This window comes from Hypanus sabinus, chromosome 5, assembly GCF_030144855.1.
Source record: "Hypanus sabinus isolate sHypSab1 chromosome 5, sHypSab1.hap1, whole genome shotgun sequence".
In the NCBI taxonomy this organism is placed as follows: domain Eukaryota; kingdom Metazoa; phylum Chordata; class Chondrichthyes; order Myliobatiformes; family Dasyatidae; genus Hypanus; species Hypanus sabinus.
In genome coordinates, this window is record NC_082710.1 from 73,816,107 (window position 1) to 73,888,195 (window position 72,089).

Sequence of the window (72,089 nt, forward strand, 5' to 3'; positions counted from 1 at the left end):
GACAACTCTCTTCCTCCCCTCCACATATCATTACTCTCTCACACCCATGAACACACACAGAACAACCCATTCCTACTCTCCACATGTCATTACTCTGTCAAACGCAACAAAACCCAACAGGACAGAGAGGACAACCTCATTCCTACTGTCCACATGTCATTACTCTCTCACACCCCATCGCTACCAAGCAGGACAACCCCATTCCAACACTCCGCATATCATTACTCTCTCACACCCATCAAAACCCACCAGGACTACCCCATTCCTACTCTCCACATGTCATTACTCTCTCACACCACATCAAATCCCACCAGAACACAGAGGACAACCCCATTCCTACTCTCCCAGATATCATTACTCTCTCACAACCCATCAAAATCCACCAGGACAACACCATTCCTACTCTCCACATGTCATTACTCTCTTACACCCCATCCAAACCCACAAGGACAACTGCATTCCTCCTCTCCACATGTCATTACTCTCTCACACCCATCAAAATCCATCAGGACAACCCATTCCTTCTCTCCATATGTCATTAGTCTCTCACACCCATCAAAACCCAACAGGACACGGAGGACAACTCCATTCCTACTCTCCACATGTCATTACACTCTCACACCCATCAAAACGCACCAGGACTACCCCATTCCTAATCTCCACATGTCATTACTCTCTCACACCACATCAAAACCCACCAGGACAACCCCATACCTACTCTCCACATGTCACTACTCTCTCACACCCATCAAAACCCACCAGGACCACGCCATTCCTACTCTCCACATGTCATTACTCTCTCACACCCATCAAAACCCACCAGGACACAGAGGACAACCCCATTCCTAATCTGCACATGTCATTACTCTCTCACACCCATCAAAACCCACCAGGACTACCCCATTCCTACTCCCCACATATCATTACTCTCTCACACCCCATCAAAACCCACCAGGACACAAAGGACAACGCTATTCCTCCTCTCTACATATCATTACTCTCTCACACCCATGAACACCCACAGGACAACCCATTCCTACTCTCCACATTTCATTACTCTCTCACACCCATCAAAATGCACCAGGACACTGAGGACATCTCCATTCCTACTCTCCACATGTCATTATTCACACTACACACATCAAAACCTACAAGGACACAGAAGGCAACTCCATTCCTACTCTCCACATGTCATTACTCTCTCCCACCCATCAAAATCCATCAGGACAACCGATTCCTTCTCTCCATATGTCATTACACTCTCACACCCATCAAAACCCAGCAGGACACGGAGGACAACTCCATTCCTACTCTCCACATGTCATTACTCTCTCACACCCATCAAAATCCATCAGGACAACCCATTCCTTCTCTCCATATGTCATTACACTCTCACAACCATCAAAACACACCAGGACCACGCCATTCCTACTATCCACATGTCATTACTCTCTCACACGACATCAAAACCCACCAGGACAACCCCATACCTACTCTCCACATGTCATTACTCTCTCACACCCATCAAAACCCACCAGGAGAACCCTAATCCTCCTCTCCGCATGTCATTACTCTCTCACACCCTATCAAAATCCATCAGGACAACCCCATTCCTACTCTCCACATGTCATTATTCGCTCACATACCATCAAAACCAACCAGGCCAAACCCATTCCTAATCTCCACATGTCATTACTCTCTCACACCCATCAAAACCCACCAGGACACAGAGGACAACCCCATTCCTACTCTCCACATGTCATTATACTTTCACACCCCATCAAAACCCACCAGGAAAACTCCAGTCCTCCTCTCCAAATGTCATTACTCTCACACACCACATCAAAACCCAGCAGAACACAGAGGACAACCCCATTCCTACTCTCCCACATAACGTTACTCTCTCACACCCCATCAAAACCCACCAGGACAACCACATTCATAGTCTCCAAATGTCATTACGCTCTCACACCCATCAAAACCCGTCAGGACAACACCGTTCCTTATCCGCACATGTCAATACTCTCTCACACCCCATCAAAACTCAGCAGAACACAGAGGACAACCCCATTCGAACTCTCCACATGTCATTACACTCTCAAATGCAACAAAACCCACCAGGACAGAGAGGACAAGCCCATTCATACTGTCCACATGTCATTACTCTCTCACACCCCATCAATACCCAGCAGGACAACCCCATTCCAACTCTTCGCATATCATTACTCTCTCACACCCATCAAAACCAACCAGGCCAAACCCATTCCTACTCTCCACATGTCATTAACTCTTTCAAACCCCATCAAAATCCACCAGGACAACACCATTCCTACTCTCCACATGTCATTACTCTCTTACACCCCATTAAAACCAACAAGGACAACTGCATTCCTCCTCTCCACATGTCATTACACTCTCACACCCCATCAAAACTCAGCAGGACACAGAGGACAACCCCATTCCTACTCTCCACATGTCATTATCTCTCACACGCATCAACACCCACCAGGAGAGAGAGGACAACCCTATTCCTACTGTAGACATGTCATTACTCCCTGACACCCCATCAATACCCAGCAGGACAACCCCATTCCAACTCTCCGCATATCATTACTCTCTCACACACCATCAAATCCAACCAGGAGAACCCCAATCTTCCTCTCCAGATGTCATTACTCTCACACACCCATCAAAACCCACCAGGACACAAAGGATAACTCTCTTCCACCCCTCCACATATCATTACTCTCTCACACCCATGAACACACACAGAACAACCCATTCCTACTCTCCACATGTCATTACTCTGTCAAACGCAACAAAACCCAACAGGACAGAGAGGACAACCTCATTCCTACTGTCCACATGTCATTACTCTCTCACACCCCATCGCTACCAAGCAGGACAACCCCATTCCAACTCTCCGCATATCATTACTCTCTCACACCCATCAAAACCCACCAGGACTACCCCATTCCTACTCTCCACATGTCATTACTCTCTCACACCACATCAAATCCCACCAGAACACAGAGGACAACCCCATTCCTACTCTCCCAGATATCATTACTCTCTCACAACCCATCAAAATCCACCAGGACAACACCATTCCTACTCTCCACATGTCATTACTCTCTTACACCCCATCCAAACCCACAAGGACAACTGCATTCCTCCTCTCCACATGTCATTACTCTCTCACACCCATCAAAATCCATCAGGACAACCCATTCCTTCTCTCCATATGTCATTAGTCTCTCACACCCATCAAAACCCAGCAGGACACGTAGGACAACTCCATTCCTACTCTCCACATGTCATTACACTCTCACACCCATCAAAACGCACCAGGACTACCCCATTCCTAATCTCCACATGTCATTACTCTCTCACACCACATCAAAACCCACCAGGACAACCCCATACCTACTCTCCACATGTCACTACTCTCTCACACCCATCAAAACCCACCAGGACTACCCCATTCCTACACTCCACATGTCATTACTCTCTCACAACCCATCAAAACCCAGCAGGACAACGCCATTCCAACTCTCCGTATATCATTACTCTCTCACACCCCATCAAAACCCAAAAGGACACAAAGGACAACCCTATTCCTCCTCTCTACATATCATTACTCTCTCACACCCATGAAAACTCAGCAGGACACAGAGGACAACCCCATTCCTACTCTCCACATGTCATTACTCTCTCACACGCATCAAAACCCACCAGGACAGAGAGGACAACCCCATTCCTACTGTACACATGTCATTACTCTCTGACACCCCATCAATACCCAGCAGGACAACCCCATTCCAATTCTCCGCATAGCATTACTCTCTCACACCCCATCCAAAACCACCAGGAGAAACCCAATCTTCCTCTCCAGATGTCATTACTCTCACACACCCATCAAAACCCACCAGGACACAAAGGACAACTCTCTTCCTCCCCTCCACATATCATTACTCTCTCACACCCATGAACACACACAGAACAACCCATTCCTACTCTCCACATGTCATTACTCTGTCAAACGCAACAAAACCCAACTGGACAGAGAGGACAACCTCATTCCTACTGTCCACATGTCATTACTCTCTCACACCCCGTCAAAACTCAGCAGGACACAGAGGACAACCCCATTCCTACCCTCCACATGTCATTACTCTCTCACACCACATCAAAATCCATCAGGACAACCCCATTCCTACTCTCCACATATCATTATTCGCTCACACTCCATCAAAACCAACCAGGCCAAACCCATTCCTACTCTCCACATGTCATTAACTCTCTCAAACCCCATCAAAATCCACCAGGACAACACCATTCCTACTCTCCACATGTCATTACACTCTTACACCCCATCAAAACCCACAAGGACAACTGCATTCCTCCTCTCCATATGTCATTACTCTCTTACACCCCATCAAAACCCACAAGGACAACCAATTCCTTCTCTCCATATGTCATTACTCTCTCACACCCATCAAAACCCAGCAGGACATGGAGGACAACTCCATTCCTACTCTCCACATGTCATTACACTCTCACACCCATCAAAACCCACCAGGACTACACCATTCCTACTCTCCACATGTCATTACTCTCTCACACCACATCAAAACCCACCAGGACAACCACATTCCAACTCTCCGTATATCATTACTCTCTCACACCCCATCAAAACCCACCAGGACACAAAGGACAATGCTATTCCTCCTCTCTACATATCATTACTCTCTCACACCCATGAACACCCACAGGACAACCCATTCCTACTCTCCACATTTCATTACTCTCTCACACCCATCAAAATGCACCAGGACACTGAGGACATCTCCATTCCTACTCTCCACATGTCATTATTCACACTACACACATCAAAACCTACAAGGACACAGAAGGCAACTCCATTCCTACTCTCCACATGTCATTACTCTCTCACACCCATCAAAATCCATCAGGACAACCCATTCCTTCTCTCCATATGTCATTACTCTGTCAAACGCAACAAAACCCAACAGGACAGAGAGGACAACCTCATTCCTACTGTCCACATGTCATTACTCTCTCACACCCCGTCAAAACTCAGCAGGACACAGAGGACAACCCCATTCCTACCCTCCACATATCATTACTCTCTCACACCCATGAACACACACAGAACAACCCATTCCTACTCTCCACATGTCATTACTCTGTCAAACGCAACAAAACCCAACAGGACAGAGAGGACAACCTCATTCCTACTGTCCACATGTCATTACTCTCTCACACCCCGTCAAAACTCAGCAGGACACAGAGGACAACCCCATTCCTACCCTCCACATGTCATTACTCTCTCACACCACATCAAAATCCATCAGGACAACCCCATTCCTACTCTCCACATATCATTATTCGCTCACACTCCATCAAAACCAACCAGGCCAAACCCATTCCTACTCTCCACATGTCATTAACTCTCTCAAACCCCATCAAAATCCACCAGGACAACACCATTCCTACTCTCCACATGTCATTACACTCTTACACCCCATCAAAACCCACAAGGACAACTGCATTCCTCCTCTCCATATGTCATTACTCTCTTACACCCCATCAAAACCCACAAGGACAACCAATTCCTTCTCTCCATATGTCATTACTCTCTCACACCCATCAAAACCCAGCAGGACATGGAGGACAACTCCATTCCTACTCTCCACATGTCATTACACTCTCACACCCATCAAAACCCACCAGGACTACACCATTCCTACTCTCCACATGTCATTACTCTCTCACACCACATCAAAACCCACCAGGACAACCCCATACCTACTCTCCACATGTCACTACTCTCTCACACCCATCAAAACCCACCAGGACTACCCCATTCCTACTCTCCACATGTCATTACTCTCTCACAACCCATCAAAACCCAGCAGGACAACCACATTCCAACTCTCCGTATATCATTACTCTCTCACACCCCATCAAAACCCACCAGGACACAAAGGACAATGCTATTCCTCCTCTCTACATATCATTACTCTCTCACACCCATGAACACCCACAGGACAACCCATTCCTACTCTCCACATTTCATTACTCTCTCACACCCATCAAAATGCACCAGGACACTGAGGACATCTCCATTCCTACTCTCCACATGTCATTATTCACACTACACACATCAAAACCTACAAGGACACAGAAGGCAACTCCATTCCTACTCTCCACATGTCATTACTCTCTCACACCCATCAAAATCCATCAGGACAACCGATTCCTTCTCTCCATATGTCATTACACTCTCACACCCATCAAAACCCAGCAGGACACGGAGGACAACTCCATTCCTACTGTCCACATGTCATTACTCTCTCACACCCATCAAAATCCATCAGGACAACGCATTCCTTCTCTCCATATGTCATTACACTCTCACACGACATCAAAACCCACCAGGACAACCCCATACCTACTCTCCACATGTCACTACTCTCTCACACCCATCAAAACCCACCAGGACCACGCCATTCCTACTCTCCACATGTCATTACTCTCTCACACAACATCAAAACCCACCAGGACAACCCCTTACCTACTCTCCACATGTCACTACTCTCTCACACCCAACAAAACCCACCAGGACACAGAGGACAACCCCATTCCAAATCTGCACATGTCATTACTCTCTCACACCCATCAAAACCCACCAGGACTACCCCATTCCTACTCCCCACATGTCATTACTCTCTCACACCCCATCAAAACCCACCAGGACAACCACATTCATAGTCTCCACATGTCATTACACTCTCACACCCATCAAAACCCACCAGGACAATCACATTGCGACTCTCCACATGTCATTACTCTCTCACACCCCATCGATACCAAGCAGGACAACCCCATTCCAACTCTCCGCATATCATTACTCTCTCACACCCATCAAAACCCACCAGGAGAACCCTAATCCTCCTCTCCGCATGTCATTACTCTCTCACACCCTATCAAAATCCATCAGGACAACCCCATTCCTACTCTCCACATGTCATTATTCGCTCACATACCATCAAAACCAACCAGGCCAAACCCATTCCTAATCTCCACATGTCATTACTCTCTCACACCCATCAAAACCCACCAGGACACAGAGGACAACCCCATTCCTACTCTCCACATGTCATTATACTTTCACACCCCATCAAAACCCACCAGGAAAACTCCAGTCCTCCTCTCCAAATGTCATTACTCTCACACACCACATCAAAACCCAGCAGAACACAGAGGACAACCCCATTCCTACTCTCCCACATAACGTTACTCTCTCACACCCCATCAAAACCCACCAGGACAACCACATTCATAGTCTCCAAATGTCATTACGCTCTCACACCCATCAAAACCCGTCAGGACAACACCGTTCCTTATCCGCACATGTCAATACTCTCTCACACCCCATCAAAACTCAGCAGAACACAGAGGACAACCCCATTCGAACTCTCCACATGTCATTACACTCTCAAATGCAACAAAACCCACCAGGACAGAGAGGACAAGCCCATTCATACTGTCCACATGTCATTACTCTCTCACACCCCATCAATACCCAGCAGGACAACCCCATTCCAACTCTTCGCATATCATTACTCTCTCACACCCATCAAAACCAACCAGGCCAAACCCATTCCTACTCTCCACATGTCATTAACTCTTTCAAACCCCATCAAAATCCACCAGGACAACACCATTCCTACTCTCCACATGTCATTACTCTCTTACACCCCATTAAAACCAACAAGGACAACTGCATTCCTCCTCTCCACATGTCATTACACTCTCACACCCCATCAAAACTCAGCAGGACACAGAGGACAACCCCATTCCTACTCTCCACATGTCATTATCTCTCACACGCATCAACACCCACCAGGAGAGAGAGGACAACCCTATTCCTACTGTAGACATGTCATTACTCCCTGACACCCCATCAATACCCAGCAGGACAACCCCATTCCAACTCTCCGCATATCATTACTCTCTCACACACCATCAAATCCAACCAGGAGAACCCCAATCTTCCTCTCCAGATGTCATTACTCTCACACACCCATCAAAACCCACCAGGACACAAAGGATAACTCTCTTCCACCCCTCCACATATCATTACTCTCTCACACCCATGAACACACACAGAACAACCCATTCCTACTCTCCACATGTCATTACTCTGTCAAACGCAACAAAACCCAACAGGACAGAGAGGACAACCTCATTCCTACTGTCCACATGTCATTACTCTCTCACACCCCGTCAAAACTCAGCAGGACACAGAGGACAACCCCATTCCTACCCTCCACATGTCATTACTCTCTCACACCACATCAAAATCCATCAGGACAACCCCATTCCTACTCTCCACATATCATTATTCGATCACACTCCATCAAAACCAACCAGGCCAAACCCATTCCTACTCTCCACATGTCATTAACTCTCTCAAACCCCATCAAAATCCACCAGGACAACACCATTCCTACTCTCCACATGTCATTACACTCTTACACCCCATCAAAACCCACAAGGACAACTGCATTCCTCCTCTCCATATGTCATTACTCTCTTACACCCCATCAAAACCCACAAGGACAACCAATTCCTTCTCTCCATATGTCATTACTCTCTCACACCCATCAAAACCCAGCAGGACATGGAGGACAACTCCATTCCTACTCTCCACATGTCATTACACTCTCACACCCATCAAAACCCACCAGGACTACACCATTCCTACTCTCCACATGTCATTACTCTCTCACACCACATCAAAACCCACCAGGACAACCCCATACCTACTCTCCACATGTCACTACTCTCTCACACCCATCAAAACCCACCAGGACTACCCCATTCCTACTCTCCACATGTCATTACTCTCTCACAACCCATCAAAACCCAGCAGGACAACCACATTCCAACTCTCCGTATATCATTACTCTCTCACACCCCATCAAAACCCACCAGGACACAAAGGACAATGCTATTCCTCCTCTCTACATATCATTACTCTCTCACACCCATGAACACCCACAGGACAACCCATTCCTACTCTCCACATTTCATTACTCTCTCACACCCATCAAAATGCACCAGGACACTGAGGACATCTCCATTCCTACTCTCCACATGTCATTATTCACACTACACACATCAAAACCTACAAGGACACAGAAGGCAACTCCATTCCTACTCTCCACATGTCATTACTCTCTCACACCCATCAAAATCCATCAGGACAACCCATTCCTTCTCTCCATATGTCATTACTCTGTCAAACGCAACAAAACCCAACAGGACAGAGAGGACAACCTCATTCCTACTGTCCACATGTCATTACTCTCTCACACCCCGTCAAAACTCAGCAGGACACAGAGGACAACCCCATTCCTACCCTCCACATATCATTACTCTCTCAGACCCATGAACACACACAGAACAACCCATTCCTACTCTCCACATGTCATTACTCTGTCAAACGCAACAAAACCCAACAGGACAGAGAGGACAACCTCATTCCTACTGTCCACATGTCATTACTCTCTCACACCCCGTCAAAACTCAGCAGGACACAGAGGACAACCCCATTCCTACCCTCCACATGTCATTACTCTCTCACACCACATCAAAATCCATCAGGACAACCCCATTCCTACTCTCCACATATCATTATTCGCTCACACTCCATCAAAACCAACCAGGCCAAACCCATTCCTACTCTCCACATGTCAATAACTCTCTCAAACCCCATCAAAATCCACCAGGACAACACCATTCCTACTCTCCACATGTCATTACACTCTTACACCCCATCAAAACCCACAAGGACAACTGCATTCCTCCTCTCCATATGTCATTACTCTCTTACACCCCATCAAAACCCACAAGGACAACCAATTCCTTCTCTCCATATGTCATTACTCTCTCACACCCATCAAAACCCAGCAGGACATGGAGGACAACTCCATTCCTACTCTCCACATGTCATTACACTCTCACACCCATCAAAACCCACCAGGACTACACCATTCCTACTCTCCACATGTCATTACTCTCTCACACCACATCAAAACCCACCAGGACAACCCCATACCTACTCTCCACATGTCACTACTCTCTCACACCCATCAAAACCCACCAGGACTACCCCATTCCTACTCTCCACATGTCATTACTCTCTCACAACCCATCAAAACCCAGCAGGACAACCACATTCCAACTCTCCGTATATCATTACTCTCTCACACCCCATCAAAACCCACCAGGACACAAAGGACAATGCTATTCCTCCTCTCTACATATCATTACTCTCTCACACCCATGAACACCCACAGGACAACCCATTCCTACTCTCCACATTTCATTACTCTCTCACACCCATCAAAATGCACCAGGACACTGAGGACATCTCCATTCCTACTCTCCACATGTCATTATTCACACTACACACATCAAAACCTACAAGGACACAGAAGGTAACTCCATTCCTACTCTCCACATGTCATTACTCTCTCACACCCATCAAAATCCATCAGGACAACCGATTCCTTCTCTCCATATGTCATTACACTCTCACACCCATCAAAACCCAGCAGGACACGGAGGACAACTCCATTCCTACTCTCCACATGTCATTACTCTCTCACACCCATCAAAATCCATCAGGACAACGCATTCCTTCTCTCCATATGTCATTACACTCTCACACGACATCAAAACCCACCAGGACAACCCCATGCCTACTCTCCACATGTCACTACTCTCTCACACCCATCAAAACCCACCAGGACCACGCCATTCCTACTCTCCACATGTCATTACTCTCTCACACGACATCAATACCCACCAGGACAACCCCTTACCTACTCTCCACATGTCACTACTCTCTCACACCCAACAAAACCCACCAGGACACAGAGGACAACCCCATTCCAAATCTGCACATGTCATTACTCTCTCACACCCATCAAAACCCACCAGGACTACCCCATTCCTACTCCCCACATGTCATTACTCTCTCACACCCCATCAAAACCCACCAGGACAACCACATTCATAGTCTCCACATGTCATTACACTCTCACACCCATCAAAACCCACCAGGACAATCACATTGCGACTCTCCACATGTCATTACTCTCTCACACCCCATCGATACCAAGCAGGACAACCCCATTCCAACTCTCCGCATATCATTACTCTCTCACACCCATCAAAACCCACCAGGACACAGAGGACAACCCCATTCCTACTCTCCACATGTCATTATTCGCTCACATACCATCAAAACCAACCAGGCCAAACCCATTCCTAATCTCCACATGTCATTACTCTCTCACACCCATCAAAACCCACCAGGAGAACCCTAATCCTCCTCTCCGCATGTCATTACTCTCTCACACCCTATCAAAATCCATCAGGACAACCCCATTCCTACTCTCCACATGTCATTATTCGCTCACATACCATCAAAACCAACCAGGCCAAACCCATTCCTAATCTCCACATGTCATTACTCTCTCACACCCATCAAAACCCACCAGGACACAGAGGACAACCCCATTCCTACTCTCCACATGTCATTATACTTTCACACCCCATCAAAACCCACCAGGAAAATTCCAGTCCTCCTCTCCAAATGTCATTACTCTCACACACCACATCAAAACCCAGCAGAACACAGAGGACAACCCCATTCCTACTCTCCCACATAACGTTACTCTCTCACACACCATCAAAACCCACCAGGACAACCACATTCATAGTCTCCAAATGTCATTACGCTCTCACACCCATCAAAACCCGTCAGGACAACACCGTTCCTTATCCGCACATGTCAATACTCTCTCACACCCCATCAAAACTCAGCAGAACACAGAGGACAACCCCATTCGAACTCTCCACATGTCATTACACTCTCAAATGCAACAAAACCCACCAGGACAGAGAGGACAAGCCCATTCATACTGTCCACATGTCATTACTCTCTCACACCCCATCAATACCCAGCAGGACAACCCCATTCCAACTCTTCGCATATCATTACTCTCTCACACCCATCAAAACCAACCAGGCCAAACCCATTCCTACTCTCCACATGTCATTAACTCTTTCAAACCCCATCAAAATCCACCAGGACAACACCATTCCTACTCTCCACATGTCATTACTCTCTTACACCCCATTAAAACCAACAAGGACAACTGCATTCCTCCTCTCCACATGTCATTACACTCTCACACCCCATCAAAACTCAGCAGGACACAGAGGACAACCCCATTCCTACTCTCCACATGTCATTATCTCTCACACGCATCAACACCCACCAGGAGAGAGAGGACAACCCCATTCCTACTGTAGACATGTCATTACTCCCTGACACCCCATCAATACCCAGCAGGACAACCCCATTCCAACTCTCCGCATATCATTACTCTCTCACACACCATCAAATCCAACCAGGAGAACCCCAATCTTCCTCTCCAGATGTCATTACTCTCACACACCCATCAAAACCCACCAGGACACAAAGGATAACTCTCTTCCACCCCTCCACATATCATTACTCTCTCACACCCATGAACACACACAGAACAACCCATTCCTACTCTCCACATGTCATTACTCTGTCAAACGCAACAAAACCCAACAGGACAGAGAGGACAACCTCATTCCTACTGTCCACATGTCATTACTCTCTCACACCCCATCGCTACCAAGCAGGACAACCCCATTCCAACTCTCCGCATATCATTACTCTCTCACACCCATCAAAACCCACCAGGACTACCCCATTCCTACTCTCCACATGTCATTACTCTCTCACACCACATCAAATCCCACCAGAACACAGAGGACAACCCCATTCCTACTCTCCCAGATATCATTACTCTCTCACAACCCATCAAAATCCACCAGGACAACACCATTCCTACTCTCCACATGTCATTACTCTCTTACACCCCATCCAAACCCACAAGGACAACTGCATTCCTCCTCTCCACATGTCATTACTCTCTCACACCCATCAAAATCCATCAGGACAACCCATTCCTTCTCTCCATATGTCATTAGTCTCTCACACCCATCAAAACCCAGCAGGACACGGAGGACAACTCCATTCCTACTCTCCACATGTCATTACACTCTCACACCCATCAAAACGCACCAGGACTACCCCATTCCTAATCTCCACATGTCATTACTCTCTCACACCACATCAAAAACCACCAGGACAACCCCATACCTACTCTCCACATGTCACTACTCTCTCACACCCATCAAAACCCACCAGGACTACCCCATTCCTACACTCCACATGTCATTACTCTCTCACAACCCATCAAAACCCAGCAGGACAACGCCATTCCAACTCTCCGTATATCATTACTCTCTCACACCCCATCAAAACCCAAAAGGACACAAAGGACAACCCTATTCCTCCTCTCTACATATCATTACTCTCTCACACCCATGAAAACTCAGCAGGACACAGAGGACAACCCCATTCCTACTCTCCACATGTCATTACTCTCTCACACGCATCAAAACCCACCAGGACAGAGAGGACAACCCCATTCCTACTGTACACATGTCATTACTCTCTGACACCCCATCAATACCCAGCAGGACAACCCCATTCCAATTCTCCGCATAGCATTACTCTCTCACACCCCATCCAAAACCACCAGGAGAAACCCAATCTTCCTCTCCAGATGTCATTACTCTCACACACCCATCAAAACCCACCAGGACACAAAGGACAACTCTCTTCCTCCCCTCCACATATCATTACTCTCTCACACCCATGAACACACACAGAACAACCCATTCCTACTCTCCACATGTCATTACTCTGTCAAACGCAACAAAACCCAACTGGACAGAGAGGACAACCTCATTCCTACTGTCCACATGTCATTACTCTCTCACACCCCGTCAAAACTCAGCAGGACACAGAGGACAACCCCATTCCTACCCTCCACATGTCATTACTCTCTCACACCACATCAAAATCCATCAGGACAACCCCATTCCTACTCTCCACATATCATTATTCGCTCACACTCCATCAAAACCAACCAGGCCAAACCCATTCCTACTCTCCACATGTCATTAACTCTCTCAAACCCCATCAAAATCCACCAGGACAACACCATTCCTACTCTCCACATGTCATTACACTCTTACACCCCATCAAAACCCACAAGGACAACTGCATTCCTCCTCTCCATATGTCATTACTCTCTTACACCCCATCAAAACCCACAAGGACAACCAATTCCTTCTCTCCATATGTCATTACTCTCTCACACCCATCAAAACCCAGCAGGACATGGAGGACAACTCCATTCCTACTCTCCACATGTCATTACACTCTCACACCCATCAAAACCCACCAGGACTACACCATTCCTACTCTCCACATGTCATTACTCTCTCACACCACATCAAAACCCACCAGGACAACCCCATACCTACTCTCCACATGTCACTACTCTCTCACACCCATCAAAACCCACCAGGACTACCCCATTCCTACTCTCCACATGTCATTACTCTCTCACAACCCATCAAAACCCAGCAGGACAACCACATTCCAACTCTCCGTATATCATTACTCTCTCACACCCCATCAAAACCCACCAGGACACAAAGGACAATGCTATTCCTCCTCTCTACATATCATTACTCTCTCACACCCATGAACACCCACAGGACAACCCATTCCTACTCTCCACATTTCATTACTCTCTCACACCCATCAAAATGCACCAGGACACTGAGGACATCTCCATTCCTACTCTCCACATGTCATTATTCACACTACACACATCAAAACCTACAAGGACACAGAAGGCAACTCCATTCCTACTCTCCACATGTCATTACTCTCTCACACCCATCAAAATCCATCAGGACAACCGATTCCTTCTCTCCATATGTCATTACACTCTCACACCCATCAAAACCCAGCAGGACACGGAGGACAACTCCATTCCTACTGTCCACATGTCATTACTCTCTCACACCCATCAAAATCCATCAGGACAACGCATTCCTTCTCTCCATATGTCATTACACTCTCACACGACATCAAAACCCACCAGGACAACCCCATACCTACTCTCCACATGTCACTACTCTCTCACACCCATCAAAACCCACCAGGACCACGCCATTCCTACTCTCCACATGTCATTACTCTCTCACACGACATCAAAACCCACCAGGACAACCCCATACCTACTCTCCACATGTCACTACTCTCTCACACCCAACAAAACCCACCAGGACACAGAGGACAACCCCATTCCTAATCTGCACATGTCATTACTCTCTCACACCCATCAAAACCCACCAGGACTACCCCATTCCTACTCCCCACATGTCATTACTCTCTCACACCCCATCAAAACCCACCAGGACAACCACATTCATAGTCTCCACATGTCATTACACTCTCACACCCATCAAAACCCACCAGGACAATCACATTGCGACTCTCCACATGTCATTACTCTCTCACACCCCATCGATACCAAGCAGGACAACCCCATTCCAACTCTCCGCATATCATTACTCTCTCACACCCATCAAAACCCACCAGGAGAACCCTAATCCTCCTCTCCGCATGTCATTACTCTCTCACACCCTATCAAAATCCATCAGGACAACCCCATTCCTACTCTCCACATGTCATTATTCGCTCACATACCATCAAAACCAACCAGGCCAAACCCATTCCTAATCTCCACATGTCATTACTCTCTCACACCCATCAAAACCCACCAGGACACAGAGGACAACCCCATTCCTACTCTCCACATGTCATTATACTTTCACACCCCATCAAAACCCACCAGGAAAACTCCAGTCCTCCTCTCCAAATGTCATTACTCTCACACACCACATCAAAACCCAGCAGAACACAGAGGACAACCCCATTCCTACTCTCCCACATAACGTTACTCTCTCACACCCCATCAAAACCCACCAGGACAACCACATTCATAGTCTCCAAATGTCATTACGCTCTCACACCCATCAAAACCCATCAGGACAACACCGTTCCTTATCTGCACATGTCAATACTCTCTCACACCCCATCAAAACTCAGCAGAACACAGAGGACAACCCCATTCGAACTCACCACATGTCATTACACTCTCAAATGCAACAAAACCCACCAGGACAGTGAGGACAAGCCCATTCATACTGTCCACATGTCATTACTCTCTCACATCCCATCAATACCCAGCAGGACAACCCCATTCCAACTCTTCGCATATCATTACTCTCTCACACCCATCAAAACCAACCAGGCCAAACCCATTCCTACTCTCCACATGTCATTAACTCTTTCAAACCCCATCAAAATCCACCAGGACAACACCATTCCTACTCTCCACATGTCATTACTCTCTTACACCCCATTAAAACCAACAAGGACAACTGCATTCCTCCTCTCCACATGTCATTACACTCTCACACCCCATCAAAACTCAGCAGGACACAGAGGACAAACCCATTCCTACTCTCCACATGTCATTATCTCTCACACGCATCAACACCCACCAGGAGAGAGAGGACAACCCCATTCCTACTGTAGACATGTCATTACTCCCTGACACCCCATCAATACCCAGCAGGACAACCCCATTCCAACTCTCCGCATATCATTACTCTCTCACACACCATCAAATCCAACCAGGAGAACCCCAATCTTCCTCTCCAGATGTCATTACTCTCACACACCCATCAAAACCCACCAGGACACAAAGGATAACTCTCTTCCACCCCTCCACATATCATTACTCTCTCACACCCATGAACACACACAGAACAACCCATTCCTACTCTCCACATGTCATTACTCTGTCAAACGCAACAAAACCCAACAGGACAGAGAGGACAACCTCATTCCTACTGTCCACATGTCATTACTCTCTCACACCCCATCGCTACCAAGCAGGACAACCCCATTCCAACTCTCCGCATATCATTACTCTCTCACACCCATCAAAACCCACCAGGACTACCCCATTCCTACTCTCCACATGTCATTACTCTCTCACACCACATCAAATCCCACCAGAACACAGAGGACAACCCCATTCCTACTCTCCCAGATATCATTACTCTCTCACAACCCATCAAAATCCACCAGGACAACACCATTCCTACTCTCCACATGTCATTACTCTCTTACACCCCATCCAAACCCACAAGGACAACTGCATTCCTCCTCTCCACATGTCATTACTCTCTCACACCCATCAAAATCCATCAGGACAACCCATTCCTTCTCTCCATATGTCATTAGTCTCTCACACCCATCAAAACCCAGCAGGACACGGAGGACAACTCCATTCCTACTCTCCACATGTCATTACACTCTCACACCCATCAAAACGCACCAGGACTACCCCATTCCTAATCTCCACATGTCATTACTCTCTCACACCACATCAAAACCCACCAGGACAACCCCATACCTACTCTCCACATGTCACTACTCTCTCACACCCATCAAAACCCACCAGGACTACCCCATTCCTACACTCCACATGTCATTACTCTCTCACAACCCATCAAAACCCAGCAGGACAACGCCATTCCAACTCTCCGTATATCATTACTCTCTCACACCCCATCAAAACCCACAAGGACACAAAGGACAACCCTATTCCTCCTCTCTACATATCATTACTCTCTCACACCCATGAAAACTCAGCAGGACACAGAGGACAACCCCATTCCTACTCTCCACATGTCATTACTCTCTCACACGCATCAAAACCCACCAGGACAGAGAGGACAACCCCATTCCTACTGTACACATGTCATTACTCTCTGACACCCCATCAATACCCAGCAGGACAACCCCATTCCAATTCTCCGCATAGCATTACTCTCTCACACCCCATCCAAAACCACCAGGAGAAACCCAATCTTCCTCTCCAGATGTCATTACTCTCACACACCCATCAAAACCCACCAGGACACAAAGGACAACTCTCTTCCTCCCCTCCACATATCATTACACTCTCACACCCATGAACACACACAGAACAACCCATTCCTACTCTCCACATGTCATTACTCTGTCAAACGCAACAAAACCCAACAGGACAGAGAGGACAACCTCATTCCTACTGTCCACATGTCATTACTCTCTCACACCCCATCGCTACCAAGCAGGACAACCCCATTCCAACTCTCCGCATATCATTACTCTCTCACACCCATCAAAACCCACCAGGACTACCCCATTCCTACTCTCCACATGTCATTACTCTCTCACACCACATCAAATCCCACCAGAACACAGAGGACAACCCCATTCCTACTCTCCCAGATATCATTACTCTCTCACAACCCATCAAAATCCACCAGGACAACACCATTCCTACTCTCCACATGTCATTACTCTCTTACACCCCATCCAAACCCACAAGGACAACTGCATTCCTCCTCTCCACATGTCATTACTCTCTCACACCCATCAAAATCCATCAGGACAACCCATTCCTTCTCTCCATATGTCATTAGTCTCTCACACCCAACAAAACCCAGCAGGACACGGAGGACAACTCCATTCCTACTCTCCACATGTCATTACACTCTCACACCCATCAAAACGCACCAGGACTACCCCATTCCTAATCTCCCCATGTCATTACTCTCTCACACCACATCAAAACCCACCAGGACAACCCCATACCTACTCTCCACATGTCACTACTCTCTCACACCCATCAAAACCCACCAGGACTACCCCATTCCTACACTCCACATGTCATTACTCTCTCACAACCCATCAAAACCCAGCAGGGCAACGCCATTCCAACTCTCCGTATATCATTACTCTCTCACACCCCATCAAAACCCACAAGGACACAGAGGACAACCCCATTCCTATTCTCCACATGTCATTACTCTCTCACACCCCATCGATACCAAGCAGGACAACCCCATTCCAACTCTCCGCATACCATTACTCTCTCACACCCATCAAAACCAACCAGGACAACCCCATTCCTACTGTCCACATGTCATTACACTCTCACACCCCATCAAAACCCACCAGGAGAACTCTAATCCTCCTCTCCACATGTCATTACTCTCTCACACCCTATCAAAATCCATCAGGACAACCCCATTGCTACTCTCCACATATCATTATTTGCTCACATTCCATCAGAACCAACCAGGCCAAACCCATTCCTACTCTCCACATGTCATTAACTCTCTCAAACCCCATCAAAATCCACAAGGACAACTGCATTCCTCCTCTCCACATGTCATTACTCTCTCACACCCTTCAAAATCCATCAGGACATGGAGGACAACTCCATTCCTACTCTCCACATGTCATTACACTCTCACACCCATCAAAACCCACCAGGACTACCCCATTCCTACTCTCCACATGTCCCTACTCTCTCACACCCATCAAAACCCACCAAGACTAACCCATTGCTACTCTCCACATGTCATTACTCTCTCACACCCCATCAAATCCCACCAGAACACAGAGGACAACCCCATTCCTACTCTCCCACATATCATTACTCTCTCACACCCCATCAAAACCCACCAGGACAACCACATTCATAGTCTCCACATGTCATTACACTCTCACACCCTATCAAAATCCATCAGGACAACCCCATTCCTACTCTCCACATGTCATTATTCGCTCACATACCATCAAAACCAACCAGGCCAAACCCATTCCTAATCTCCACATGTCATTACTCTCTCACACCCATCAAAACCCACCAGGACACAGAGGACAACCCCATTCCTACTCTCCACATGTCATTATACTTTCACACCCCATCAAAACCCACCAGGAAAACTCCAGTCCTCCTCTCCAAATGTCATTACTCTCACACACCACATCAAAACCCAGCAGAACACAGAGGACAACCCCATTCCTACTCTCCCACATAACGTTACTCTCTCACACCCCATCAAAACCCACCAGGACAACCACATTCATAGTCTCCAAATGTCATTACGCTCTCACACCCATCAAAACCCATCAGGACAACACCGTTCCTTATCTGCACATGTCAATACTCTCTCACACCCCATCAAAACTCAGCAGAACACAGAGGACAACCCCATTCGAACTCTCCACATGTCATTACACTCTCAAATGCAACAAAACCCACCAGGACAGTGAGGACAAGCCCATTCATACTGTCCACATGTCATTACTCTCTCACACCCCATCAATACCCAGCAGGACAACCCCATTCCAACTCTTCGCATATCATTACTCTCTCACACCCATCAAAACCAACCAGGCCAAACCCATTCCTACTCTCCACATGTCATTAACTCTTTCAAACCCCATCAAAATCCACCAGGACAACACCATTCCTACTCTCCACATGTCATTACTCTCTTACACCCCATTAAAACCAACAAGGACAACTGCATTCCTCCTCTCCACATGTCATTACACTCTCACACCCCATCAAAACTCAGCAGGACACAGAGGACAACCCCATTCCTACTCTCCACATGTCATTATCTCTCACACGCATCAACACCCACCAGGAGAGAGAGGACAACCCCATTCCTACTGTAGACATGTCATTACTCCCTGACACCCCATCAATACCCAGCAGGACAACCCCATTCCAACTCTCCGCATATCATTACTCTCTCACACACCATCAAATCCAACCAGGAGAACCCCAATCTTCCTCTCCAGATGTCATTACTCTCACACACCCATCAAAACCCACCAGGACACAAAGGATAACTCTCTTCCACCCCTCCACATATCATTACTCTCTCACACCCATGAACACACACAGAACAACCCATTCCTACTCTCCACATGTCATTACTCTGTCAAACGCAACAAAACCCAACAGGACAGAGAGGACAACCTCATTCCTACTGTCCACATGTCATTACTCTCTCACACCCCATCGCTACCAAGCAGGACAACCCCATTCCAACTCTCCGCATATCATTACTCTCTCACATCCATCAAAACCCACCAGGACTACCCCATTCCTACTCTCCACATGTCATTACTCTCTCACACCACATCAAATCCCACCAGAACACAGAGGACAACCCCATTCCTACTCTCCCAGATATCATTACTCTCTCACAACCCATCAAAATCCACCAGGACAACACCATTCCTACTCTCCACATGTCATTACTCTCTCACACCCATCAAAATCCATCAGGACAACCCATTCCTTCTCTCCATATGTCATTAGTCTCTCACACCCATCAAAACCCAGCAGGACACGGAGGACAACTCCATTCCTACTCTCCACATGTCATTACACTCTCACACCCATCAAAACGCACCAGGACTACCCCATTCCTAATCTCCACATGTCATTACTCTCTCACACCACATCAAAACCCACCAGGACAACCCCATACCTACTCTCCACATGTCACTACTCTCTCACACCCATCAAAACCCACCAGGACTACCCCATTCCTACACTCCACATGTCATTACTCTCTCACAACCCATCAAAACCCAGCAGGACAACGCCATTCCAACTCTCCGTATATCATTACTCTCTCACACCCCATCAAAACCCACAAGGACACAAAGGACAACCCTATTCCTCCTCTCTACATATCATTACTCTCTCACACCCATGAAAACTCAGCAGGACACAGAGGACAACCCCATTCCTACGCTCCACATGTCATTACTCTCTCACACGCATCAAAACCCACCAGGACAGAGAGGACAACCCCATTCCTACTGTACACATGTCATTACTCTCTGACACCCCATCAATACCCAGCAGGACAACCCCATTCCAATTCTCCGCATAGCATTACTCTCTCACACCCCATCCAAAACCACCAGGAGAAACCCAATCTTCCTCTCCAGATGTCATTACTCTCACACACCCATCAAAACCCACCAGGACACAAAGGACAACTCTCTTCCTCCCCTCCACATATCATTACACTCTCACACCCATGAACACACACAGAACAACCCATTCCTACTCTCCACATGTCATTACTCTGTCAAACGCAACAAAACCCAACAGGACAGAGAGGACAACCTCATTCCTACTGTCCACATGTCATTACTCTCTCACACCCCATCGCTACCAAGCAGGACAACCCCATTCCAACTCTCCGCATATCATTACTCTCTCACACCCATCAAAACCCACCAGGACTACCCCATTCCTACTCTCCACATGTCATTACTCTCTCACACCACATCAAATCCCACCAGAACACAGAGGACAACCCCATTCCTACTCTCCCAGATATCATTACTCTCTCACAACCCATCAAAATCCACCAGGACAACACCATTCCTACTCTCCACATGTCATTACTCTCTTACACCCCATCCAAACCCACAAGGACAACTGCATTCCTCCTCTCCACATGTCATTACTCTCTCACACCCATCAAAATCCATCAGGACAACCCATTCCTTCTCTCCATATGTCATTAGTCTCTCACACCCAACAAAACCCAGCAGGACACGGAGGACAACTCCATTCCTACTCTCCACATGTCATTACACTCTCACACCCATCAAAACGCACCAGGACTACCCCATTCCTAATCTCCACATGTCATTACTCTCTCACACCACATCAAAACCCACCAGGACAACCCCATACCTACTCTCCACATGTCACTACTCTCTCACACCCATCAAAACCCACCAGGACTACCCCATTCCTACACTCCACATGTCATTACTCTCTCACAACCCATCAAAACCCAGCAGGGCAACGCCATTCCAACTCTCCGTATATCATTACTCTCTCACACCCCATCAAAACCCACAAGGACACAGAGGACAACCCCATTCCTATTCTCCACATGTCATTACTCTCTCACACCCCATCGATACCAAGCAGGACAACCCCATTCCAACTCTCCGCATACCATTACTCTCTCACACCCATCAAAACCAACCAGGACAACCCCATTCCTACTGTCCACATGTCATTACACTCTCACACCCCATCAAAACCCACCAGGAGAACTCTAATCCTCCTCTCCACATGTCATTACTCTCTCACACCCTATCAAAATCCATCAGGACAACCCCATTGCTACTCTCCACATATCATTATTTGCTCACATTCCATCAGAACCAACCAGGCCAAACCCATTCCTACTCTCCACATGTCATTAACTCTCTCAAACCCCATCAAAATCCACAAGGACAACTGCATTCCTCCTCTCCACATGTCATTACTCTCTCACACCCTTCAAAATCCATCAGGACATGGAGGACAACTCCATTCCTACTCTCCACATGTCATTACACTCTCACACCCATCAAAACCCACCAGGACTACCCCATTCCTACTCTCCACATGTCCCTACTCTCTCACACCCATCAAAACCCACCAAGACTAACCCATTGCTACTCTCCACATGTCATTACTCTCTCACACCCCATCAAATCCCACCAGAACACAGAGGACAACCCCATTCCTGCTCTCCCACATATCATTACTCTCTCACACCCCATCAAAACCCACCAGGACAACCACATTCATAGTCTCCACATGTCATTACACTCTTACACCCCATCCAAACCCACAAGGACAACTGCATTCCTCCTCTCCACATGTCATTACTCTCTCACACCCCATCGATACCAAGCAGGACAACCCCATTCCAACTCTCCGCATACCATTACTCTCTCACACCCATCAAAACCAACCAGGACAACCCCATTCCTACTGTCCACATGTCATTACACTCTCACACCCCATCAAAACCCACCAGGAGAACTCTAATCCTCCTCTCCACATGTCATTACTCTCTCACACCCTATCAAAATCCATCAGGACAACCCCATTGCTACTCTCCACATATCATTATTTGCTCACATTCCATCAGAACCAACCAGGCCAAACCCATTCCTACTCTCCACATGTCATTAACTCTCTCAAACCCCATCAAAATCCACAAGGACAACTGCATTCCTCCTCTCCACATGTCATTACTCTCTCACACCCTTCAAAATCCATCAGGACATGGAGGACAACTCCATTCCTACTCTCCACATGTCATTACACTCTCACACCCATCAAAACCCACCAGGACTACCCCATTCCTACTCTCCACATGTCATTACTCTCTCACACCACATCAAAACCCACCGGGACAATCCCATACCTACTCTCCACATGTCCCTACTCTCTCACACCCATCAAAACCCACCAAGACTAACCCATTCCTACTCTCCACATGTCATTACTCTCTCACACCCCATCAAATCCCACCAGAACACAGAGGACAACCCCATTCCTACTCTCCCACATATCATTACTCTCTCACACCCCATCAAAACCCACCAGGACAACCACATTCATAGTCTCCACATGTCATTACACTCTCACACCCATCAAAACCCGCCAGGACAACACCATTCCTACTCTACACATGTCATTACTCTCTCACATCCATCAAAACCCACAAGGACAATCACATTGCTACTCTCCACATGTCATTACTCTCTCACACACCATCAAAACTCAGCAGGACACAGAGGACAACCCCATTCCTTATCTCCACATGTCATTACTCTGTCAAACGCAACAAAACCCAACAGGACAGAGACGACAACCCCATTCCTACTGTCCACATGTCATTACTCTCTCACACCCCATCGATACCAAGCAGGACAACCCCATTCCAACTCTCCGCATACCATTACTCTCTCACACCCATCAAAACCCACCAGGACAACCCCATTCCTAATGTCCACATGTCATTACTCTCTCACACCCCATCAAATCCCACCAGGAGAACTCTAATCCTCCTCTCCACATGTCATTACTCTATCACACCCTATCAAAATCCATCAGGACAACCCCATTGCTACTCTCCACATATCATTATTTGCTCACACTCCATCAGAACCAACCAGGCCAAACCCATTCCTACTCTCCGCATGTCATTAACTCTCTCAAACCCCATCAAAATCCACCAGGACAACACCATTCCTACTCTCCACATGTCATTACTCTCTTACACCCCATCAAAACCCACAAGGACAACTGCATTCCTCCACTCCACATGTCATTACTCTCTCACACCCATGAACACCCACAGGACAACCCATTCCTACTCTCCACATGTCATTACTTTCTCACACCCATCAAAACGCACCAGGACACTGAGGACATCTCCATTCCTACTCTCCAAATGTCATTATTCACACTACACCCATCAAAACCTACAAGGACACAGAAGGCAACTCCATTCCTGCTCTCTACATGTCATTACACTCTCACACCCATCAAAACCCACCAGAACTACCCCATTCCTACTTTCCACATGTCATTACTCTCTCACACCACATCAAAACCCACCAGGACAACCCCATACCTACTCTCCACATGTCACTACTCTCTCACACCCATCAAAACCCACCAGGATACAGAGGACAATCCCATTCCTAATCTGCACATGTCATTACTCTCTCACACCCATCAAAACCCACCAGGACTACCCCATTCCTACTCTCCACATGTCATTACTCTCACACACCCCATCAAAACCCACCAGGACAACCCCATTGCTACTCTCCACATATCATTATTTGCTCACATTCCATCAGAACCAACCAGGCCAAACCCATTCCTACTCTCCACATGTCATTAACTCTCTCAAACCCCATCAAAATCCACAAGGACAACTGCATTCCTCCTCTCCACATGTCATTACTCTCTCACACCCTTCAAAATCCATCAGGACATGGAGGACAACTCCATTCCTACTCTCCACATGTCATTACACTCTCACACCCATCAAAACCCACCAGGACTACCCCATTCCTACTCTCCACATGTCCCTACTCTCTCACACCCATCAAAACCCACCAAGACTAACCCATTGCTACTCTCCACATGTCATTACTCTCTCACACCCCATCAAATCCCACCAGAACACAGAGGACAACCCCATTCCTACTCTCCCACATATCATTACTCTCTCACACCCCATCAAAACCCACCAGGACAACCACATTCATAGTCTCCACATGTCATTACACTCTTACACCCCATCCAAACCCACAAGGACAACTGCATTCCTCCTCTCCACATGTCATTACTCTCTCACACCCCATCGATACCAAGCAGGACAACCCCATTCCAACTCTCCGCATACCATTACTCTCTCACACCCATCAAAACCAACCAGGACAACCCCATTCCTACTGTCCACATGTCATTACACTCTCACACCCCATCAAAACCCACCAGGAGAACTCTAATCCTCCTCTCCACATGTCATTACTCTCTCACACCCTATCAAAATCCATCAGGACAACCCCATTGCTACTCTCCACATATCATTATTTGCTCACATTCCATCAGAACCAACCAGGCCAAACCCATTCCTACTCTCCACATGTCATTAACTCTCTCAAACCCCATCAAAATCCACAAGGACAACTGCATTCCTCCTCTCCACATGTCATTACTCTCTCACACCCTTCAAAATCCATCAGGACATGGAGGACAACTCCATTCCTACTCTCCACATGTCATTACACTCTCACACCCATCAAAACCCACCAGGACTACCCCATTCCTACTCTCCACATGTCATTACTCTCTCACACCACATCAAAACCCACCGGGACAATCCCATACCTACTCTCCACATGTCCCTACTCTCTCACACCCATCAAAACCCACCAAGACTAACCCATTCCTACTCTCCACATGTCATTACTCTCTCACACCCCATCAAATCCCACCAGAACACAGAGGACAACCCCATTCCTACTCTCCCACATATCATTACTCTCTCACACCCCATCAAAACCCACCAGGACAACCACATTCATAGTCTCCACATGTCATTACACTCTCACACCCATCAAAACCCGCCAGGACAACACCATTCCTACTCTACACATGTCATTACTCTCTCACATCCATCAAAACCCACAAGGACAATCACATTGCTACTCTCCACATGTCATTACTCTCTCACACACCATCAAAACTCAGCAGGACACAGAGGACAACCCCATTCCTTATCTCCACATGTCATTACTCTGTCAAACGCAACAAAACCCAACAGGACAGAGACGACAACCCCATTCCTACTGTCCACATGTCATTACTCTCTCACACCCCATCGATACCAAGCAGGACAACCCCATTCCAACTCTCCGCATACCATTACTCTCTCACACCCATCAAAACCCACCAGGACAACCCCATTCCTAATGTCCACATGTCATTACTCTCTCACACCCCATCAAATCCCACCAGGAGAACTCTAATCCTCCTCTCCACATGTCATTACTCTATCACACCCTATCAAAATCCATCAGGACAACCCCATTGCTACTCTCCACATATCATTATTTGCTCACACTCCATCAGAACCAACCAGGCCAAACCAATTCCTACTCTCCGCATGTCATTAACTCTCTCAAACCCCATCAAAATCCACCAGGACAACACCATTCCTACTCTCCACATGTCATTACTCTCTTACACCCCATCAAAACCCACAAGGACAACTGCATTCCTCCACTCCACATGTCATTACTCTCTCACACCCATGAACACCCACAGGACAACCCATTCCTACTCTCCACATGTCATTACTTTCTCACACCCATCAAAACGCACCAGGACACTGAGGACATCTCCATTCCTACTCTCCAAATGTCATTATTCACACTACACCCATCAAAACCTACAAGGACACAGAAGGCAACTCCATTCCTGCTCTCTACATGTCATTACACTCTCACACCCATCAAAACCCACCAGAACTACCCCATTCCTACTTTCCACATGTCATTACTCTCTCACACCACATCAAAACCCACCAGGACAACCCCATACCTACTCTCCACATGTCACTACTCTCTCACACCCATCAAAACCCACCAGGATACAGAGGACAATCCCATTCCTAATCTGCACATGTCATTACTCTCTCACACCCATCAAAACCCACCAGGACTACCCCATTCCTACTCTCCACATGTCATTACTCTCACACACCCCATCAAAACCCACCAGGACAACCCCATTGCTACTCTCCACATATCATTATTTGCTCACATTCCATCAGAACCAACCAGGCCAAACCCATTCCTACTCTCCACATGTCATTAACTCTCTCAAACCCCATCAAAATCCACAAGGACAACTGCATTCCTCCTCTCCACATGTCATTACTCTCTCACACCCTTCAAAATCCATCAGGACATGGAGGACAACTCCATTCCTACTCTCCACATGTCATTACACTCTCACACCCATCAAAACCCACCAGGACTACCCCATTCCTACTCTCCACATGTCCCTACTCTCTCACACCCATCAAAACCCACCAAGACTAACCCATTGCTACTCTCCACATGTCATTACTCTCTCACACCCCATCAAATCCCACCAGAACACAGAGGACAACCCCATTCCTACTCTCCCACATATCATTACTCTCTCACACCCCATCAAAACCCACCAGGACAACCACATTCATAGTCTCCACATGTCATTACACTCTTACACCCCATCCAAACCCACAAGGACAACTGCATTCCTCCTCTCCACATGTCATTACTCTCTCACACCCCATCGATACCAAGCAGGACAACCCCATTCCAACTCTCCGCATACCATTACTCTCTCACACCCATCAAAACCAACCAGGACAACCCCATTCCTACTGTCCACATGTCATTACACTCTCACACCCCATCAAAACCCACCAGGAGAACTCTAATCCTCCTCTCCACATGTCATTACTCTCTCACACCCTATCAAAATCCATCAGGACAACCCCATTGCTACTCTCCACATATCATTATTTGCTCACATTCCATCAGAACCAAACAGGCCAAACCCATTCCTACTCTCCACATGTCATTAACTCTCTCAAACCCCATCAAAATCCACAAGGACAACTGCATTCCTCCTCTCCACATGTCATTACTCTCTCACACCCTTCAAAATCCATCAGGACATGGAGGACAACTCCATTCCTACTCTCCACATGTCATTACACTCTCACACCCATCAAAACCCACCAGGACTACCCCATTCCTACTCTCCACATGTCATTACTCTCTCACACCACATCAAAACCCACCGGGACAATCCCATACCTACTCTCCACATGTCCCTACTCTCTCACACCCATCAAAACCCACCAAGACTAACCCATTCCTACTCTCCACATGTCATTACTCTCTCACACCCCATCAAATCCCACCAGAACACAGAGGACAACCCCATTCCTACTCTCCCACATATCATTACTCTCTCACACCCCATCAAAACCCACCAGGACAACCACATTCATAGTCTCCACATGTCATTACACTCTCACACCCATCAAAACCCGCCAGGACAACACCATTCCTACTCTACACATGTCATTACTCTCTCACATCCATCAAAACCCACAAGGACAATCACATTGCTACTCTCCACATGTCATTACTCTCTCACACACCATCAAAACTCAGCAGGACACAGAGGACAACCCCATTCCTTATCTCCACATGTCATTACTCTGTCAAACGCAACAAAACCCAACAGGACAGAGACGACAACCCCATTCCTACTGTCCACATGTCATTACTCTCTCACACCCCATCGATACCAAGCAGGACAACCCCATTCCAACTCTCCGCATACCATTACTCTCTCACACCCATCAAAACCCACCAGGACAACCCCATTCCTAATGTCCACATGTCATTACTCTCTCACACCCCATCAAATCCCACCAGGAGAACTCTAATCCTCCTCTCCACATGTCATTACTCTATCACACCCTATCAAAATCCATCAGGACAACCCCATTGCTACTCTCCACATATCATTATTTGCTCACACTCCATCAGAACCAACCAGGCCAAACCCATTCCTACTCTCCGCATGTCATTAACTCTCTCAAACCCCATCAAAATCCACCAGGACAACACCATTCCTACTCTCCACATGTCATTACTCTCTTACACCCCATCAAAACCCACAAGGACAACTGCATTCCTCCACTCCACATGTCATTACTCTCTCACACCCATGAACACCCACAGGACAACCCATTCCTACTCTCCACATGTCATTACTTTCTCACACCCATCAAAACGCACCAGGACACTGAGGACATCTCCATTCCTACTCTCCAAATGTCATTATTCACACTACACCCATCAAAACCTACAAAGACACAGAAGGCAACTCCATTCCTGCTCTCTACATGTCATTACACTCTCACACCCATCAAAACCCACCAGAACTACCCCATTCCTACTTTCCACATGTCATTACTCTCTCACACCACATCAAAACCCACCAGGACAACCCCATACCTACTCTCCACATGTCACTACTCTCTCACACCCATCAAAACCCACCAGGATACAGAGGACAATCCCATTCCTAATCTGCACATGTCATTACTCTCTCACACCCATCAAAACCCACCAGGACTACCCCATTCCTACTCTCCACATGTCATTACTCTCACACACCCCATCAAAACCCACCAGGACAATCACATTGCTACTCTCCACATATCATTATTCGCTCACACTCCATCAAAACCAACCAGGCCAAACCCATTCCTACTCTCCACATGTCATTAACTCTCTCAAACCCCATCAACATCCACCAGGACAACACCATTCCTACTCTCCAATGTCATTACTCTCTTACACCCCATCAAAACCCACAAGGACAACTGCATTCCTCCTCTCCACATGTCATTACTCTCTCACACCCATCAAAATCCATCAGGACAACCCATTCCTTCTCTCCATATGTCATTACTCTCTCACACCCATCAAAACCCACCAGGACTACCCAATTTCTACTCTCCACATGTCAGTACTCTCTCACACCACATCAAAACCCACCAGGACAACCCCATACCTGCTCTCCACATGTCACTACTCTCTCACACCCCATCAAATCCCAGAAGGACAACCACATGCATAGTCTCCACATGTCATTACACTCTCACACCCATCAAAACCCACCAGGACAGAGAGGACAACCCGATTCCTACTGTCCACATGCCATTGCTCACTCACACCCCATCAAAACCCAGCAGGACAACCCCATTCCAACTCTCCAAATATCATTACTCTCTCACACACAACAAAACCCACCAGGACACAAAGGACAACCCTATTACTCCTCTCCACATATCATTACTCTCTCACACCCATCAAAACCCAGCAGGACATGGAGGACAACTCCATTCCTACTCTCCACATGTCATTACACTCTCACACCCATCAAAACCCACCAGGACAACCCCATTCCTACTGTCTACATATCATTACTCTCTCACACCCCATCAAATCCCACCAGGAGAACCCTAATCCTCCTCTACACATGTCATTACTCTCTCACACCCTATCAAAATCCATCAGGACAACCCCATTGCTACTCTCCACATATCATTATTCGCTCACACTCCATCAAAACCAACCAGGCCAAACCCATTCCTACTCTCCACATGTCATTAACTCTCTCAAACCCCATCAAAATCCACCAGGACAACACCATTCCTACTCTCCAATGTCATTACTCTCTTACACCCCATCAAAACCCACAAGGACAACTGCATTCCTCCTCTCCACATGTCATTACTCTCTCACACCCATCAAAATCCATCAGGACAACCCATTCCTTCTCTCCATATGTCATTACTCTCTCACACCCATCAAAACCCACCAGGACTACCCAATTCCTACTCTCCACATGTCATTACTCTCTCACACCACATCAAAACCCACCAGGACAACCCCATACCTGCTCTCCACATGTCACTACTCTCTCACACCCCATGAAAACCCACCAGAACAACCACATTCATAGTCTCCACATGTCATTACATTCTCACACCCATCAAAACCCACCAGTACAGAGAGGACAACCCGATTCCTACTGTCCACATGCCATTGCTCACTCACACCCCATCAAAACCCAGCAGGACAACCCCATTCCAACTCTCCAAATATCATTACTCTCTCACACACATCAAAACCCACCAGGACACAAAGGACAACCCTATTCCTCCTCTCTACATATCATTACTCTCTCACACCCATGAACACCCACAGGACAACCCATTCCTACTCTCCACATGTCATTACTCTCTCACACGCATCAAAACCCACCAGGACAGAGAGGACAACCCCATTCCTACTGTACACATGTCATTAGTCTCTGACACCCCATCAATACCCAGCAGGACAACCACATTCCAATTCTCCGCATAGCATTACTCTCTCACACCCCATCCAAAACCACCAGGAGAAACCCAATCTTCCTCTCCAGATGTCATTACTCTCACACACCCATCAAAACACACCAGGACACAAAGGACAACTCTCTTCCTCCCCTCCACATATCATTACTCTCTCACACCCATGAACACACACAGAACAACCCATTCCTACTCTCCACATGTCATTACTCTGTCAAACGCAACAAAACCCAACAGGACAGAGAGGACAACCTCATTCCTACTGTCCACATGTCATTACTCTCTCACACACCATCGCTACCAAGCAGGACAACCCCATTCCAACTCTCCGCATATCATTACTCTCTCACACCCATCAAAACCCACCAGGACTACCCCATTCCTACTCTCCATATGTCATTACTCTCTCACACCACATCAAATCCCACCAGAACACAGAGGACAACCCCATTCCTACTCTCCCAGATATCATTACTCTCTCACAACCCATCAAAATCCACCAGGACAACACCATTCCTACTCTCCACATGTCATTACTCTCTTACACCCCATCCAAACCCACAAGGACAACTGCATTCCTCCTCTCCACATGTCATTACTCTCTCACACCCATCAAAATCCATCAGGACAACCCATTCCTTCTCTCCATATGTCATTAGTCTCTCACACCCAACAAAACCCAGCAGGACACGGAGGACAACTCCATTCCTACTCTCCACATGTCATTACACTCTCACACCCATCAAAACGCACCAGGACTACCCCATTCCTAATCTCCACATGTCATTACTCTCTCACACCACATCAAAACCCACCAGGACAACCCCATACCTACTCTCCACATGTCACTACTCTCTCACACCCATCAAAACCCACCAGGACTACCCCATTCCTACACTCCACATGTCATTACTCTCTCACAACCCATCAAAACCCAGCAGGGCAACGCCATTCCAACTCTCCGTATATCATTACTCTCTCACACCCCATCAAAACCCACAAGGACACAGAGGACAACCCCATTCCTATTCTCCACATGTCATTACTCTCTCACACCCCATCGATACCAAGCAGGACAACCCCATTCCAACTCTCCGCATACCATTACTCTCTCACACCCATCAAAACCAACCAGGACAACCCCATTCCTACTGTCCACATGTCATTACTCTCTCACACCCCATCAAAACCCACCAGGAGAACTCTAATCCTCCTCTCCACATGTCATTACTCTCTCACACCCTATCAAAATCCATCAGGACAACCCCATTGCTACTCTCCACATATCATTATTTGCTCACATTCCATCAGAACCAACCAGGCCAAACCCATTCCTACTCTCCACATGTCATTAACTCTCTCAAACCCCATCAAAATCCACAAGGACAACTGCATTCCTCCTCTCCACATGTCATTACCCTCTCACACCCTTCAAAATCCATCAGGACATGGAGGACAACTCCATTCCTACTCTCCACATGTCATTACACTCTCACACCCATCAAAACCCACCAGGACTACCCCATTCCTACTCTCCACATGTCATTACTCTCTCACACCACATCAAATCCCACCAGAACACAGAGGACAACCCCATTCCTACTCTCCCAGATATCATTACTCTCTCACAACCCATCAAAATCCACCAGGACAACACCATTCCTACTCTCCACATGTCATTACTCTCTTACACCCCATCCAAACCCACAAGGACAACTGCATTCCTCCTCTCCACATGTCATTACTCTCTCACACCCATCAAAATCCATCATGACAACCCATTCCTTCTCTCCATATGTCATTAGTCTCTCACACCCAACAAAACCCAGCAGGACACGGAGGACAACTCCATTCCTACTCTCCACATGTCATTACACTCTCACACCCATCAAAACGCACCAGGACTACCCCATTCCTAATCTCCACATGTCATTACTCTCTCACACCACATCAAAACCCACCAGGACAACCCCATACCTACTCTCCACATGTCACTACTCTCTCACACCCATCAAAACCCACCAGGACTACCCCATTCCTACACTCCACATGTCATTACTCTCTCACACCCCATCAAAACCCACAAGGACACAGAGGACAACCCCATTCCTATTCTCCACATGTCATTACTCTCTCACACCCCATCGATACCAAGCAGGACAACCCCATTCCAACTCTCCGCATACCATTACTCTCTCACACCCATCAAAACCAACCAGGACAACGCCATTCCTACTGTCCACATGTCATTACTCTCTCACACCCCATCAAAACCCACCAGGAGAACTCTAATCCTCCTCTCCACATGTCATTACTCTCTCACACCCTATCAAAATCCATCAGGACAACCCCATTGCTACTCTCCACATATCATTATTTGCTCACATTCCATCAGAACCAACCAGGCCAAACCCATTCCTACTCTCCACATGTCATTAACTCTCTCAAACCCCATCAAAATCCACAAGGACAACTGCATTCCTCCTCTCCACATGTCATTACTCTCTCACACCCTTCAAAATCCATCAGGACATGGAGGACAACTCCATTCCTACTCTCCACATGTCATTACACTCTCACACCCATCAAAACCCACCAGGACTACCCCATTCCTACTCTCCACATGTCATTACTCTCTCACACCACATCAAAACCCACCAGGACAACCCCATACCTACTCTCCACATGTCCCTACTCTCTCACACCCATCAAAACCCACCAAGTCTAACCCATTCCTACTCTCCACATATCATTACTCTCTCACACCCCATCAAATCCCACCAGAACACAGAGGACAACCCCATTCCTACTCTCCCACATATCATTACTCTCTCACACCCCATCAAAACCCACCAGGACAACCACATTCATAGTCTCCACATGTCATTACACTCTCACACCCATCAAAACCCGCCAGGACAACACCATTCCTACTCTACACATGTCATTACTCTCTCACATCCATCAAAACCCACAAGGACAATCACATTGCTACTCTCCACATGTCATTACTCTCTCACACACCATCAAAACTCAGCAGGACACAGAGGACAACCCCATTCCTTAAGTCCACATGTCATTACTCTGTCAAACGCAACAAAACCCAACAGGACAGAGACGACAACCCCATTCCTACTGTCCACATGTCATTACTCTCTCACACCCCATCGATACCAAGCAGGACAACCCCATTCCAACTCTCCGCATACCATTACTCTCTCACACCCATCAAAACCCACCAGGACAACCCCATTCCTAATGTCCACATGTCATTACTCTCTCACTCCCCATCAAAACCCACCAGGAGAACTCTAATCCTCCTCTCCACATGTCATTACTCTATCACACCCTATCAAAATCCATCAGGACAACCCCATTGCTACTCTCCACATATCATTATTTGCTCACACTCCATCAGAACCAACCAGGCCAAACAAATTCCTACTCTCCACATGTCATTAACTCTCTCAAACCCCATCAAAATCCACCAGGACAACACCATTCCTACTCTCCACATGTCATTACTCTCTCACACCCTTCAAAATCCATCAGGACATGGAGGACAACTCCATTCCTACTCTCCACATGTCATTACACTCTCACACCCCATCAAAACTCAGCAGGACACAGAGGACAACCCCATTCCTTATCTCCACATGTCATTACTCTGTCAAACGCAACAAAACCCAACAGGACAGAGACGACAACCCCATTCCTACTGTCCACATGTCATTACTCTCTCACACCCCATCAAAACCCACCAGGAGAACTCTAATCCTCCTCTCCACATGTCATTACTCTCTCACACCCTATCAAAATCCATCAGGACAACCCCATTGCTACTCTCCACATATCATTATTTGCTCACATTCCATCAGAACCAACCAGGCCAAACCCATTCCTACTCTCCACATGTCATTAACTCTCTCAAACCCCATCAAAATCCACAAGGACAACTGCATTCCTCCTCTCCACATGTCATTACTCTCTCACACCCTTCAAAATCCATCAGGACATGGAGGACAACTCCATTCCAACTCTCCACATGTCATTACACTCTCACACCCATCAAAACCCACCAGGACTACCCCATTCCTACTCTCCACATGTCATTACTCTCTCACACCACATCAAATCCCACCAGAACACAGAGGACAACCCCATTCCTACTCTCCCAGATATCATTACTCTCTCACAACCCATCAAAATCCACCAGGACAACACCATTCCTACTCTCCACATGTCATTACTCTCTTACACCCCATCCAAACCCACAAGGACAACTGCATTCCTCCTCTCCACATGTCATTACTCTCTCACACCCATCAAAATCCATCAGGACAACCCATTCCTTCTCTCCATATGTCATTAGTCTCTCACACCCAACAAAACCCAGCAGGACACGGAGGACAACTCCATTCCTACTCTCCACATGTCATTACACTCTCACACCCATCAAAACGCACCAGGACTACCCCATTCCTAATCTCCACATGTCATTACTCTCTCACACTCCATCAAAACCAACCAGGCCAAACCCATTCCTACTCTCCACATGTCATTAACTCTCTCAAACCCCATCAAAATCCACCAGGACAACACCATTCCTACTCTCCACATGTCATTACTCTCTTACACCCTATCCAAACCCACAAGGACAACTGCATTCCTCCTCTCCACATGTCATTACTCTCTCACACCCATCAAAATCCATCAGGACAACCCATTCCTTCTCTCCATATGTCATTAGTCTCTCACACCCAACAAAACCCAGCAGGACACGGAGGACAACTCCATTCCTACTCTCCACATGTCATTACACTCTCACACCCATCAAAACGCACCAGGACTACCCCATTCCTAATCTCCACATGTCATTACTCTCTCACACCACATCAAAACCCACCAGGACAACCCCATACCTACTCTCCACATGTCACTACTCTCTCACACCCATCAAAACCCACCAGGACTACCCCATTCCTACACTCCACATGTCATTACTCTCTCACACCCCATCAAAACCCACAAGGACACAGAGGACAACCCCATTCCTATTCTCCACATGTCATTACTCTCTCACACCCCATCGATACCAAGCAGGACAACCCCATTCCAACTCTCCGCATACCATTACTCTCTCACACCCATCAAAACCAACCAGGACAACCCCATTCCTACTGTCCACATGTCATTACTCTCTCACACCCCATCAAAACCCACCAGGAGAACTCTAATCCTCCTCTCCACATGTCATTACTCTCTCACACCCTATCAAAATCCATCAGGACAACCCCATTGCTACTCTCCACATATCATTATTTGCTCACATTCCATCAGAACCAACCAGGCCAAACCCATTCCTACTCTCCACATGTCATTAACTCTCTCAAACCCCATCAAAATCCACAAGGACAACTGCATTCCTCCTCTCCACATGTCATTACTCTCTCACACCCTTCAAAATCCATCAGGACATGGAGGACAACTCCATTCCTACTCTCCACATGTCATTACACTCTCACACCCATCAAAACCCACCAGGACTACCCCATTCCTACTCTCCACATGTCATTACTCTCTCACACCACATCAAAACCCACCAGGACAACCCCATACCTACTCTCCACATGTCCCTACTCTCTCACACCCATCAAAACCCACCAAGACTAACCCATTCCTACTCTCCACATGTCATTACTCTCTCACACCCCATCAAATCCCACCAGAACACAGAGGACAACCCCATTCCTACTCTCCCACATATCATTACTCTCTCACACCCCATCAAAACCCACCAGGACAACCACATTCATAGTCTCCACATGTCATTACACTCTCACACCCATCAAAACCCGCCAGGACAACACCATTCCTACTCTACACATGTCATTACTCTCTCACATCCATCAAAACCCACAAGGACAATCACATTGCTACTCTCCACATGTCATTACTCTCTCACACACCATCAAAACTCAGCAGGACACAGAGGACAACCCCATTCCTTATCTCCACATGTCATTACTCTGTCAAACGCAACAAAACCCAACAGGACAGAGACGACAACCCCATTCCTACTGTCCACATGTCATTACTCTCTCACACCCCATCGATACCAAGCAGGACAACCCCATTCCAACTCTCCGCATACCATTACTCTCTCACACCCATCAAAACCCACCAGGACAACCCCATTCCTAATGTCCACATGTCATTACTCTCTCACACCCCATCAAAACCCACCAGGAGAACTCTAATCCTCCTCTCCACATGTCATTACTCTCTCACACCCTATCAAAATCCATCAGGACAACCCCATTGCTACTCTCCACATATCATTATTTGCTCACACTCCATCAGAACCAACCAGGCCAAACCCATTCCTACTCTCCACATGTCATTAACTCTCTCAAACCCCATCAAAATCCACCAGGACAACACCATTCCTACTCTCCACATGTCATTACTCTCTTACACCCCATCAAAACCCACAAGGACAACTGTATTCCTCCACTCCAAATGTCATTACTCTCTCACACCCATGAACACCCACAGGACAACCCATTCCTACTCTCCACATGTCATTACTTTCTCACACCCATCAAAACGCACCAGGACACTGAGGACATCTCCATTCCTACTCTCCACATGTCATTATTCACACTACACCCATCAAAACCTACAAGGACACAGAAGGCAACTCCATTCCTGCTCTCTACATGTCATTACACTCTCACACCCATCAAAACCCACCAGAACTACCCCATTCCTACTTTCCACATGTCATTACTCTCTCACACCCCATCGATACCAAGCAGGACAACCCCATTCCAACTCTCCGCATACCATTACTCTCTCACACCCATCAAAACCAACCAGGACAACCCCATTCCTACTGTCCACATGTCATTACTCTCTCACACCCCATCAAAACCCACCAGGAGAACTCTAATCCTCCTCTCCACATGTCATTACTCTCTCACACCCTATCAAACTCCATCAGGACAACCCCATTGCTACTCTCCACATATCATTATTTGCTCACATTCCATCAGAACCAACCAGGCCAAACCCATTCCTACTCTCCACATGTCATTAACTCTCTCAAACCCCATCAAAATCCACCAGGACAACACCATTCCTACTCTCCACATGTCATTACTCTCTTACACCCCATCAAAACCCACAAGGACAACTGCATTCCTCCACTCCAAATGTCATTACTCTCTCACACCCATGAACACCCACAGGACAACCCATTCCTACTCTCCACATGTCATTACTTTCTCACACCCATCAAAACGCACCAGGACACTGAGGACATCTCCATTCCTACTCTCCACATGTCATTATTCACACTACACCAATCAAAACCTACAGGGACACAGAAGGCAACTCCATTCCTGCTCTCTACATGTCATTACACTCTCACACCCATCAAAACCCACCAGGACAACCCCATACCTACTCTCCACATGTCACTACTCTCTCACACCCATCAAAACCCACCAGGATACAGAGGACAACCCCATTCCTAATCTGCACATGTCATTACTCTCTCACACACATCAAAACACACCAGGACTACCCCATTCCTACTCTCCACATGTCATTACTCTCTCACACCCCATCAAAACCCACCAGGATAATGACATTGCTACTCTCCACATATCATTACACTCTCACACCCCATCAAAACTCAGCAGGGCACAGAGGACAACCCCATTCCTACTCTTCACATGTCATTATCTCTCACACGCATCAAAACACACCAGGACTACCCCATTCCTACTCTCCACATGTCATTACTCTCTCACACCCCATCAAATCCCACCAGAACACAGAGGACAACCCCATTCCTACTCTCCCACATATCATTACTCTCTCACACCCCATCAAAACCCACCAGGACAACCACATTCATAGTCTCCACATGTTATTACACTCAGACACCCATCAAAACCCGCCAGGACAACACCATTCCTACTCTACACATGTCATTACTCTCTCACACCCATCAAAACCCACCAGGACAATCACATTGCGACTCTCGACATATCATTACTCTCTCACACCCCGTCAAAACTCAGCAGGACACAGAGGACAACCCCATTCCTTATCTCCACATGTCATTACTCTGTCAAACGCAACAAAACCCAACAGGACAGAGAGGACAACCCCATTCCTACTGTCCACATGTCATTACTCTCTCACACCCCATCGATACCAAGCAGGACAACCCCATTCCAACTCTCCGCATACCATTACTCTCTCACACCCATCAAAACCCACCAGTACAACCCCATTCCTACTGTCCACATGTCATTACTCTCTCACACCCCATCAAAACCCACCAGGAGAACTCTAATCCTCCTCTCCACATGTCATTACTCTCTCACACCCTATCAAAATCCATCAGGACAACCCCATTGCTACTCTCCACATATCATTATTTGCTCACACTCCATCAGAACCAACCAGGCCAAACCCATTCCTACTCTCCACATGTCATTAACTCTCTCAAACCCCATCAAAATCCACCAGGACAACACCATTCCTACTCTCCACATGTCATTACTCTCTTACACCCCATCAAAACCCACAAGGACAACTGCATTCCTCCACTCCACATGTCATTACTCTCTCACACCCATGAACACCCACAGGACAACCCATTCCTACTCTCCACATGTCATTACTTTCTCACACCCATCAAAACGCACCAGGACACTGAGGACATCTCCATTCCTACTCTCCACATGTCATTATTCACACTACACCCATCAAAACCTACAAGGACACAGAAGGCAACTCCATTCCTGCTCTCTACATGTCATTACACTCTCACACCCATCAAAACCCACCAGAACTACCCCATTCCTACTTTCCACATGTCATTACTCTCTCACACCCCATCGATACCAAGCAGGACAACCCCATTCCAACTCTCCGCATACCATTACTCTCTCACACCCATCAAAACAACCAGGACAACCCCATTCCTACTGTCCACATGTCATTACTCTCTCACACCCCATCAAAACCCACCAGGAGAACCCCATACCTACTCTCCACATGTCACTACTCTCTCACACCCATCAAAACCCACCAGGACAACCCCATACCTACTCTCCACATGTCACTACTCTCTCACACCCATCAAAACCCACCAGGATACAGAGGACAACCCCATTCCTAATCTGCACATGTCATTACTCTCTCACACACATCAAAACACACCAGGACTACCCCATTCCTACTCTCCACATGTCATTACTCTCTCACACCCCATCAAAACCCACCAGGATAATGACATTGCTACTCTCCACATATCATTACACTCTCACACCCCATCAAAACTCAGCAGGGCACAGAGGACAACCCCATTCCTACTCTTCACATGTCATTATCTCTCACACGCATCAAAACACACCAGGACTACCCCATTCCTACTCTCCACATGTCATTACTCTCTCACACCCCATCAAATCCCACCAGAACACAGAGGACAACCCCATTCCTACTCTCCCACATATCATTACTCTCTCACACCCCATCAAAACCCACCAGGACAACCACATTCATAGTCTCCACATGTTATTACACTCAGACACCCATCAAAACCCGCCAGGACAACACCATTCCTACTCTACACATGTCATTACTCTCTCACACCCATCAAAACCCACCAGGACAATCACATTGCGACTCTCGACATATCATTACTCTCTCACACCCCGTCAAAACTCAGCAGGACACAGAGGACAACCCCATTCCTTATCTCCACATGTCATTACTCTGTCAAACGCAACAAAACCCAACAGGACAGAGAGGACAACCCCATTCCTACTGTCCACATGTCATTACTCTCTCACACCCCATCGATACCAAGCAGGACAACCCCATTCCAACTCTCCGCATACCATTACTCTCTCACACCCATCAAAACCCACCAGTACAACCCCATTCCTACTGTCCACATGTCATTACTCTCTCACACCCCATCAAAACCCACCAGGAGAACTCTAATCCTCCTCTCCACATGTCATTACTCTCTCACACCCTATCAAAATCCATCAGGACAACCCCATTGCTACTCTCCACATATCATTATTTGCTCACACTCCATCAGAACCAACCAGGCCAAACCCATTCCTACTCTCCACATGTCATTAACTCTCTCAAACCCCATCAAAATCCACCAGGACAACACCATTCCTACTCTCCACATGTCATTACTCTCTTACACCCCATCAAAACCCACAAGGACAACTGCATTCCTCCACTCCACATGTCATTACTCTCTCACACCCATGAACACCCACAGGACAACCCATTCCTACTCTCCACATGTCATTACTTTCTCACACCCATCAAAACGCACCAGGACACTGAGGACATCTCCATTCCTACTCTCCACATGTCATTATTCACACTACACCCATCAAAACCTACAAGGACACAGAAGGCAACTCCATTCCTGCTCTCTACATGTCATTACACTCTCACACCCATCAAAACCCACCAGAACTACCCCATTCCTACTTTCCACATGTCATTACTCTCTCACACCCCATCGATACCAAGCAGGACAACCCCATTCCAACTCTCCGCATACCATTACTCTCTCACACCCATCAAAACCAACCAGGACAACCCCATTCCTACTGTCCACATGTCATTACTCTCTCACACCCCATCAAAACCCACCAGGAGAACCCCATACCTACTCTCCACATGTCACTACTCTCTCACACCCATCAAAACCCACCAGGACAACCCCATACCTACTCTCCACATGTCACTACTCTCTCACACCCATCAAAACCCACCAGGATACAGAGGACAACCCCATTCCTAATCTGCACATGTCATTACTCTCTCACACACATCAAAACCCACCAGGACTACCCCATTCCTACTCTCCACATGTCATTACTCTCACACACCCCATCAAAACCCTCCAGGACAATGACATTGCTACTCTCCACATATCATTACACTCTCACACCCCATCAAAACTCAGCAGGGCACAGAGGACAACCCCATTCCTACTCTTCACATGTCATTATCTCTCACACGCATCAAAACACACCAGGACTACCCCATTCCTACTCTCCACATGTCATTACTCTCTCACACCCCATCAAATCCCACCAGAACACAGAGGACAACCCCATTCCTACTCTCCCACATATCATTACTCTCTCACACCCCATCAAAACCCACCAGGACAACCACATTCATAGTCTCCACATGTCATTACACTCAGACACCCATCAAAACACGCCAGGACAACACCATTCCTACTCTACACATGTCATTACTCTCTCACACCCATCAAAACCCACCAGGACAATCACATTGCGACTCTCGACATATCATTACTCTCTCACACCCCGTCAAAACTCAGCAGGACACAGAGGACAACCCCATTCCTTATCTCCACATGTCATTACTCTGTCAAACGCAACAAAACCCAACAGGACAGAGAGGACAACCCCATTCCTACTGTCCACATGTCATTACTCTCTCACACCCCATCGATACCAAGCAGGACAACCCCATTCCAACTCTCCGCATACCATTACTCTCTCACACCCATCAAAACCCACCAGTACAACCCCATTCCTACTGTCCACATGTCATTACTCTCTCACACCCCATCAAAACCCACCAGGAGAACTCTAATCCTCCTCTCCACATGTCATTACTCTCTCACACCCTATCAAAATCCATCAGGACAACCCCATTGCTACTCTCCACATATCATTATTTGCTCACACTCCATCAGAACCAACCAGGCCAAACCCATTCCTACTCTCCACATGTCATTAACTCTCTCAAACCCCATCAAAATCCACCAGGACAACACCATTCCTACTCTCCACATGTCATTACTCTCTTACACCCCATCAAAACCCACAAGGACAACTGCATTCCTCCTCTCCACATGTCATTACTCTCTCACACCCATGAACACCCACAGGACAACCCATTCCTACTCTCCACATGTCATTACTTTCTCACACCCATCAAAACGCACCAGGACACTGAGGACATCTCCATTCCTACTCTCCACATGTCATTATTCACACTACACCCATCAAAACCTACAAGGACACAGAAGGCAACTCCATTCCTGCTCTCTACATGTCATTACACTCTCACACCCATCAAAACCCACCAGAACTACGCCATTCCTACTTTCCACATGTCATTACTCTCTCACACCACATCAAAACCCACCAGGACAACCCCATACCTACTCTCCACATGTCACTACTCTCTCACACCCATCAAAACCCACCAGGATACAGAGGACAACCCCATTCCTAATCTGCACATGTCATTACTCTCTCACACCCATCAAAACCCACCAGGACTACCCCATTCCTACTCTCCACATGTCATTACTCTCCCACACCCCATCAAAACCCACCAGGACAACCCCATTCCTACTCTCCACATGACATTACTCTCTCACACCCCATCAAATCCCACCAGAACACAGAGGACAACCCCATTCCTACTCTCCCAAATATCATTACTCCCTCACACCCCATCAAAACCCACCAGGACAACCACATTCATAGTCTCCACATGTCATTACACTCTGACACCCATCAAAACCAGCCAGGACAACACCATTCCTACTCTACACATGTCATTACTCTCTCACACCCATCAAAACCCACCAGTACAATCACATTGCGACTCTCCACATATCATTACTCTCTCACACCCCGTCAAAACTCAGCAGGACACAGAGGACAACCCCATTCCTACCCTCCACATGTCATTACTCTCTCACACCACATCAAAATCCATCAGGACAACCCCATTCCTACTCTCCACATATCATTATTCGCTCACACTCCATCAAAACCAAACAGGCCAAACCCATTCCTACTCTCCACATGTCATTAACTCTCTCAAACCCCATCAAAATCCACCAGGACAACACCATTCCTACTCTCCACATGTCATTACACTCTTACACCCCATCAAAACCCACAAGGACAACTGCATTCCTCCTCTCCACATGTCATTACTCTCTTACACCCCATCAAAACCCACAAGGACAACCAATTCCTTCTATATGTCATTACTCTCTCACACCCATCAAAACCCAGCAGGACATGGAGGACAACTCCATTCCTACTCTCCACATGTCATTACACTCTCACACCCATCAAAACCCACCAGGACTACCCCATTCCTACTCTCCACATGTCATTACTCTCTCACACCACATCAAAACCCACCAGGACAACCCCATACCTACTCTCCACATGTCACTACTCTCTCACACCCATCAAAACCCACCAGGACTACCCCATTCCTACTCTCCACATGTCATTACTCTCTCACAACCCATCAAAACCCAGCAGGGCAACGCCATTCCAACTCTCCGTATATCATTACTCTCTCACACCCCATCAAAACCCACAAGGACACAGAGGACAACCCCATTCCTATTCTCCACATGTCATTACTCTCTCACACCCCATCGATACCAAGCAGGACAACCCCATTCCAACTCTCCGCATACCATTACTCTCTCACACCCATCAAAACCAACCAGGACACTGAGGACATCTCCATTCCTACTCTCCACATGTCATTATTCACACTACACACATCAAAACCTACAAGGACACAGAAGGCAACTCCATTCCTACTCTCCACATGTCATTACTCTCTCACGCCCATCAAAATCCATCAGGACAACCGATTCCTTCTCTCCACATGTCATTACTCTCTCAAATGCAACAAAACCCACCAGGACAGAAAGGACAAGCCCATTCATACTGTCCACATGTCATTACTCTCTCACACCCCATCAATACCCAGCAGGACAACCCCATTCCAACTCTTCGCATATCATTACTCTCTCACACCCATCAAAACCAACCAGGCCAAACCCATTCCTACTCTCCACATGTCATTAACTCTTTCAAACCCCATCAAAATCCACCAGGACAACACCATTCCTACTCTCCACATGTCATTACTCTCTTACACCCCATTAAAACCAACAAGGACAACTGCATTCCTCCTCTCCACATGTCATTACACTCTCACACCCCATCAAAACTCAGCAGGACACAGAGGACAACCCCATTCCTACTCTCCACATGTCATTATCTCTCACACGCATCAAAACCCACCAGGAGAGAGAGGACAACCCCATTCCTACTGTAGACATGTCATTACTCTCTGACACCCCATCAATACCCAGCAGGACAACCCCATTCCAACTCTACGCATATCATTACTCTCTCACACACCATCAAAACCCACCAGGAGAACCCCAATCTTCCTCTCCAGATGTCATTACTCTCACACACCCATCAAAACCCACCAGGACACAAAGGACAACTCTCTTCCTCCCCTCCACATATCATTACTCTCTCACACCCATGAACACACACAGAACAACCCATTCCTACTCTCCACATGTCATTACTCTGTCAAACGCAACAAAACCCAACAGGACAGAGAGGACAACCTCATTCCTACTGTCCACATGTCTATACTCTCTCACACCCCATCGCTACCAAGCAGGACAACCCCATTCCAACTCTCCGCATATCATTACTCTCTCACAACCATCAAAACCCACCAGCACTACCCCATTCCTACTCTCCACATGTCATTACTCTCTCACACCACATCAAATCCCACCAGAACACAGAGGACAACCCCATTCCTACTCTCCCAGATATCATTACTCTCTCACAACCCATCAAAATCCACCAGGACAACACCATTCCTACTCTCCACATGTCATTACTCTCTTACACCCCATCCAAACCCACAAGGACAACTGCATTCCTCCTCTCCACATGTCATTACTCTCTCACACCCATCAAAATCCATCAGGACAACCCATTCCTTCTCTCCATATGTCATTAGTCTCTGACACCCATCAAAACCCAGCAGGACACGGAGGACAACTCCATTCCTACTCTCCACATGTCATTACACTCTCACACCCATCAAAACGCACCAGGACTACCCCATTCCTAATCTCCACATGTCATTACTCTCTCACACCACATCAAAACCCACCAGGACAAGACCATACCTACTCTTCACATGTCACTACTCTCTCACACCCATCAAAACCCACCAGGACTACCCCATTCCTACACTCCACATGTCATTACTCTCTCACAACCCATCAAAACCCAGCAGGACAACGCCATTCCAACTCTCCGTATATCATTACTCTCTCACACCCATCAAAACCCACCACGATACAGAGGACAACCCCATTCCTAATCTGCACATGTCATTACTCTCTCACCCCCCTTCAAAACCCACCAGGACTACCCCATTCCTACTCTCCACATGTCATTACTCTCTCACACCCCATCAAAACCCACCAGGACTATCACATTGCAACTCTCCACATGGCATTACACTCTCACACCCCATCAAAACTCAGCAGGACACAGAGGACAACCCCATTCCTACTCTCCACATGTCATTACTCTCACACACCCATCAAAACCCACCAGGAAACAAAGGACAACTCTATTCCTCCCCTCCACATATCATTACTCCCTCACACCCATGAACACACACAGAACAACCCATTCCTACTCTCCACATGTCATTACTCTCTCACACCCCATCAAAACCCACCAGGACTACCCCATTCCTACTCTCCACATGTCATTACTCTCTCACAACCCATCAAAACCCAGCAGGACAACCCCATTCCAACTCTCCATATATCATTACTCTCTCACACCCCCTCAAAACCCACCAGGACACAAAGGACAACGCTATTCCTCCTCTCTACATATCATTACTCTCTCACACCCATGAACACCCACAGGACAACCCATTCCTACTCTCCACATTTCATTACTCTCTCACACCCATCAAAATGCACCAGGACACTGAGGACATCTCCATTCCTACTCTCCACATGTCATTATTCACACTACACACATCAAAACCTACAAGGACACAGAAGGCAACTCCATTCCTACTCTCCACATGTCATTACTCTCTCACACCCATCAAAATCCATCAGGACAACCGATTCCTTCTCTCCACATGTCATTACTCTCTCAAATGCAACAAAACCCACCAGGACAGAGAGGACAAGCCCATTCATACTGTCCACATGTCATTACTCTCTCACACCCCATCAATACCCAGCAGGACAACCCCATTCCAACTCTTCGCATATCATTACTCTCTCACACCCATCAAAACCAACCAGGCCAAACCCATTCCTACTCTCCACATGTCATTAACTCTTTCAAACCCCATCAAAATCCACCAGGACAACACCATTCCTACTCTCCACATGTCATTACTCTCTTACACCCCATTAAAACCAACAAGGACAACTGCATTCCTCCTCTCCACATGTCATTACACTCTCACACCCCATCAAAACCCAGCAGGACATGGAGGACAACTCCATTCCTACTCTCCACATGTCATTACACTCTCACACCCATCAAAACCCACCAGGACTACCCCATTCCTACTTTCCACATGTCATTACTCTCTCACACCACATCAAAACCCACCAGGACAACCCCATACCTACTCTCCACATGTCACTACTCTCTCACACCCATCAAAACCCACCAGGATACAGAGGACAACCCCATTCCTAATCTGCACATGTCATTACTCTCTCACACCCATCAAAACCCACCAGGACTACCCCATTCCTACTCTCCACATGTCATTACTCTCCCACACCCCATCAAAACCCACCAGGACAACCCCATTCCTACTCACCACATGACATTACTCTCTCACACCCCATCAAATCCCACCAGAACACAGAGGACAACCCCATTCCTACTCTCCCACATATCATTACTCCCTCACACCCCATCAAAACCCACCAGGACAACCACATTCATAGTCTCCACATGTCATTACACTCTGACACCCATTAAAACCAGCCAGGACAACACCATTCCTACTCTACACATGTCATTACTCTCTCACACCCATCAAAACCCACCAGTACAATCACATTGCGACTCTCCACATATCATTACTCTCTCACACCCCGTCAAAACTCAGCAGGACACAGAGGACAACCCCATTCCTACCCTCCACATGTCATTACTCTCTCACACCACATCAAAATCCATCAGGACAACCCCATTCCTACTCTCCACATATCATTATTCGCTCACACTCCATCAAAACCAAACAGGCCAAACCCATTCCTACTCTCCACATGTCATTAACTCTCTCAAACCCCATCAAAATCCACCAGGACAACACCATTCCTACTCTCCACATGTCATTACACTCTTACACCCCATCAAAACCCACAAGGACAACTGCATTCCTCCTCTCCACATGTCATTACTCTCTTACACCCCATCAAAACCCACAAGGACAACCAATTCCTTCTATATGTCATTACTCTCTCACACCCATCAAAACCCAGCAGGACATGGAGGACAACTCCATTCCTACTCTCCACATGTCATTACACTCTCACACCCATCAAAACCCACCAGGACTACCCCATTCCTACTCTCCACATGTCATTACTCTCTCACACCACATCAAAACCCACCAGGACAACCCCATACCTACTCTCCACATGTCACTACTCTCTCACACCCATCAAAACCCACCAGGATACAGAGGACAACCCCATTCCTAATCTGCACATGTCATTACTCTCTCACACCCATCAAAACCCACCAGGACTACCCCATTCCTACTCTCCACATGTCATTACTCTCCCACACCCCATCAAAACCCTCCAGGACAACCCCATTCCTACTCTCCACATGACATTACTCTCTCACACCCCATCAAATCCCACCAGAACACAGAGGACAACCCCATTCCTACTCTCCCACATATCATTACTCCCTCACACCCCATCAAAACCCACCAGGACAACCACATTCATAGTCTCCACATGTCATTACACTCTGACACCCATCAAAACCAGCCAGGACAACACCATTCCTACTCTACACATGTCATTACTCTCTCACACCCATCAAAACCCACCAGTACAATCACATTGCGACTCTCCACATATCATTACTCTCTCACACCCCGTCAAAACTCAGCAGGACACAGAGGACAACCCCATTCCTACCCTCCACATGTCATTACTCTCTCACACCACATCAAAATTATCAGGACAACCCCATTCCTACTCTCCACATATCATTATTCGCTCACACTCCATCAAAACCAAACAGGCCAAACCCATTCCTACTCTCCACATGTCATTAACTCTCTCAAACCCCATCAAAATCCACCAGGACAACACCATTCCTACTCTCCACATGTCATTACACTCTTACACCCCATCAAAACCCACAAGGACAACTGCATTCCTCCTCTCCACATGTCATTACTCTCTTACACCCCATCAAAACCCACAAGGACAACCAATTCCTTCTATATGTCATTACTCTCTCACACCCATCAAAACCCAGCAGGACATGGAGGACAACTCCATTCCTACTCTCCACATGTCATTACACTCTCACACCCATCAAAACCCACCAGGACTACCCCATTCCTACTCTCCACATGTCATTACTCTCTCACACCACATCAAAACCCACCAGGACAACCCCATACCTACTCTCCACATGTCACTACTCTCTCACACCCATCAAAACCCACCAGGACTACCCCATTCCTACTCTCCACATGTCATTACTCTCTCACAACCCATCAAAACTCAGCAGGACAACCCCATTCCAACTCTCCATATATCATTACTCTCTCACACCCCCTCAAAACCCACCAGGACACAAAGGACAACGCTATTCCTCCTCTCTACATATCATTACTCTCTCACACCCATGAACACCCACAGGACAACCCATTCCTACTCTCCACATTTCATTACTCTCTCACACCCATCAAAATGCACCAGGACACTGAGGACATCTCCATTCCTACTCTCCACATGTCATTATTCACACTACACACATCAAAACCTACAAGGACACAGAAGGCAACTCCATTCCTACTCTCCACATGTCATTACTCTCTCACACCCATCAAAATCCATCAGGACAACCGATTCCTTCTCTCCACATGTCATTACTCTCTCAAATGCAACAAAACCCACCAGGACAGAGAGGACAAGCCCATTCATACTGTCCACATGTCATTACTCTCTCACACCCCATCAATACCCAGCAGGACAACCCCATTCCAACTCTTCGCATATCATTACTCTCTCACACCCATCAAAACCAACCAGGCCAAACCCATTCCTACTCTCCACATGTCATTAACTCTTTCAAACCCCATCAAAATCCACCAGGACAACACCATTCCTACTCTCCACATGTCATTACTCTCTTACACCCCATTAAAACCAACAAGGACAACTGCATTCCTCCTCTCCACATGTCATTACACTCTCACACCCCATCAAAACTCAGCAGGACACAGAGGACAACCCCATTCCTACTCTCCACATGTCATTATCTCTCACACGCATCAAAACCCACCAGGAGAGAGAGGACAACCCCATTCCTACTGTAGACATGTCATTACTCTCTGACACCCCATCAATACCCAGCAGGACAACCCCATTCCAACTCTACGCATATCATTACTCTCTCACACACCATCAAAACCCACCAGGAGAACCCCAATCTTCCTCTCCAGATGTCATTACTCTCACACACCCATCAAAACCCACCAGGACACAAAGGACAACTCTCTTCCTCCCCTCCACATATCATTACTCTCTCACACCCATGAACACACACAGAACAACCCATTCCTACTCTCCACATGTCATTACTCTCTCACACCCCATCAAAACCCACCAGGAGAACCCTAATCCTCCTCTCCACATGTCATTAGTATCTCACACCCCATCAAAATCCACCAGGACAACACCATTCCTACTCTCCACATGTCATTACACTCTTACACCCCATCAAAACCCACAAGGACAACTGCATTCCTCCTCTCCACATGTCATTACTCTCTTACACCCCATCAAAACCCACAAGGACAACCAATTCCTTCTATATGTCATTACTCTCTCACACCCATCAAAACCCAGCAGGACATGGAGGACAACTCCATTCCTACTCTCCACATGTCATTACACTCTCACACCCATCAAAACCCACCAGGACTACCCCATTCCTACTCTCCACATGTCATTACTCTCTCACACCACATCAAAACACACCAGGACAACCCCATACCTACTCTCCACATGTCACTACTCTCTCACACCCATCAAAACCCACCAGGATACAGAGGACAACCCCATTCCTAATCTGCACATGTCATTACTCTCTCACACCCATCAAAACCCACCAGGACTACCCCATTCCTACTCTCCACATGTCATTACTCTCCCACACCCCATCAAAACCCACCAGGACAACCCCATTCCTACTCTCCACATGACATTACTCTCTCACACCCCATCAAATCCCACCAGAACACAGAGGACAACCCCATTCCTACTCTCCCACATATCATTACTCCCTCACACCCCATCAAAACCCACCAGGACAACCACATTCATAGTCTCCACATGTCATTACACTCTGACACCCATCAAAACCAGCCAGGACAACACCATTCCTACTCTACACATGTCATTACTCTCTCACACCCATCAAAACCCACCAGTACAATCACATTGCGTCTCTCCACATATCATTACTCTCTCACACCCCGTCAAAACTCAGCAGGACACAGAGGACAACCCCATTCCTACCCTCCACATGTCATTACTCTCTCACACCACATCAAAATCCATCAGGACAACCCCATTCCTACTCTCCACATATCATTATTCGCTCACACTCCATCAAAACCAAACAGGCCAAACCCATTCCTACTCTCCACATGTCATTAACTCTCTCAAACCCCATCAAAATCCACCAGGACAACACCATTCCTACTCTCCACATGTCATTACACTCTTACACCCCATCAAAACCCACAAGGACAACTGCATTCCTCCTCTCCACATGTCATTACTCTCTTACACCCCATCAAAACCCACAAGGACAACCAATTCCTTCTATATGTCATTACTCTCTCACACCCATCAAAACCCAGCAGGACATGGAGGACAACTCCATTCCTACTCTCCACATGTCATTACACTCTCACACCCACCAAAACCCACCAGGACTACCCCATTCCTACTCTCCACATGTCATTACTCTCTCACACCACATCAAAACCCACCAGGACAACCCCATACCTACTCTCCACATGTCACTACTCTCTCACACCCATCAAAACCCACCAGGACTACCCCATTCCTACTCTCCACATGTCATTACTCTCTCACAACCCATCAAAACCCAGCAGGACAACCCCATTCCAACTCTCCATATATCATTACTCTCTCACACCCCCTCAAAACCCACCAGGACACAAAGGACAACGCTATTCCTCCTCTCTACATATCATTACTCTCTCACACCCATGAACACCCACAGGACAACCCATTCCTACTCTCCACATTTCATTACTCTCTCACACCCATCAAAATGCACCAGGACACTGAGGACATCTCCATTCCTACTCTCCACATGTCATTATTCACACTACACACATCAAAACCTACAAGGACACAGAAGGCAACTCCATTCCTACTCTCCACATGTCATTACTCTCTCACACCCATCAAAATCCATCAGGACAACCGATTCCTTCTCTCCACATGTCATTACTCTCTCAAATGCAACAAAACCCACCAGGACAGAGAGGACAAGCCCATTCATACTGTCCACATGTCATTACTCTCTCACACCCCATCAATACCCAGCAGGACAACCCCATTCCAACTCTTCGCATATCATTACTCTCTCACACCCATCAAAACCAACCAGGCCAAACCCATTCCTACTCTCCACATGTCATTAACTCTTTCAAACCCCATCAAAATCCACCAGGACAACACCATTCCTACTTTCCACATGTCATTACTCTCTTACACCCCATTAAAACCAACAAGGACAACTGCATTCCTCCTCTCCACATGTCATTACACTCTCACACCCCATCAAAACTCAGCAGGACACAGAGGACAACCCCATTCCTACTCTCCACATGTCATTATCTCTCACACGCATCAAAACCCACCAGGAGAGAGAGGACAACCCCATTCCTACTGTAGACATGTCATTACTCTCTGACACCCCATCAATACCCAGCAGGACAACCCCATTCCAACTCTACGCATATCATTACTCTCTCACACACCATCAAAACCCACCAGGAGAACCCCAATCTTCCTGTCCAGATGTCATTACTCTCACACACCCATCAAAACCCACCAGGACACAAAGGACAACTCTCTTCCTCCCCTCCACATATCATTACTCTCTCACACCCATGAACACACACAGAACAACCCATTCCTACTTTCCACATGTCATTACTCTGTCAAACGTAACAAAACCCAACAGGACAGAGAGGACAACCTCATTCCTACTGTCCACATGTCTATACTCTCTCACACCCCATCGCTACCAAGCAGGACAACCCCATTCCAACTCTCCGCATATCATTACTCTCTCACACCCATCAAAACCCACCAGGACTACCCCATTCCTACTCTCCACATGTCATTACTCTCTCACACCACATCAAATCCCACCAGAACACAGAGGACAACCCCATTCCTACTCTCCCAGATATCATTACTCTCTCACAACCCATCAAAATCCACCAGGACAACACCATTCCTACTCTCCACATGTCATTACTCTCTTACACCCCATCCAAACCCACAAGGACAACTGCATTCCTCCTCTCCACATGTCATTACTCTCTCACACCCATCAAAATCCATCAGGACAACCCATTCCTTCTCTCCATATGTCATTAGTCTCTGACACCCATCAAAACCCAGCAGGACACGGAGGACAACTCCATTCCTACTCTCCACATGTCATTACACTCTCACACCCATCAAAACGCACCAGGACTACCCCATTCCTAATCTCCACATGTCATTACTCTCTCACACCACATCAAAACCCAGCAGGACAATACCATACCTACTCTTCACATGTCACTACTCTCTCACACCCATCAAAACCCACCAGGACTACCCCATTCCTACACTCCACATGTCATTACTCTCTCACAACCCATCAAAACCCAGCAGGACAACGCCATTCCAACTCTCCGTATATCATTACTCTCTCACACCCATCAAAACCCACCACGATACAGAGGACAACTCCATTCCTAATCTGCACATGTCATTACTCTCTCACCCCCCTTCAAAACCCACCAGGACTACCCCATTCCTACTCTCCACATGTCATTACTCTCTCACACCCCATCAAAACCCACCAGGACTATCACATTGCAGCTCTCCACATGGCATTACACTCTCACACCCCATCAAAACTCAGCAGGACACAGAGGACAACCCCATTCCTACTCTCCACATGTCATTATCTCTAACACCCATCAAAACCCACCAGGACAGAGAGGACAACCCCATTCCTACTATACACATGTCATTACTCTCTGACACCCCATCAGTACCCAGCAGGACAACCCCATTCCAACTCTCTGCATATCATTACTCTCTCACACCCCATCAAAACCCACCAGGAGAACCCCAATCTTCCTCTCCAGATGTCATTACTCTCACACACCCATCAAAACCCACCAGGACACAAAGGACAACTCTATTCCTCCCCTCCACATATCATTACTCTCTCACACCCATGAACACACACAGAACAACCCATTCCTACTCTCCACATGTCATTACTCTCTCACACCCCATCAAAACCCACCAGGAGAACCCTAATCCTCCTCTCCACATGTCATTAGTATCTCACACCCTATCATAATCCATCAGGACAACCCCATTCCTACTCTCCACATATCATTATTCACTCACACTCCATCAAAACCAAATAGGCCAAACCCATTCCTACTCTCCACATGCTATTAACTCTCTCAAACCCCATCAAAATCCACCAGGACAACACCATTCCTACTCTCCGCATGTCATTACTCTCTCACACCCATCAAAATCCATCAGGACAACCCAATCCATCTCTCCATATGTCATTACACGCTCACACCCATCAAAACCCAGCAGGACACGGAGGACAACTCCATTCCTACACTCCACATGTCATTACACTCTCACACCCATTAAAAACCCACCAGGACCACGCCATTCCTACTCTCCACATGTCACTACTCTCTCACACCCATCAAAACACACCAGGACTACCCCATTCCTACTCTCCACATGTCATTACTCTCTCACACCCCATCAAATCCCACCAGAACACAGAGGACAACCCCATTCCTACTCTCCCACATATCATTACTCTCTCACACCCCATCAAAACCCACCAGGACAACCACATTCATAGTCTCCACATGTCATTACACTCTCACACCCATCAAAACCCGCCAGGACAACACCATTCCTACTCTACACATGTCATTACTCTCTCACACCCATCAAAACCCACAAGGACAATCACATTGCTACTCTCCACATGTCATTACTCTCTCACACACCATCAAAACTCAGCAGGACACAGAGGACAACCCCATTCCTTATCTCCACATGTCATTACCCTGTCAAACGCAACAAAACCCAACAGGACAGAGAGGACAACCCCATTCCTACTGTCCACATGTCATTACTCTCTCACACCCCATCGATACCAAGCAGGACAACCCCATTCCAACTCTCCGCATACCATTACTCTCTCACACCCATCAAAACCAAACAGGACAACCCCATTCCTACTGTCCACATGTCATTACTCTCTCACACCCCATCAAAACCCACCAGGAGAACCCTAATCCTCCTATCCACATGTCATTACTCTCTCACACCCTATCAAACTCCATCAGGACAACCCCATTGCTACTCTCCACATGTCATTATTCGCTCACACTCCATCAAAACCAACCAGGCCAAACCCATTCCTACTCTCCACATGTCATTAACTCTCTCAAACCCCATCAAAATCCACCAGGACAACACCATTCCTACTCTCCGCATGTCATTACTCTCTTACACCCCATCAAAACCCACAAGGACAACTGCATTCCTCCTCTCCACATGTCATTACTCTCTCACACCCTTCAAAATCCATCAGGACATGGAGGACAACTCCATTCCTACTCTCCACATGTCATTACACTCTCACACCCATCAAAACCCACCAGGACTACCCCATTCCTACCCTCCACATGTCATTACTCTCTCACACCACATCAAAACCCACCAGGACAACCCCATACCTACTCTCCACATGTCACTACTCTCTCACACCCATCAAAACCCACCAGGACTACCCCATTCCTACTCTCCACATGTCATTACTCTCTCACACCCCATCAAATCCCACCAGAACACAGAGGACAACCCCATTCCTACTCTCCCACATATCATTACTCTCTCACACCCCATCAAAACCCACCAGGACAACCACATTCATAGTCTCCACATGTCATTACACTCTCACACCCATCAAAACCCGCCAGGACAACACCATTCCTACTCTACACATGTCATTACTCTCTCACATCCATCAAAACCCACAAGGACAATCACATTGCTACTCTCCACATGTCATTACTCTCTCACACACCATCAAAACTCAGCAGGACACAGAGGACAACCCCATTCCTTATCTCCACATGTCATTACTCTGTCAAACGCAACAAAACCCAACAGGACAGAGACGACAACCCCATTCCTACTGTCCACATGTCATTACTCTCTCACACCCCATCGATACCAAGCAGGATAACCCCATTCCAACTCTCCGCATACCATTACTCTCTCACACCCATCAAAACCCACCAGGACAACCCCATTCCTAATGTCCACATGTCATTACTCTCTCACACCCCATCAAAACCCACCAGGAGAACTCTAATCCTCCTCTCCACATGTCATTACTCTCTCACACCCTATCAAAATCTATCAGGACAACCCCATTCCTACTCTCCACATGTCATTACTCTCTCACACCACATCAAAACCCACCAGGACAACCCCATACCTACTCTCCACATGTCACTACTCTCACACACCCATCAAAACCCACCAGGACACAAAGGACAACTCTATTCCTCCCCTCCACATATCATTACTCCCTCACACCCATGAACACACACAGAACAACCCATTCCTACTCTCCACATGTCATTACTCTCTCACACCCCATCGAAACCCACCAGGAGAACCCTAATCCTCCTCTCCACATGTCATTAGTCTCTCACACCCTATCAAAATCCATCAGGACAACCCTATTCCTACTCTCCACATATCATTATTCACTCACACTCCATCAAAACCAAATAGGCCAAACCCATTGCTACTCTCCACATGTTATTAACTCTCTCAAACCCCATCAAAATCCACCAGGACAACACCATTCCTACTCTCCGCATGTCATTACTCTCTCACACCCATCAAAATCCATCAGGACAACCCAATCCTTCTCTCCATATGTCATTACACTCTCACACCCATCAAAACCCAGCAGGACACGGAGGACATCTCCATTCCTACTCTCCACATGTCATTACACTCTCACACCCATCAAAACCCACCAGGACCACGCCATTCCTACTCTCCACATGTCATTACTTTCTCACACCACATCAAAACCCACCAGGACAACCCCATACCTACTCTCCACATGTCACTACTCTCTCACACCCATCAAAACCCACCAGGACTACCCCGTTCCTACTCTCCACATGTCATTACTCTCTCACACCCCATCAAATCCCACCAGAACACAGAGGACAACCCCATTCCTACTCTCCCACATACCATTACTCTCTCACACCCCATCAAAACCCACCAGGACAACCACATTCATAGTCTCCACATGTCATTACACTCTCACACCCATCAAAACCCGCCAGGACAACACCATTCCTACTCTACACATGTCATTACTCTCTCACACCCATCAAAACCCACAAGGACAATCACATTGCTACTCTCCACATGTAATTACTCTCTCACACACCATCAAAACTCAGCAGGACACAGAGGACAACCCCATTCCTTATCTCCACATGTCATTACCCTGTCAAACGCAACAAAACCCAACAGGACAGAGAGGACAACCCCATTCCTACTGTCCACATGTCATTACTCTCTCACACCCCATCAAAACCCACCAGGAGAACTCTAATCCTCCTCTCTACATGTCATTACTCTCTCACACCCTATCAAAATCCATCAGGACAACCCCATTGCTACTCTCCACATATCATTATTTGCTCACGTTCCATCAGAACCAACCAGGCCAAACCCATTCCTACTCTCCACATGTCATTAACTCTCTCAAACCCCATCAAAATCCACCAGGACAACACCATTCCTACTCTCCACATGTCATTACTCTCTTACACCCCATCAAAACCCACAAGGACAACTGCATTCCTCCTCTCCACATGTCATTACTCTCTCACACCCTTCAAAATCCATCAGGACATGGAGGACAACTCCATTCCTACTCTCCACATGTCATTACACTCTCACACCCATCAAAACCCACCAGGACTACCCCATTCCTACTCTCCACATGTCATTACTCTCTCACACCACATCAAAACCCACCAGGACAACCCCATACCTACTCTCCACATGTCACTACTCTCACACACCCATCAAAACCCACCAGGACACAAAGGACAACTCTATTCCTCCCCTCCACATATCATTACTCCCTCACACCCATGAACACACACAGAACAACCCATTCCTACTCTCCACATGTCATTACTCTCTCACACCCCATCGAAACCCACCAGGAGAACCCTAATCCTCCTCTCCACATGTCATTAGTCTCTCACACCCTATCAAAATCCATCAGGACAACCCTATTCCTACTCTCCACATATCATTATTCACTCACACTCCATCAAAACCAAATAGGCCAAACCCATTGCTACTCTCCACATGTTATTAACTCTCTCAAACCCCATCAAAATCCACCAGGACAACACCATTCCTACTCTCCGCATGTCATTACTCTCTCACACCCATCAAAATCCATCAGGACAACCCAATCCTTCTCTCCATATGTCATTACACTCTCACACCCATCAAAACCCAGCAGGACACGGAGGACATCTCCATTCCTACTCTCCACATGTCATTACACTCTCACACCCATCAAAACCCACCAGGACCACGCCATTCCTACTCTCCACATGTCATTACTTTCTCACACCACATCAAAACCCACCAGGACAACCCCATACCTACTCTCCACATGTCACTACTCTCTCACACCCATCAAAACCCACCAGGACTACCCCGTTCCTACTCTCCACATGTCATTACTCTCTCACACCCCATCAAATCCCACCAGAACACAGAGGACAACCCCATTCCTACTCTCCCACATACCATTACTCTCTCACACCCCATCAAAACCCACCAGGACAACCACATTCATAGTCTCCACATGTCATTACACTCTCACACCCATCAAAACCCGCCAGGACAACACCATTCCTACTCTACACATGTCATTACTCTCTCACACCCATCAAAACCCACAAGGACAATCACATTGCTACTCTCCACATGTAATTACTCTCTCACACACCATCAAAACTCAGCAGGACACAGAGGACAACCCCATTCCTTATCTCCACATGTCATTACCCTGTCAAACGCAACAAAACCCAACAGGACAGAGAGGACAACCCCATTCCTACTGTCCACATGTCATTACTCTCTCACACCCCATCAAAACCCACCAGGAGAACTCTAATCCTCCTCTCTACATGTCATTACTCTCTCACACCCTATCAAAATCCATCAGGACAACCCCATTGCTACTCTCCACATATCATTATTTGCTCACGTTCCATCAGAACCAACCAGGCCAAACCCATTCCTACTCTCCACATGTCATTAACTCTCTCAAACCCCATCAAAATCCACCAGGACAACACCATTCCTACTCTCCACATGTCATTACTCTCTTACACCCCATCAAAACCCACAAGGACAACTGCATTCCTCCTCTCCACATGTCATTACTCTCTCACACCCTTCAAAATCCATCAGGACATGGAGGACAACTCCATTCCTACTCTCCACATGTCATTACACTCTCACACCCATCAAAACCCACCAGGACTACCCCATTCCTACTCTCCACATGTCATTACTCTCTCACACCACATCAAAACCCACCAGGACAACCCCATACCTACTCTCCACATGTCACTACTCTCTCACACCCTTCAAAACCCACCAGAACTTCCCCATTCCTACTCTCCACATGTCATTACTCTCTCACACCCCATCAAATCCCACCAGAACACAGAGGACAACCCCATTCCTACTCTCCCACATATCATTACTCTCTCACACCCCATCAAAACCCACCAGGACAACCACATTCATAGTCTCCACATGTCATTACACTCTCACACCCATCAAAACCCGCCAGGACAACACCATTCCTACTCTACACATGTCATTACTCTCTCACACCCATCAAAACCCACAAGGACAACCCCATTCCTTATCTCCACATGTCATTACCCTGTCAAACGCAACAAAACCCAACAGGACAGAGAGGACAACCCCATTCCTACTGTCCAAATGTCATTACTCTCTCACACCCCATCAAAACCCACCAGGAGAACTCTAAACCTCCTCTCCACATGTCATTACTCTCTCACACCCTATCAAAATCCATCAGGACAACACCATTGCTACTCTCCACATATCATTATTTCCTCACATTCCATCAGAACCAACCAGGCCAAACCCATTCCTACTCTCCACATGTCATTAACTCTCTCAAACCCCATCCAAATCCACCAGGACAACACCATTCCTACTCTCCACATGTCATTACTCTCTCACACCCTTCAAAATCCATCAGGACATGGAGGACAACTCCATTCCTACTCTCCACATGTCATTACACTCTCACACCCCATCAAAACTCAGCAGGACACAGAGGACAACCCCATTCCTTATCTCCACATGTCATTACTCTGTCAAACGCAACAAAACCCAACAGGACAGAGACGACAACCCCATTCCTACTGTCCACATGTCATTACTCTCTCACACCCCATCGATACCAAGCAGGACAACCCCATTCCAACTCTCCGCATACCATTACTCTCTCACACCCATCAAAACCCACCAGGACAACCCCATTCCTAATGTCCACATGTCATTACTCTCTCACACCCCATCAAAACCCACCAGGAGAACTCTAATCCTGCTCTCCACATGTCATTACTCTCTCACACCCTATCAAAATCCATCAGGACAACCCCATTCCTAGTCTCCACATGTCATTACTCTCTCACACCACATCAAAACCCACCAGGACAACCCCATACCTACTCTCCACATGTCACTACTCTCACACACCCATCAAAACCCACCAGGACACAAAGGACAACTCTATTCCTCCCCTCCACATATCATTACTCCCTCACACCCATGAACACACACAGAACAACCCATTCCTACTCTCCACATGTCATTACTCTCTCACACCCCATCAAAACCCACCAGGAGAACCCTAATCCTCCTCTCCACATGTCATTAGTCTCTCACACCCTATCAAAATCCATCAGGACAACCCTATTCCTACTCTCCACATATCTTTATTCACTCACACTCCATCAAAACCAAATAGGCCAAACCCATTGCTACTCTCCACATGTTATTAACTCTCTCAAACCCCATCAAAATCCACCAGGACAACACCATTCCTACTCTCCGCATGTCATTACTCTCTCACACCCATCAAAATCCATCAGGACAACCCAATCCTTCTCTCCATATGTCATTACACTCTCACACCCATCAAAACCCAGCAGGACACGGAGGACATCTCCATTCCTACTCTCCACATGTCATTACACTCTCACACCCATCAAAACCCACCAGGACCACGCCATTCCTACTCTCCACATGTCATTACTTTCTCACACCACATCAAAACCCACCAGGACAACCCCATACCTACTCTCCACATGTCACTACTCTCTCACACCCATCAAAACCCACCAGGACTACCCCATTCCTACTCTCCACATGTCATTACTCTCTCACACCCCATCAAATCCCACCAGAACACAGAGGACAACCCCATTCCTACTCTCCACATGTCATTACTCTCTCACACCACATCAAAACCCACCAGGACAACCCCATACCTACTCTCCACATGTCACTACTCTCTCACACCCTTCAAAACCCACCAGAACTTCCCCATTCCTACTCTCCACATGTCATTACTTTCTCACACCCCATCAAATCCCACCAGAACACAGAGGACAACCCCATTCCTACTCTCCCACATATCATTACTCTCTCACACCCCATCAAAACCCACCAGGACAACCACATTCATAGTCTCCACATGTCATTACACTCTCACACCCATCAAAACCCGCCAGGACAACACCATTCCTACTCTACACATGTCATTACTCTCTCACACCCATCAAAACCCACAAGGACAACCCCATTCCTTATCTCCACATGTCATTACCCTGTCAAACGCAACAAAACCCAACAGGACAGAGAGGACAACCCCATTCCTACTGTCCAAATGTCATTACTCTCTCACACCCCATCAAAACCCACCAGGAGAACTCTAAACCTCCTCTCCACATGTCATTACTCTCTCACACCCTATCAAAATCCATCAGGACAACACCATTGCTACTCTCCACATATCATTATTTCCTCACATTCCATCAGAACCAACCAGGCCAAACCCATTCCTACTCTCCACATGTCATTAACTCTCTCAAACCCCATCAAAATCCACCAGGACAACACCATTCCTACTCTCCACATGTCATTACTCTCTCACACCCTTCAAAATCCATCAGGACATGGAGGACAACTCCATTCCTACTCTCCACATGTCATTACACTCTCACACCCCATCAAAACTCAGCAGGACACAGAGGACAACCCCATTCCTTATCTCCACATGTCATTACTCTGTCAAACGCAACAAAACCCAACAGGACAGAGACTACAACCCCATTCCTACTGTCCACATGTCATTACTCTCTCACACCCCATCGATACCAAGCAGGACAACCCCATTCCAACTCTCCGCATACCATTACTCTCTCACACCCATCAAAACCCACCAGGACAACCCCATTCCTAATGTCCACATGTCATTACTCTCTCACACCCCATCAAAACCCACCAGGAGAACTCTAATCCTGCTCTCCACATGTCATTACTCTCTCACACCCTATCAAAATCCATCAGGACAACCCCATTCCTACTCTCCACATGTCATTACTCTCTCACACCACATCAAAACCCACCAGGACAACCCCATACCTACTCTCCACATGTCACTACTCTCACACACCCATCAAAACCCACCAGGACACAAAGGACAACTCTATTCCTCCCCTCCACATATCATTACTCCCTCACACCCATGAACACACACAGAACAACCCATTCCTACTCTCCACATGTCATGACTCTCTCACACCCCATCAAAACCCACCAGGAGAACCCTAATCCTCCTCTCCACATGTCATTAGTCTCTCACACCCTATCAAAATCCATCAGGACAACCCTATTCCTACTCTCCACATATCATTATTCACTCACACTCCATCAAAACCAAATAGGCCAAACCCATTGCTACTCTCCACATGTTATTAACTCTCTCAAACCCCATCAAAATCCACCAGGACAACACCATTCCTACTCTCCGCATGTCATTACTCTCTCACACCCATCAAAATCCATCAGGACAACCCAATCCTTCTCTCCATATGTCATTACACTCTCACACCCATCAAAACCCAGCAGGACACGGAGGACATCTCCATTCCTACTCTCCACATGTCATTACACTCTCACACCCATCAAAACCCACCAGGACCACGCCATTCCTACTCTCCACATGTCATTACTTTCTCACACCACATCAAAACCCACCAGGACAACCCCATACCTACTCTCCACATGTCACTACTCTCTCACACCCATCAAAACCCACCAGGACTACCCCATTCCTACTCTCCACATGTCATTACTCTCTCACACCCCATCAAATCCCACCAGAACACAGAGGACAACCCCATTCCTACTCTCCCACATACCATTACTCTCTCACACCCCATCAAAACCCACCAGGACAACCACATTCATAGTCTCCACATGTCATTACACTCTCACACCCATCAAAACCCGCCAGGACAACACAATTCCTACTCTACACATGTCATTACTCTCTCACACCCATCAAAACCCACAAGGAAAATCACATTGCTACTCTCCACATGTCATTACTCTCTCACACACCATCAAAACTCAGCAGGACACAGAGGACAACCCCATTCCTTATCTCCACATGTCATTACTCTGTCAAACGCAACAAAACCCAACAGGACAGATAGGACAACCCCATTCCTACTGTCCACCTGTCATTACTCTCTCACACCCCATCAATACCAAGCAGGACAACCACATACCTACTCTCCACATTTCATTATTCACTCACACTCCATTAAAATCCACCAGGACAACACCATTCCTACTCTCCGCATGTCATTACTCTATCACACACATCAAAATCCATCAGGACAACCCAATCCTTCTCTCCATATGTCATTACACTCTCACACCCATCAAAACCCAGCAGGACACGGAGGACAACTCCATTCCTACTCTCCACATGTCATTACACTCTCACACCCATCAAAACCCACCAGGACCACGCCATTCCTACTCTCCACATGTCATTACTTTCTCACACCACATCAAAACCCACCAGGACAACCCCATACCTACTCTCCACATGTCACTACTCTCTCACACCCCATCAAATCCCACCAGAACACAGAGGACAACCCCATTCCTACTCTCCCACATATCATTACTCTCTCACACCCCATCAAAACCCACCAGGACAACCACATTCATAGTCTCCACATGTCATTACACTCTCACACCCATCAAAACCCGCCAGGACAACACCATTCCTACTCTACACATGTCATTACTCTCTCACACCCATCAAAACCCACAAGGACAATCACATTGCTACTCTCCACATGTCATTACTCTCTCACACACCATCAAAACTCAGCAGGACACAGAGGACAACCCCATTCCTTATCTCCACATGTCATTACCCTGTCAAACGCAACAAAACCCAACAGGACAGAGAGGACAACCCCATTCCTACTGTCCACATGTCATTACTCTCTCACACCCCATCAAAACCCACCAGGAGAACTCTAATCCTCCTCTCCACATGTCATTACTCTCTCACACCCTATCAAAATCCATCAGGACAACCCCATTGCTACTCTCCACATATCATTATTTGCTCACATTCCATCAGAACCAACCAGGCCAAACCCATTCCTACTCTCCACATGTCATTAACTCTCTCAAACCCCATCAAAATCCACCAGGACAACACCATTCCTACTCTCCACATGTCATTACTCTCTTACACCCCATCAAAACCCACAAGGACAACTGCATTCCTCCTCTCCACATGTCATTACTCTCTCACACCCTTCAAAATCCATCAGGACATGGAGGACAACTCCATTCCTACTCTCCACATGTCATTACACTCTCACACCCATCAAAACCCACCAGGACTACCCCATTCCTACTCTCCACATGTCATTACTCTCTCACACCACATCAAAACCCACCAGGACAACCCCATACCTACTCTCAACATGTCACTACTCTCTCACACCCATCAAAACCCACCAGGACTACCCCATTCCTACTCTACACATGTCATTACTCTCTCACACCCCATCAAATCCCACCAGAACACAGAGGACAACCCCATTCCTACTCTCCCACATATCATTACTCTCTCACACCCCATCAAAACCCACCAGGACAACCACATTCATAGTCTCTACATGTCATTACACTCTCACACCCATCAAAACCCGCCAGGACAACACCATTCCTACTCTACACATGTCATTACTCTCTCACATCCATCAAAACCCACAAGGACAATCACATTGCTACTCTCCACATGTCATTACTCTCTCTCACACCATCAAAACTCAGCAGGACACAGAGGACAACCCCATTCCTTATCTCCACATGTCATTACTCTGTCAAACGCAACAAAACCCAACAGGACAGAGACGACAACCCCATTCCTACTGTCCACATGTCATTACTCTCTCACACCCCATCGATACCAAGCAGGACAACCCCATTCCAACTCTCCGCATACCATTACTCTCTCACACCCATCAAAACCCACCAGGACAACCCCATTCCTAATGTCCACATGTCATTACTCTGTCACACCCTATCAAAATCCATCAGGACAACCCCATTGCTACTCTCCACATATCATTATTTGCTCACACTCCATCAGAACCAACCAGGCCAAACCCATTCCTACTCTCCACATGTCATTAACTCTCTCAAACCCCATCAAAATCCACCAGGACAACACCATTCCTACTCTCCACATGTCATTACTCTCTTACACCCCATCAAAACCCACAAGGACAACTGCATTCCTCCTCTCCACATGTCATTACTCTCTCACACCCATGAACACCCACAGGACAACCCATTCCTACTCTCCACATGTCATTACTTTCTCACACCCATCAAAACGCACCAGGACACTGAGGACATCTCCATTCCTACTCTCCACATGTCATTATTCACACTACACCCATCAAAACCTACAAGGACACAGAAGGCAACTCCATTCCTGCTCTCTACATGTCATTACACTGTCACACCCATCAAAACCCACCAGAACTACCCCATTCCTACTTTCCACATGTCATTACTCTCTCACACCACATCAAAACCCACCAGGACAACCCCATACCTACTCTCCACATGTCACTACTCCCTCACACCCATCAAAACCCACCAGGATACAGAGGACAACCCCATTCCTAATCTGCACATGTCATTACTCTCTCACACCCATCAAAACCCACCAGGACTACCCCATTCCTACTCTCCACATGTCATTACTCTCTCACACCCCATCAAATCCCACCAGAACACAGAGGACAACCCCATTCCTAATCTGCACATGTCATTACTCTCTCACACCCATCAAAACCCACCAGGACTACCCCATTCCTACTCTCCACATGTCATTACTCTCACACACCCCATCAAAACCCACCAGGACAATTACATTGCTACTCTCCACATATCATTACACTCTCACACCCCATCAAAACTCAGCAGTGCACAGAGGACAACCCCATTCCTACTCTTCACCTGTCATTATCTCTCACACGCATCAAAACACACCAGGACTACCCCATTCCTACCCTCCACATGTCATTACTCTCTCACACCCCATCAAATCCCACCAGAACACAGAGGACAACCCCATTCCTACTCTCCCACATATCATTACTCTCTCACACCCCATCAAAACCCACCAGGACAACCACATTCATAGTCTCCACATGTCATTACACTCTGACACCCATCAAAACCCACCAGGACAACACCATTCCTACTCTACACATGTCATTACTCTCTCACACCCATCAAGACCCACCAGGACAATCACATTGCGACTCTCCACATATCATTACTCTCTCACACCCCGTCAAAACTCAGCAGGACACAGAGGACAACCCCATTCCTTATCTCCACATGTCATTACTCTGTCAAATGCAACAAAACCCAACAGGACAGAGAGGACAACCCCATTCCTACTGTCCACATGTCATTACTCTCTCACACCCCATCGATACCAAGCAGGACAACCCCATTCCAACTCTCCGCATATCATTACTCTCTCACACCCATCAAAACCCGCCAGGACAACCCCATTCCTAATGTCCACATGTCATTACTCTCTCACACCCCATCAAAACCCACCAGGAGAACCCTAATCCTCCTCTCCGCATGTCATTACTCTCTCACACCCTATCAAAATCCATCAGGACAACCCCATTCCTACTCTCCACATGTCATTATTCGCTCACACACCATCAAAACCAACCAGGCGAAACCCATTCCTAATCTCCACATGTCATTAACTCTCTCAAACCCAATCAAAATCCACCAGGACAACCCGATACCTACTCTCCTCCTGTCACTACTCTCTCACACCCATCAAAACCCACCAGGACACAGAGGACAACCCCATTCCTACTCTCCGCATATCATTACTCTCTCACACCATTCAAAATCCACCAGGACAACTGCATTCCTCCTCTCCACATGTCATTACTCTCTCACACCCATGAACACCCACAGGACAACCCATTCCTACTCTCCACATGTCATTACTTTCTCACACCCATCAAAATGCACCAGGACACTGAGGACATCTCCATTCCTACTCTCCACTTTTCATTATTCACACTACACCCATCAAAACCTACAAGGACACAGAAGTCAACTCCATTCCTGCTCTCTACATGTCATTACACTCTCACACCCATCAAAACCCACCAGAACTACCCCATTCCTACTTTCCACATGTCATTACTCTCTCACACCACATCAAAACCCACCAGGACAACCCCATACCTGCTCTCCACATGTCACTACTCTCTCACACCCATCAAAACCCACCAGGATACAGAGGACAACCCCATTCCTAATCTGCACATGTCATTACTCTCTCACACCCATCAAAACCCTCCAGGACTACCCCATTCCTACTCTCCACACGACATTACTCTCTTACACCCCATCCAAACCCACAAGGACAACTGCATTCCTCCTATCGACATATCATTACTCTCTCACACCCATCAAAACCCAGCAGGACACGGAGGAAAACTCCATTCCTACTCTCCACATATCATTACTCTCTCACACCCCATCAAAACCCACCAGGACAACCATATTCATAGTCTCCACATGTCATTACACTCTCACACCCCATCAAAACCCACCAGGAGAACCCTAATCCTCCTCTCCGCATGTCATTACTCTCTCACACCCTATCAAAATCCATCAGGACAACCCCATTCCTACTCTCCACATGTCATTATTCGCTCACACCCATCAAAACCCACCAGGACACAGAGGACAACCCCATTCCTACTCTCCGCATATCATTACTCTCTCACAACCATGAACACACACAGAACAACCCATTCCTTCTCTCCATATGTCATTACACTCTCACACCAATCAAAACCCAGCAGGACACGGAGGACGACTCCATTCCTACTCTCCACATGTCATTACACTCTCACACCCATCAAAACTCAGCAGGACACAGAGGACAACCCCATTCCTTATCTCCACATGTCATTAACTCTCTCAAACCCCATCAAAATCCGCCAGGAGAACCCCATTCCTACTCTCCACATGTCATTAACTCTCTCAAACCCCATCAAAATCCAAGAGTACAACACCATTCCTACTCTCCACATGTCATTACTCTCTTACACCCCATCCAAACCCACAAGGACAACTGCATTCCTCCTATCGACATATCATTACTCTCTCACACCCATCAAAACCCAGCAGGACACGGAGGAGAACTCCATTCCTACTCTCCACATATCATTACTCTCTCACACCCCATCAAAACCCACCAGGACAACCATATTCATAGTCTCCACTTGTCATTACACTCTCACACCCATCAAAACCCAACAGGACAATCACATTGCTACGCTCCACATGTCATTACTCTCTCACACCCCATCAAAACTCAGCAGGACACAGAGGACAACCCCATTCCTTATTGCCACAAGTCATTACTCTGTCAAACGCAACAAAACCCAACAGGACAGAGAGGGCAACCCCATTCCTACTGTCCACATGTCATTACTCTCTCACACCCCATCAATACCAAGCAGGACAACCCCATACCTACTCTCCACATGTCACTACTCTCTCACACCCATCAAAGCCCACCACGATACAGAGGACAACCCCATTCCTAATCTGCACATGTCATTACTCTCTCAACCCCCTTCAAAACCCACCAGGACTACCCCATTCCTACTCTCCACATGTCATTACTCTCTCACACCCCATCAAAACCCACCAGGACTATCACATTGCAACTCTCCACATGTCATTACACTCTCACACCCCATCAAATCTCAGCAGGACACAGAGGACAACACCATTCCTACTCTCCACATGTCATTATCTCTCACACGCATCAAAACCCACCAGGAAAGAGAGGAGAACCCCATTCCTACTCTCCCACATATCATTACTCTCTCACACCCCATCAAAACCCACCAGGACAACCACATTCATAGTCTCCACATGTCATTACACTCTGACACCCATCAAAACCCGCCAGGACAACACCATTCCTACTCTACACATGTCATTACTCTCTCACACCCATCAAAACCCACCAGGACAATCACATTGCAACTCTCCACATATCATTACTCTCTCACACCCCGTCAAAACTCAGCAGGACACAGAGGACAACCCCATTCCCACTCTCCACATGTCATTACTCTGTCAAATGCAACAAAACCCAACAGGACAGAGAGGACAACCCCATTCCTACTGTCCACATGTCATTACTCTCTCACACCCCATCGATACCAAGCAGGACAACCCCATTCCTACTGTCCGCATGTCATTACTCTCTCACACCCTATCAAAATCCATCAGGACAACCCCATTCCTACTCTCCACATATCATTATTCGCTCACACACCATCAAAACCAACCAGGCGAAACCCATTCCTAATCTCCACATGTCATTAACTCTCTCAAACCCAAT